This window comes from Felis catus, chromosome C1 (genome assembly GCF_018350175.1).
Source record: "Felis catus isolate Fca126 chromosome C1, F.catus_Fca126_mat1.0, whole genome shotgun sequence".
Classification (NCBI taxonomy): Eukaryota; Metazoa; Chordata; class Mammalia; order Carnivora; family Felidae; genus Felis; species Felis catus.
This window is the reverse complement of record NC_058375.1, coordinates 93,683,107-93,744,736: the sequence shown is the minus strand read 5'-3', so window position 1 is coordinate 93,744,736 and position 61,630 is coordinate 93,683,107. Positions and strand designations below refer to the sequence as shown.

General features: G+C 43.9%; 1 protein-coding gene across 3 annotated transcripts; it reads right to left on the bottom strand.

The window, feature by feature from the left end:
• Positions 1–2,469: 2,469 nt before the first annotated feature.
• AHCYL1 (adenosylhomocysteinase like 1) lies at positions 2,470–40,921 on the bottom strand. Of its 3 annotated transcripts, none has more exons than XM_011285057.4 (17): positions 40,738–40,921; positions 17,114–17,225; positions 14,473–14,616; positions 13,369–13,469; positions 12,856–12,958; positions 11,386–11,480; positions 10,710–10,816; positions 9,776–9,892; positions 9,472–9,535; positions 8,577–8,665; positions 8,141–8,211; positions 7,680–7,774; positions 7,494–7,592; positions 7,031–7,099; positions 6,508–6,586; positions 5,037–5,157; positions 2,470–4,514 (listed from the first exon to the last, which is right to left on the bottom strand). In XM_011285057.4, exons 1-17 carry the CDS (start codon positions 40,855–40,857, stop codon positions 4,508–4,510), a joined length of 1,593 nt encoding a protein of 530 aa, XP_011283359.1. In that variant the 5' UTR covers positions 40,858–40,921; the 3' UTR covers positions 2,470–4,507. The 3 variants fall into 3 exon arrangements, with proteins under 3 accessions (XP_011283359.1, XP_044889203.1, XP_011283360.1); XM_045033268.1 differs by lacking the exon at positions 40,738–40,921 and adding an exon at positions 21,389–21,604; XM_011285058.4 differs by lacking the exon at positions 2,470–4,514 and having other exon boundaries at positions 5,033–5,157; positions 40,738–40,920.
• Positions 40,922–61,630: the final 20,709 nt, after the last annotated feature.

The following is a 61,630-nucleotide window of genomic DNA, read 5'->3' as shown; positions in this document are numbered from 1 at the left end:
GGAGGGGCAGAGAGAGGGAGGAATAGAATCTGAAGCAGGCTCCAGGCTCTGAGCTGTCAGCACAGCGCCCTACATGGGGCTTGAACTCAAACCATGAGATCATGACTTGAGCTGAAACCAAGAGTTGGACGCTTAACCAACTGAGTCACCCAGGTGCCCCTCTCATTTCTTATTAAGCCATTCATTCATATCAGTATATAGACATAGTTTCCTATTTATTCAATGGTTTATAAGCCATTATTTTGGTGTCAGATTGTCTCAGATTTGCCCAGTGTGAATCCCTTAAAGCTAGCCTCTGTGTCTTTTTGACATGCCCCCATCATTTGAGTACTTCCTTTCTCTCTGGCTCACCTTGTACTTTTCCTGCCCAGCCATGGAATCAGCCCTTTCTCCAGTCAGTCCTGGCTCCTTTAAGTGGAAAATGTAGTACCTGAATCTGGATGCTAGATGTGTGCACCACAATGGGGGAAGGAGACAGCTGCCAGGTTCACGTATTAGACAGAGCTAGGGAATGTTTGTACACACACACACCTATATTTATTTTGGAATTCATGAATTCACAGCAATACCTCCTATTCAAACACACTAGAGTTCATCCTAGTCTTCTCTCTTTCCGATTGGTAACACCTTCTCCAAAAATCAGAAAAATTGGCTTCTATTATTACTATGTTTGCTTATTTGATCAAGTCCCATGTTCCTATCCTACCTGCCACTGTCATCCCTCCCCTGTGTCAACGTCCCCCTCATCCCACTTAGGATAACTCCCTGCACTGGGCCTCACCCCAGTTCCCACATTCACATACCTGGCTACAAATCCATGTAGGTGCCTAGCTTGCTCTGCCCTACCGAATGGCAGAATTGTGGGTAAAGGAAAAAGGAAAGAGGAATCTGAGACTTATTGGAATTTTATGTAAACTCCACAAAAGAAATCTGATTCTCACTGATGTATCTCAAGTATCTAAAACAGACTTTTGGCACATAGTAGGCGATAAGAAAACTTTGAAGAATTAGTTTTATGAAACTATAAGGTCAACAGTTCATTTAAATTCCTTATATTCAAATATTTAAGATATTTTCCCACCATAACAGATGACTTTTTATAATCTCAAGAGTTATCAAATAGATTCACAAGACGGTTAAAAGTTTAAATCACTAATTAGGCAATATGAAGTTTATCTTAAATTCGGATTTATGTGTATGGATAAAGCTTCCAGAATTAAAAACACGTCATTTTTCTAGTCTGCATAGAAATCATCAACATTGTTTGGGGCCAATTTAACAAAACATAAAAGGTTTTGTGTTTTTTTAATTTTTTTTAATGTTTATTTTTGAGAGACAGAGCACGAGCAGGGGAGGGGCAGAGAGAGAGGGAGACACCGAATCCGGAGCAGGCTTCAGCTTCTGAGCTGCCAGCACAGAGCCCAATGCGGGGCTCGAACCCACGAACTGTGAGATCATGACCTGAACTGAAGTCTGATGCTTAACTGAGTGAGCCACCCAGGCACCCCGGTATTTTTTTTTTTTTTTCAAAAAATTGTTTTAACGTTTATTTTTGAGAGACAGAACACAAGCAGGGGAGGGGCAGAGAGAGAGAGGGAGGGAAACACAGAATCCAAAGCAGGCTCCAGGCTCTGAGCTGTCAGCACAGAGCCCGACTTGGGACTTGGAACTCACAAACTGTGAGATCATGACCTGAGCTGAAGTCTGACGCTTAACTGAGTGAGCCACCCAGGCACCCTAGAAAAGGTATTACTTTTGAAAGATATTAATACATAGTCACATCAGAAGCCACAGAGATTAACTCTAGAGATGGCTACAGGTGTGGGAGGGGCTGAAGCTTTCCTAACTTTAGAGACTCTAAGGAAAAAAAAAAGGTACAGGGTCTTAAAGGGGAACTGCACAAATGAGGAACCCTGAAGCGTAAGCAGATTTGTCTTTTTTTTTTTTTTAACTTTTTAAAGATTTTATTTTTAAGTAATCTCTACACCCAATGTGGGGCTCAAACTCACAACCCTGAGATCAAGAGTTGCACACTCCACTGACTGAGTCAGTCAGGTGCCCCGCAGATTTGCTTCTTGATGGAGTTTACAATGAAAGTGCTTTGGCACAGAGCAGGCAAACAAAACTTAAGATATCACTACAGGGGCGTCTGGGTGGCTCAGTCGGTTGAGCTCTTGACTTTGGCTCAGGTTGTGATTCTGGGGTTGCGGGATTGAGCCCTGCGCCAGCCTCCATGTTGAGGGCGGAGCCTGAATGAGATTTTTCTCTCCCTCTCTCATCTCTCTCTCTCTCTATACACATATATATATGGAGATATTACTGAACTCTGCACCCAGCCTGCTCCTCTCCATATTAGGTCCTCAGCAAATCTCTATCAGAGACTGCTGACTGGCCCATGACTCATCCCACCCTCGAAAACAAATTCTAATGACGTTCTGTTGTTCAGTCAAGAATGACACAGAATTCCAATAAGGTCTTATCATTTTAATTGACTTTAATGATTATTGCTCATCTGCAAGGATTAATATTGCATTCATTAAAAATCATTCAATACAAAATAAACTTGTTCCTCCCAAGTTGCTCTCCACACGCTCCCTCTGATGCCAGACATTTTCCCACAGTGTCCTTTGTTACATGGCTTGACAGAGATGGAACCCTTACCTATTATTCCTATGGACACAGAAATAGATGGGGAGCAGGGGGCAGGCCAGAGGGCTGCGGGACCTGGGCCCCTTCCCTCCAGCAGAGCTGATGCGATGGATACCACTGTTGGCCAGGTTACCTCCCCTAAAGGATGGGGTGTTCTGATTGGCTGGTTCAATGCCCTGTGGAAAAAGGGCTTGAACCATTAGCATCTACAGAAAAGAAAGCATGGTCACACTGAAAAGGAGTGGGAAGGGGCTGGGTGGGGGAGAACTAGGAGAGGAAAAGGAAAAACGTTTTGGCAAGACTCTGCTAGAAGGAGGCAGAGTGAAAGCTTTCCTTTCATATGTTACTGTTTTTTAATGTCTGTCTCTCTGATCAATGGCAACAGAGAAATGAACATTTCTAGTACCTAGCACTAATGCCTGACCCAACTTTGAAGGATCACCAGCTAGAACAAGTTGAGGATTTGGAATCCTGGATAATTATATACTTAAAGCTCATGAGCATAAAGCTCATTGGACCATGCAGAAATGCTGGTAAGCAGGGTGCATGGCATGGGAACACACCTCTCTAATCTTTGAGGGCCTCTCTAGGGATTCTTTCCAAGTATGGGCCAGGACGCACGGATTGCCTTCTCTGTGCACAAACTGCCCCTTAAGATCTTGGTTCAAAAACTCTTTGTGAAATGTGTCAATTAAAAGTGGTACCACTTCCGTGAAACTAACATTATACAGGGGGCCTAAAGTCCCGGACCAGTTATACGGAACTATATTTCCCTCACCCTGGCCCAATTTATCCTTCTTCCTCCCATCCACATCTACCTCCCTTTAAATATTTTAGGTTGCAAAAGCACAGCTGACCAGAAATTTGCTCTTAAAGGATAAATCCTAAAGATAGAGCTCAGTGTTTTAGACTGAGTAATGGCTCAAGAAATTCGCCATCAGCACAAGCTGTATGGGGCAGAGCTGATAGAATTTGCCGTTATGGCCCCAGTTCATTGATGCTATAAACTATGGGCTTAGAAACAGAGGGACTTATCAAGAGTTTGAGATCAGCACTTCTCTAGACTCAACTGTGTACTCTCAGCTCCAAAGGTTCAAAAGAGAAACTGGTAACAACTAATCACCCAAGCAGTTCCTCAGTGTTAACACTAAACTTTTTTTTTTTTTTTTTTTTTTGTACAACAGAAATCAATGCTAAGGGACAAAATTCAACTGAATAGAGTGCAGTCTGGTTAAAAACCTGAAAAATGAGAAGGTCTGGTGGGAGTGGAGGAAGGGCTGTACTAAATCCAAGTGGACCAACTGGATCTTAACAATACACATCTCTGAACCAGACACACCACCTTCACACAGGAAACAGGGCTTGGAACATCTGGGGAAATGAACATGCGCCACCTACATCTAACCTACCTGGCTGGTGGGTACCATCCCTGCTCCTCTGAAGAAGTGAAAGAGCACTGATTTCAGCAGCTAAGAAATGGGCTCTTTTAAGGCAATTTAGACATTGCAGATTGTTCAACATGGAAGGTACCTTAGCATTTCCTGTTAATAAGGTACCCAATTAAGACTAAAGTCCCCAGAAATGGGAAAGGAAGAATCACCTTTCTGGGCTGGGAGAGTAAAATCCTTCTTTAGTGACTAGGGTGAGGAACCTTGAACCTCAGTTTCATCTAAAGAGCCATGAAGCAAGTTCCTGTGTGGTCTGCAGAACTTGGATAATGAGATGAAAAAACAAAAATGAAATTATAGAAAAAAAAAATCAACAGGAAAGGAATAAGAAGAAAATAAAAGTTATCTTAAAAAATATTTCTTTTAGAGTTGTGTGGTTCATGTGGACTGGTCCTTGGGAATATGGTCCATTAGTATCTGTAAATAAAGAGATTGGTTGGTTAGCACTTGTGTCTTCCACATTGAGAGATCCAAGAGAAAAATCTGAAACAGGGGACACTCCCCAGGGTCCTTCCCCAGCCCCAGCTGGGATCCCTAAAGCCGTTCCCCAGGGATCATTCTTCCCTGTGCTTCCACAGGGCTTATGACAGTGCCACCTCTGGTTTCATTTCCTGCTCCCTGAAAACATAAGCCAGTGGTTTTCAACCCCGACTGTATATTAGATTAATCTAGGGAGTTTTTATCAAATAAGTCTGGGCCCCAAGCCAGACCAAATGTATCAGACTGTCAGGGAGTGAGGCCCAAGCTTCCCAACTCTAGAAAACCCTTACTCCTTATATCTACCACTAGATAACACAATTTCTCTGCCTGTCTTGTTAGGTTGGAGCAGAGTTCTTATACTCTTCAAAATCAGGCACAACACTTTATTTAAGAAAGCCAGCTAACCTGCTTGGTTTAATACTGCGTAAAAGAGCTTTTCACTTGTTTTTCCCAAGTTACCTGTAATAATTGGGTTTGAATGGCCCATTTTTGTTGAGTCCCAGATATTTTGCTTGGTCATCTGTCAGCTCTGTCAGGTGGGCATCAAATGATGGCAGGTGCAAGCTGGCAACATACTCATCTAGGAAGAACACAGTGATGGGGGAGCAGACCCCATTTCAACCTGCCTCTCAGAACATAACCTCCCCCTATTTTCATCTGAAGCTTTTTGAGAAAGAGGACAAGGAATGGAATAACTGCAAGCATCTACAACTCAAAATATTTGCTTAAAGAGCCCTCAAAGTTGCCTTTTTTGGCAAGGTACCCCCCCTGCACGTCCAGAGTGTGTTCAGAAAGGCATTTGCCAGGGTAACAAAATGGGGTGGGCTTGTACCTCTGCATCCTTCTCTGGCAAAGCTTCTGGCTTTACCCCAGTGGCCAACATGCTATGTATCACTCTCATCTTCCTGCAACAACTTCTTTAACTGAATTACACTCAAACTACAGAACAAAGTAGACACCGGTAGCTCAAAAGACCTTTGTGTCGGGGCGCCTGGGTGGCGCAGTCGGTTAAGCGTCCGATTTCAGCCAGGTCACGATCTCGCGGTCCGTGAGTTCGAGCCCCGCGTCGGGCTCTGGGCTGATGGCTCAGAGCCTGGAGCCTGTTTCCGATTCTGTGTCTCCCTCTCTCTCTGCCCCTCCCCCGTTCATGCTCTGTCTCTCTCTGTCCCAAAAATAAATAAATGTTGGAAAAAAAAAAAAAAAAAAAAAAAAGACCTTTGTGTCATTAAGACTTATTTAGAATAACATCCATAAGGGCCTTGAATTTTAGGATCATGGATTTCTAAGGCAGCTGGTGCAAATTTATTACTCTTCCCTGGATAAACTTCCTGGGCTTTTATGAATATGAATTAAAGAAAAAAACTCAATCTGTTGGAGGAGATGAGAGCGAGAGGTCTTTCAGCTTTAATCAAGGGGACAGGGGCTGATCAATTATAGATGGGAGGTGGGCATCACTATTCAAGAAGGGAAAGAATCAGAGAGGACATGTTTTCCATATGAACGCAACACAGCTGTCCCCTAGAATCTCAGAGGTTGCATTATTTACACAGAGGATGGACAATAAAACCTAGATTTGTTTCTGTTTCTCTCATCTTGGTCCCAGGCTGAAGTCACTAGTGGTAGGAATTTTACTGAACTTCATAAGGCTACTCAGACTAAGAGCGTCTACCCTAAACCACCATGCTAAACACTTAGGCTCGTTAGTTGTAATTCTTACTACAATTCTGCATTGTATGTATTACTCTCACTTTATTGATGAAGAAACTGAGGCCCGTAGCGATTAGAACTTGTCCCGAGGTCCAGAAACCATGAGAGGTTAGGATGGGGATTACAACTCTGACTCTAAATCTAATACTTTTCATGATAATCATTTCACCAAACCATTCAAGAGTCTGAAGATCGGTACAGGTTCCTACTGTTTCTCACTCACCCATCTTCTTAGGAAGCAGGTATACGTCTTGTTTGTATCGTCCCTCAGGTGCATTATAGAGTTCTATCAGTGCCAAAGCCTAGGTTGAGAGAAGAGGGTGAAAAGACACAGAAACACTTCTTAGACAGGGACACAAAAACAAAACTAGATGTAACAGGGTCTTGGGTAAGTACTACAGTGATGTATCATAGTGACAGCACCCAGGACTTGGCCTGTAATCACCACCACCACACATCGTAAAAGGATTTGCTGCTGTTTTTGTTTAGTTCCTAATAAAAGAACAGACTAAATACAACTAAGCCAGAACACTACATTCTCAGCTAACACAGCCAACTTAAAGGGACACAAACTCCAAGTCTGCCTGACTGAAGACTCTCTTCTACACTCGAGAAAGCCTGTCTTGCCCACCCACGACCTGAAACGTGCTGAAAAGAACATAGCAGGGCACACTCTCATCGGAACTATGCCCGAGGCCCCGTCCCACTAATCCCAGGGCAGGAGAAGCAGGCATTTAGTCACATACCTGTGTTGTAGCTGTGATGGACAGAACAAAGGTGGGAACTGTGGAGCAGCTCAAATTGAGCAGACGACCCTGGAAAGGTAAGAGAGCCCTGGGATGAGTTTTGCTCCCCTTCGGGTTTCAGATTCCAGGGTCATCCAAGTTAAGCAAGTGCAACTCAGATGGTAGAGAAAGCATTACAGTTCCAGATCAGGACCGAGATTTTATCTTATTTTCTTAAGTCCATCGGAGTAAGACAAATGAAGAATGAGCTGTGGTCAGGAAAGAGTATGTTACTTGGGAAAAGGTAGGTATTTTTTTGAGTGGTTCTATGTTAGGGACCAGAAAATGTACGAAGGAGATCTGTATCCAACGACAGAGTTCAGGGAAACATGGCATAACATTTCCTCCCTGCCCCTCCTCCTGCCGCAGATCTAACTACGGTGCCTGTGCCGCACTGCCAAAGCCCTTCCGAGTGCGTACGTACCTCTGCCAGGAGGACGACGCGTTTGCCATCTGGCCAAATGACATGGTCCACCTGAGAACGCACTCGCTCCCATGTCAGCTCTGGAGTGCGGAGGCTGGTCTGAAAGGAAGACAGCACAGTTGACTGTGGCTCTAATGGAAGGAAGGGGAAAAAGGCCTTGCGGTCAATGAATGAGAGAAACCATACCACATCAATTTCCGTGTTGGAGTGGCCCATATTGCACACGATACAACTGTTTTTCATGCGGTCCAAGTGCTCCCGTGTCACTACATTCTTATTTCCTAAAAATAAAGGGAGAGCGGCTGAAGGAGATGTTGAGCAACAAAGGTACCAACTGGCTTTCAGTAGAAGATGGGAAAGAGGAGTTTCGCTGCATGAAAGAGCATGTATACTCTGTGAGAAAAGTGTATGCTGCATAACTGCTCTTCAGGCTCACTGATTTGGTTTTAAGATTCAACTGTATAAAAAGCCATCAGGGAAAAAGTCTCTTTGTTCTGGAAAACACTGAGGTTCTGATCGCTTATGCTAGTTCTGAGACTTCTACTCCGAGCACAGGCCTCCCCTACTTTATGTGACGGTCAGACCATTTTCACGATCTGGCCTCAGAGTTACCACTCCTCCACGCACCTCGGAGCACGGACACTTACCCGTGCAAGTTATTACGACATCAACTTGCCGGATGACTTCATTTAGCTTTACAACCCTGAACCCATCCATGCTGGAAGAAAAGGAAGGAACATTATGAGCAAAGCAAGGAAGCAGTGGGACAGAAGCTGGTCACAAAATGAGACTGCTAAATTCCCTTGCAAAGTCAGGTCCAGGGCTACCTCACAGGGATGATAAGTGACAAGCTGTGCTAAACTACAGACTGGCCTCTTCAGACTCCCCAAGACTCCATTCAGGAAGGGAAAATGCCAAGAAGCTCCCGGAGCGCCCTGGGATTACAATGGAGGGAACAGAGCCATCCTAGCCTTCTCTTCCTCTGAGAGATTTCTGCAAGGAATGGTTAATACGATCCATCATGAACTCTCAGAAGCACGAAGTCCTGGGGTCAATCTAATCGTATCACCACTCTGTTCTTACCAGGCCTGCAGAGCACAGATGGGGTCGATTTCTGTGATGTAGACAATCGCTCCAAGGGCCTTGAGAGCAGCACAGCAGCCCTTTCCCACCTGCAGCACGTAAGAAAGAAGTCGGGGTGACAGGTCCATCATGGCATGGGTACTGGGGCAGGTAGGCTCTTCGGGAGATGGGGATGAACCTCCCTGAAATCACCATCTAGTGAGCCCTTGCGGGGATGCTCCAATCCAAGCAGAGCAGAAACAGATCCAGATTATGCTGTGACCCTTAGTCAGAGAGGTGATTTAGCGGACACTCACATTTCATAGCAAGGGCTGGGGCTTGGGATGGTAAAAGAAATCAGGAGATCAAATAGGTGTTACCATTAGGAAAACAAGACCAAGGAAGAGCAACTGTAACCTCTCCTATCTTAGTCCAGAAAAACTTGATTAACTCTCATCTAAGATGCATCTAACTCAAGGAAAGCCCAGCAGCTCGGGGAACTTCCGTGGGTCACAGATGACAACAAAATCTCCTTCACCTTTTCTAGTTTACAGATAATCAACTATGTATCACTTTGGGTCCCACCCTTCACTCCAATACCAGGGCACTTGTGTGGCTAAAATGCTACATATTCACTCGAATTAAGTCTCATAAAAAGTAACTGTTATGGGGGGGAGGGGGCGGGTGATGCCCACATTCCATTCTACAAGACAACGCGGTGAGATCTGAAGATTCGATTCATTTTGTGCATCTCTATTCCTAAGTCTGAATAAAACACTTTTGCTATTATTTTGAGATACGTTATCTAAAAGCATGTTTTAACCTCACAGCAGTGACCATCCTGACAGCACAAATCTCCTGCACTCCACATTTCTGGTAAGTCTACGAAAAGACACACTGAGGCCCAGCTATTTACCTCACCATAGCCACACACCACCACTTGTTTCCCACCAAACATCACATCTGTGGTCCTCTTCAGGCTGTGGAAAACAGACAAGGGCTCAACTTAAACATTATTAGCCCAAACACAGTCCCTCTGCACACAATTAAAAGAACTCTGGCTGGAAGCTGCCTGGGCTCGGTATGAAATGGACCCCTCTGACAAACCTTTAAAGCCAAAGGAAGACCACGGGACAAGACTGGAGTGGTATCAGATTAACACTGCAACCCAACCCAGATCTGTCCCCTGTAAGTCTGAGTATCTCTACATTTCAACTCACCCATCCAAAATGGACTCTCGGCAGCAGTACAAGTTATCAAACTTCTGTTTGGTAACAGAATCATTGACATTCATGGCCGGAACACAGAGCTTCCCAGCTTTGGAGAGCTGATATAGCCTAAAGGGAGAAGAAGCCACAAAAACAAACAAAAACAAAGTTAGCTGATGAAACAATATGCAGCAAAATCTGCCTAATTCTCTTCAAGCTTCATGCTGCCCTCCCCAAGGACATTAGTAACCAAGATCATTTCCTTGTCATCCCTCCTCACACTTCTTTTCATTTTCTCTCCCCCTTAGCCCCCCCCCCCTTTTTTTGGAAGGGAAAAAAACCCCTTTCCATTGAAGAAATTTACTTCTCTTCCATAAAAGGGGATGTATTTCCTTAGACCAGCATTTTCTCAATATATATAAAAAAACATGCCCACCCCTGATAAACAAAGATTATCAATGACTCTGCTTTGGTTCCCTCCGTGTGCGTGTGTGAGCATGTGCGATGTGCTCCCAACTGAGAAACACTCTTTCAGATAGAGATCTTTTAGATTTTCCGACAAGCCAAGAATATTTTGCCCAGTTTTGCTTTTTGTAGTGTGTATAATGTATACTTTTACAATAGGATTTTTTTTTATATTTCAAATATAAAATTATAATACAATATTGAATACAGTTTTTCCAGATATATTCACTCCCTACACCTCCCAGCGTTGGCTGAGACTCACAGTGGGTTAAGTGGGAAAGAAAAATGTGTGAACGAGAACCTGAGATAACTTCCTCTTAGGGCCTCCTGGATTCTTCAAAAGGAAAAACTCAGAAGTTTTATCTAATGAAGATACTCCCAATTTAGTTACAAGTCTGAAACACAGCCCTAAAGCCTGACAGAGACCAGAAGAATTTGCTGAGGCAAGAACACAAGGGGCAGCTACTCCAGAATCTGTTACCTGTGAACACCAGTCACGCTCTCTTCCACAATGCCTCGGATCTTCTTAAACACGTTTGGATACTTCTTATAAACCCAGTGGGTTAAGTCTCCCCCATCATCCAGGATCTATAGAACAGCCAGAAGACTTCTATGGGCATTCAGGCTGCTAGAGCTGGGGGGAACTTTGAACCCACTTTCTGTACTAGTAAGAGAGCCCTGTATGTTTTGGAAGAGCACTCCTCAGAGCTCCTTAGAGCAGGTTTAGACAGTGGAAACACAGTCAAATTTGTCGGTGTAAATGGTTAAAAGGATTCCTAAGTTTGTTCTTGGCTAGAGGGAAGAGTATTAGGCTAATCATAGACTCGTTTTTAGTCTAGAGTCTTGAAATATATAACTCCTTGGAATGCAAAAGGAGAGCTGGGGCAGGAAGGAAAGAAACCAGAATCCTATTCCAAAGAGGTACCACATTACTTCTTTCTATTTCTTTCTGCTGTGTTTGAGCCACACGTGTTCACTTTAGTCTTACCCTTCCCCCACCTTTCCATTCAGTACTCCGACCCATTCTGAATAGGTTATCAAGCAACAAAGTAAGTGCATGAAGAACAAACATCCAAAACATATTTAGGGAACCATGCTTTGAGGGAAAAAAGGAAACAAATCTGTAGTCAAAGTGTAGGATGAATATGTATCATTACCATGTTAGCTTGCCAACCATCCATGTTCACACAGCGGTCAATACACCACCAGAAGTCATCTTCCGACTCGCCCTTCCAAGCAAACACTGCAACTCCTGTAGGGATGGGAACAAATCAGCTGACTCCTCCTTCCGGGAGTTCCCTATACCAATACCACTTTCTGAGATCCACGTGAAGAGAAAAAGGCTACAGAACCTATGTTGGAAAGGAAACAACTTCGAAGGGGCAAAAAGTCAAAAGAGCACCTTTCGTTGAGGAATCGGTAATGAATTTAAGAGATTTTTGTTTTAAAAATATTTTAGAACCTTAAAATGTTATTCTCTTTGGCCAATTTCACACTTGGAACTCTGTCCTAAGGAGATAAAATGAAGTGGGAATTAAAATAAAGTTGTTCACCGGAACATTATTCGTATCAGCAAATATCTTAAAACAACCTAAATGTTTAACAGGAGTATTGATAGTGAAGTAAAACCACGTGGCCATATGATTATTACAAATGATGCTGTCAAGTTTTCAGTGACATGGAAAACTACTTCTGAAAATGTTGTATTTTAGGTTATAAAATTGTATACGTACAGAGATTTATTTATCTCTGTAAAAAGTGAACTGAAAAAAGGAAAAAATGTGTCAAATATCCCTGTGTACTAGGATTATTATTATTATTATTTTGGAAACTCCTCTAAATTTTCTGCAATAAACACCAGGAAAAGGTAAACAAGAAAAACAGAACTATTATAAAATTGCTGAGGATCTCAAGGAGACGGGAGGTCCTTCAAGGAACTTCATGGTTCTGGAACGCCTGGGTGGCTCAGTTGGTTAAGCCTCCAACTTCGGCTCAGGTCATGATCTCATAGTTTGTGGCTTCGAGTTCCACGTCGGGCCCTGTGCTGACAGCTCAGATCCTGGAGCCTGCTTTGCATTCTGTGTCTCCCTCTCTCTGCCCCTTCCCACTCAGGCTCTGCCCTTCCCTCTCTCAAAAATAAATAAACATTAAAAAAAAAAAAAAATTTCATGGTGGTTTTCTTCTGAACATTTTAACAATAAAAATTGTTTTATGCTTAAGTGAACTTAGAAGCAGTCGACAATTTTTCAATGAACTACTAATACAGAAGGCACTCCTTAACTTGTGTTCTCTCAAAAGTGATGAGCCTTTGGTGAAAAAAGACCAGCTGAACTTGTATACCCCACACAGTTGAATACTCTTCTTTGTTCACTTAACATTACAATTAAGCATTTCCCCATGTAATTAAGATTCTTTTCAAGGGTTGGTCATTCTTAATGACCATATGATATTTCATCACGGATATGGACCTTCATTTTATTACCCATTTTCTTCCTGTTGATATTCTTAATACCCTCCAAATTCTACAGCCCCTGGACATACATGATACTGTAAGGACTATTTTAATACATAAATACTACATTTAGATAATTATTTTGAGGCAAAGGTGGTGAAAAAGCCGAACTTACCAGCCTCAGCCAGTGCTGCGGCCACTTCATTCTGAGTGGAGTAGATGTTGCAAGCAGACCAGCGGCACTGGGCCCCCAGGGCACAGAGTGTCTCAATCAACACCTATGCAGATAGGAAGCAAGAAAGGGTGAGAAAGAGGAGGGCCAGATAGGAGTGGCATGTGTGGGAACAGTACGGGCAACTCTGCAGCAACCTAGCCGCACTGTGACATTACAGAAGGTATAATCCAGCAAGGCAGCACACTGGCATCTAACTTCACCCAAAAGATGTGCTCCTAAAAGTCATTACATTTTCCTAACAATCATGTTTTTGCAACTCTAGATCTCCCAAAGTTAGGTTATGATTATACGTATGTATACAAAGAAGAAAACCCCATTATTGGGTAACAGGAGGCCCCACCTGATGGTCATTTGCATTTGGAGACTGGATAGATAGGGAAGGAAAAGCAAGTAAAAAGAGTTTGTTTTTTTCTCCTCATCACGAGTCCCTCCTTTTTCTCCCAGCAAACTCACCGCTGTCTGGGCTGTGATGTGTGTACAGCCCACTATTTTAGCACCAGCCAAGGGCTTCTCCCCCTGAGCACGTTTCCTGAGTGAAATCAGAGCAGACATGTCTGTGAAAGAACAGAGGATTTGAGCCAGGCCTGCACCAGCAATATCACCAATTCCTGCCCCAGCAACATCTAGGGCTGGTCTGTATCTGTTGAGATATCGCAAGATAAGGTAGAAAAACTCTAAGTATATTTCCTCGATGAATTGGCAGCTTCAACAGCAGAACAACAGTGGGGAGCTGCCAGCCAATCACCTGGAATTTCTTTTTCACTGTTTCAGCCTTGTGTACAGAGGGCTGAATGGAGAATGAAGTAACTTCTCAAATCTGATCCAAACGGAGGGTGAGTCTCCTCATTCATTTGGGAGGAGGGGGAAATGGTTATGGCAGTGGCTAATGGGCTCCTATATATAATCATCAGACCAGGAAGGAAGACTTCACCCTCAGCAGACGAGCACTTGTTTCTCTCTGCTACCGGAGCCCATTCTGTCAGTCTGTCTGGTTTCTGTACTACCCCCTCCCAGTACAGAGCATGCCTATAGTGGGAAAGCAACAAGAGTAAAAAGACTGTACCAGGAATGGGGTCGGTGAGGAAACCAAATTTAACTGTCAGTCACTTTTACTGTAGCTCCAGCAGAGGGTGCTCAGGACCAGGGACCGAAGGAGACCCTAGGCGACCACATCCTTAGCTGAAAACCCTCCCACATTTGCCGCTTCTGGGAAATGTGGGTCTCTGAGATTGGCAGCTATGGTAGGATCCCGCAGAACTAACCACCGTGTAGTGTTCTGGGACTTGCTGACTCCACAGGCAGATCTCCGAATATGGTGTCATGGGGGAGGAAAACAGAAACTACACTGTGTAATTACTATGTGCTGAGAACAGGAAGCAAGGAGAACAAGAACCCTGAGGCTCCGGCTCCAACAGAGAGATCTGCTTGTACAAGAATCCGGAACACTGAACGTTCCCAGAGGATTTTTCAAGTTAGTTTTCAAGTGTGAAGTTGTCTATGGATCCTGATGACCAGCAACTGGGTTGCTTCTGGTCCCCTACCACTCCCTTTCTTTACCTTGCTCAGCAATCTCAATCTCCCGGCGTCCAAATTCTGCCTGCTTGATGTTCTTCACACAGAAATTGCTGCTGCCCTTGGAGTTGGTTTGCTGCTTCTCTCGGGGGGAAACCTCATCATCAGAGCTATCTGTGTAGGACGCAGCTGGAGCCAGAAGAGAAAGAAACAAGGATAGGAGAACCTCAGTAGCCCCCAACTCCACAAAGCACACTCCCCGAAGGACTCATTTAAGTGAAGTGAACTCTTAACTGCGGCCATCTTTTACGTCACCCTCAGCCCTACTCCTCCAGAATAACAGAGGTATGCAATTGTTGGGGATCTTTCAGTGTTGTGGCCCCTCTATCCACCCTGATGATACTGTGCCATTACTGCTTGTAACAAGAAGCTACTGATCCCAATTCTGCACCGGCCCTCGTGAATCCCAAGATAACAGGGGCACCTGGTCCCAACCTGGACTGGAATCAGACATGGCAAAAATGGAAGAATAACTTAGGGCATATAAGGAATGCAATTTCTGTAGATCACTGGTTTTCAAACTGAAGCATCTAAAGCACTCATCAGAATTACATGGAAGGTCAAAATACAAATGGCTAGGCCCCACCGCCAGAAATTCCCATTCAGTAGGTCTCAGATAGGACCCAAGAATTAGCATTTCTAACAAGTTCCAAGCTGTTGCTGACAGTGCTGTTCAGAAAACCACATTCACAGAACCACTAATACGGATGACAGCGACAAGAAAATCTTACAAGGGATTTTATACTAGGTTGTGCTCAAAGAATACAGAGAAGGAAAGAAAGGACTCAGAAGGTGAGCAGCTCTGGTTCTACTGTCAGCCCTAAGATCCCTCAAGATGTTCAACATTAAAAAAGCAGCTTCATATAAAAGCTAAAAATGTCCTTTCAGACAGATATGCAGGAAGGCATATAATAATCACTCCCCGACTCTTAAATCACCTCTTTCTTCTCTGAATCGAGTATTTCCTGATCTTGATCTCAGCCGGTATGTCAGGTCTCTCACTGTCTCCTACATACTACTTGCTAACACAAATACTCCTAAAGGTATCTGTCCCACTAGAGCAGTTTAACTGTATCACAAAGCTTTTAAAAATGCCCTGACAGGTTCCTGTTAACACATGGCCGTCAAGATCTTTGAGGACTTCGTTAAAGCTTTCTTCACTCACTCCTTTCTTCCTCTTTTAACTCAGCCTTTCACAATTAATTCTTTCTTAGCTGTGATCAGCCCGTTTATGACCCCCAGTCTTTTGTACCTGTCACTCCAAGACACCTTTTGTTTATGACAGCCATTATATTTGGAACCTTTTCTTGTACACAGGCCCACAGCAACTCTGTATATTCATTTATTTCAGTACTTAACCCTGTGTACCACCCTTTGTTTTCATCTGTCTATCTTATTTACACTGGGTTATCAGCGGCACAGGACAAAAGGACAAGTTTTTAAAAATGTGTTTACTTGTTTGTTTTTTCACATTCCTTTTACCTTGAGCCCAGTCCTTAATGTTGATACCATAGGGGTGCCTGGGGGGCTCAGTCAGTTGAGCACTGGACTCTTGATTTCAGCTCAGGTCACGCTTCTCACAGTTCCTGAGATCAAGCCCCACATCAGGCTCTGTGCTGATAGAGTGGAGCCTGCTTGGGATTCTCTCTCTCTTTCTCTTTCTCTCTGCCCCTCCCCTGCTCATGCTCACATGCTCTCTCTCAAAATAAATAAATAAGCTTAAAAAAAATAACAATACCACACAAATAGTATTCTGGCAGAAGTCAACAAATGGGTTTTGGTACAAATCCCTTTGTAGACACTAACGGCAATCTATGACCTTGGGCAAGCCTCTGAACCTCTTGACGATGTTTCCTCAGTTGAAAAATGAGGTGGGCTTAGGTTGGATGTCCCTGTGGATCTTCCAGTACTCAAATCCTAAATTCTATATCTTTTTCCACATTAACTTTCTAGTAGCCCATCTAAAGTTGAGAAGGGCACAATTAAAAAAAAAAAAGGCTACTTACATAGGGTTAAAATAGGATATGGGAACTAGAAAGAAACAGAACTAGAGACACATTATAGTAGTTTGAACCTTTCCTATTCGAAAGGTTAACAGGGGAGGACACTTCAACATAAAGGGTAACCTAGTGAATGAAAGGAGCCAAAATACTAGTTTTTATTGTCACAATTCAAGCAGTCTTGGAGCCGAGAAAGAAAAAGTCAGGTGGCAGGGTGTATCTTATACAACCAAATTAGAAATTATACTTCCAAAGTACACCTCTTTTTCAAGGCCAGTTCTGTCAGCCAAAATAGAATTGATTTTCTCCCTTTGTACGTGGGCAGATAAACGTGGGAATGGGAACTGGCCCAGTACTACTGACCAGGCACTGGCCACAGACCACACACAGACACGGCCACGCATGGGAAGAGAGTCTCCAGATGACAAAAGCCTCACCAGCTACAAGCCTGGCTGGGGACATTTCCAGTGCTCAACTGCTAATTATCAGCTTTTAGCACAAAGGTGGGAAGTCCTGACATGAGGTCCTTTCAGATTCTAGGTAAGTAAAGAGCAGGGGATAGAGAACTAGCTTAAGACCGTGCAACAGAGAAGAAAGATCGGAGTGGACTCAGAGCCCACACTTACCTGAACTGTAGCTGTCGGTGGAGGACTGGGAGATGGAGCGAGACAAAGACCGGCGGCCTGTCTTGGTGGGGAACTTGGTGAACTCTTGCATGTCATCGGCAAACTGGATTTGCTGTAGGAGGAAGACACACACTTGAAAACTTACAACAAGGATGCTATGAAATGCTCCATTTTTTAAGGCCATACATTTCCTTCCCTGAAACCTCAGGTGATCACGTGGCCCCTACCAAGCCAGCAACTCTCCCACCAGAATGAGGGCAGGCAGAGGCTACTTGCGGACTCCTCTCCAAATGCCAATTACTATCTCTTTCCAATTGTTTCAGAACCTTTTGTGGGGGGAGGGGGGCAGAGCTCAAGACCCAGCTTTTTGTACCATCTGTCCAAAATTCACAAGTCCCTCTTCTCACAATCCGTAAAGTTTTATTTCTTCTTACAACCTTGACACATCAAACCCTTCACTCTTCCTCCCGACTCTACCAAAAAACAGGCACCATTTCATAGTGCTTCTGCTCTTTTTCATTTTCCAGAATATAGTCTTGTAGCACATTCTTATCCTGAAATTAGCAGAGGTCTTGTTGTTTGAAAAATTATGGGGATGCCTTGAAATGGTGATGGTGGGTGCCAAGTCGGAGTCCAATCATACCCGTACCTCACAAAGCCAATATAGTGTCCTTAGAACCTGCTACGTCCAGTAAAATGCTGGAATACACTAAAGAAAGCCAAATTAAAAAATATATGCACACCATAGTAAAATCCAACTAATCAGGACTAATTTAAAGGAAGGAGAAAAGAAATGACTTGGTAAACTCTGTATTCAAAACTTCCTTAAATGAAATACACCAGAACTAGGTAACTGTCTGAAGGATATTTGGAAAACTGGCTTTAATAAATAGCAAATACAATTAATATTATTTATAGTCAAATTAGCGGATGTTTCTAAAGTATATGAAAACTTTTTCCTCCATTAAATGACTTAAACTTTCCTCCTGAACTCTTATTTAAACTCTGATAAACCCTGCAAGATATAAGAAATAAACTTCAGCCTCCTGAAAAACAGAATGGTTTGAGACTCTGAATTAAGATTCTCCTCTCCTCACAACCTGACTAAATCTGAAAGGTTCCCATGGAGAATCCATTAAGCTAAGTCTTTAGCAGATATCTTTGGAAATGTAAAAGCTATTACAGATTAAAATCTTCTCTCCATAATGCTAGCAACATGGTTATAGCCACTTTGAAGCCAGGAATAGTAAACTCCCCATTTGTTACAGCTGCAAAACATTCCTCTCCTCTGTCACATGTACCTTTGAGATAGGGTAGCATCAGCTGGCAGTAGAAGAATCAGGCTTAAATGTGCAACACAGCAAAATAAATAAGTAAATAAAAGAGACTCGGGCTAAACAACATATATATGGCACTAGAACTTGACTAACAAATATCTTTGTACATCTGAAGCAGCTTTTTCAGTTTAGATGCTAAAACTTTATAGCTTAAATGCCAAAAGCACTAGTTCCTTTCGGGAGGGGCGGGGGGAACCACCTACTCCGTTGAAGTGGCCACAGGTCAGCATCTGCCCTTCTCGATAGGATTTTCCACTGCATGTTCACATGACTTCTGCAGTCAGCAAAGCTAGTTTTACTGAAGAGATTAATCCAAGACCAAGGTAATGACTTTCAACCCAATATGCAGTTCTTTTGGTGGCAGAAAAAATAGAGTCAAGATACCATCAATGGCTTTTAACACTCTCCAAAGGCAGCCCTTCCTCCAACAGCCTTCTTGTTCCTGGCATGGGCAGTCTAGTCGGAAGCTAGTCTTCTCTCTTGGCTGTTATGATTCCCTCCTCTGTTCATCTTTTTTCAAAAGGCTCTGGGCATATTCCCAAACACCACCTACCTGGCGGTGGAGGAGGGAAATGCAGTAACATTTGCAGTTTCTTAAATAAAAAAATAGAGAGGTGGCTGTGGCAAGATAGAACTGTGTTTCTTCAGCAACCTAAGAAGTGACTTAACAGTCATAATCCCACCTTGTATTAATGAAGCTCGTCAGTAGCCTAAAGCTTAGCAAAATCTTTCCCATCTAAAAATATTAGACTGTGTTGCAAGCAGCTTACCAATCAGTGCTGTGCCCCATCTCTCAAATCATTAATAGGGTGCCTATTTGAAGTGGGCAGCATGTTAATTCAAGCCATGACATGGATGGATGGCTGTCTAGTCTCACAACTCTTTGACACTTTCACTGCTTGTAAATAAGGTAGTCCAGCTCTACAAAGATGCGTGATAACCTGTCTTCTCTCCCACCACCAAACTGCGCAAAGAGATCTGCCCTGCCAGTTCCCACCAGGCCTGCTTGCCCCCCTGGAGGTCTTTACAGCTAGTACCCGTCTTCCTTCCGAAGTACTTCCTGGAGTGCCGCTCACCTTCACATTATAAACAAAGACACTGCTGTCAAAAGCAATTTTGGGTATCACAGTTTTCCCTCTAATGAAACCAGATCTCTGTAACAGCCTTCTAATTGGGATGGATTCACTGCATTTACACCCAATACGATCACTTAAGTAAAAACAAAATCCAAAGATGGATTGTTCTGTTTACATTATTTCCTATTGTCATGATTTCTTCCAAACATAATTTTTAGTTGGTATACTTCAGTGTTTCTTCAAAGCTGTATCTATAAGGAAGGTTAGGTCTAAATATGATGCAGAATGGGAAAGAGGGGAGGGGGAAAAAGAGATACAGAAATTGGAAATCCAAAAAGTATCTGATCATCAAAAAGTCCTACGTTAAAGAACTATTTGTGTTTGAAGGCTCACCACCCTGTAAACAGCCTTACCCACAACAAGCATGCCAGTATTTCATTCTTGAACTAATATTACATCTGAGAAAGGCTAGAAGGTCAGATTGACCCATTCTCCAAATAGCACATCCAAATACAGAAGTCTACTTGCTGTGCCTTAAAAACTCAATTAAATATCAGGCCAATTTAGTGTGCTATTTCAGAGCACCTTTTCAAAGGGCTCAGTGGGTACAATGGCTGACTCCCTTCAACATGACACTGAAAATGATAAAGAGAAGCTCTACCAAAGAAACAATTTGGGATATGGTACATCCACCACCTAGTGGTTAAGTATGGTGACAAAGTGAGCTGAAAGAATTGCTGTATGTAATTTATCAAGAAAAAGGGATCACAGGCAATCCAAAAGTTATAAGCCTCCAAGGAAGAAAAATTGTTGTATACTACTCAATTTATCCCAACTGATATTTCTTACCATAAGAAGCTGAAAAGCTTCTTTCCACAAACATTTCTTCCATCTATTCAAGTGTCAAATAGCTTAGCCACACTTTTGTCCCCGGTCCAACCCAATTTTGCTGTCTAGCTCCTGAATCACAGGGAATTAAAAGCCATAGGAATTCTACTATGACACTATGGCCAATGGATGGTGATCAGGAGAATAATCATTATTATATCCTTTTAATCAACACATTTGGCAGGCACCAACTAAGTACCCAGTGGTATTTCAGGAAAGATCTATGAGATGAAATATGCACAATCTGTAGATGTGTTTTGACCGACAGGGTAATAACACAAATGGCTGCGAGAGAATTTTACTGCTTCTTAAGAAAGATACTAGATATTGTGGTCTTAACAGCCTTATCTGGATATTGTTTAGCTTAGGCCTCCAAAAATCAGAGGTTAGACATCTTATTAAACGTATTATTTCACATGCTTATCTAACAGCTTGTCATTTCCTCAGCAAGGTTTCCTCCTAGGGGTGAAGGACTAGACTCAAAGGTAAACAGCAATTATTAGGAAAACAAATCATTAAGAAAGCATAGCTTAGAAGTGAGTAAAGGGATCAGTCTGTCTCAACTGCTGAGGAATATCTGAAGAAGGGCCAGTCAGTACCCCTCCTCCTGGTACATTACCGATTTTCTGAGACATCCCCAAATTTATATAATCTGTTCCAGTGTCTCTTCTAGCATGTTGTGTGTGCAGATTTTTCTGTTTTGAAGTTATGGTCAGCATATTTCTTAGCAACTGAGCAAAAAGATGACTATTAATGAAGCTAGCAATTTTAACAAGTCAATTACTAAGCAATGTATTATGACACCTTCCAGGATTCCTACATCTCTTCCAATCCCTCTTTCACACATCTTCTGGCTAAGGTATTCCTTCTCCTACAGATTCTACCCTCATCTGCTCTTTATTCAGAGGAAAGGAAGAGGGTATGGCTGTCAGCCTAAACTAAATAGGTACAAGACTTTTCTCCTTGATACTTACCACTGATCAGTCTGATTCCATTTCAGATGAATCAAAAGAAACAGTTATCAATAAACACCAGCTTTTAAGTACAAGAACTACAGAAGTCTGCACATCTTTCAAACCTCCAATTAGGTAAAAGAAATTTCCCAAAGAAGAAGGGTATCCTCTTCCCAACACTTTGCTCTCAGGTACACCACCAGAAAACAATTTATCTCAAGGGAATCAATCTCAGGCCACAGAGTCAAATCCACAGCCACCTTCAGTCACTTCCATTCCCCAGCGCAGAAACCAGTCTTCTGAGACTCAGCAGGTTTTGGCTGCTCCCTGTCCTCCTTCCCTGTCTCAAGTTTCTTAAGTTCTCAGTTTCCCCAGATGGGGCCTGAGCTTCTGGAGGGGGAGGGAATGGCAAGCTGACTAATCACAGCACGTATCTCCCTCCACCACTCCACTCCTCTCTGGGTAACAGGAGGGTAACAGGATATAATGTGAGTGTGTGCATGCACGCACACACACGCACACTGCTAGAATCCAACTCCAGAAGAAATACTCCTTTCAAAAATGGGAATCAAGTTCATCTTTCATCAATGTTGGTGGGAGGAAGGGGTGAGGCAATACCAGGGTTCACAATGCCAAGTCACTTAGCTGGTGAGGAAGGAACATAAAGTTTGAATACCTCTGCAAAGAGCAGTTTTATCCTTATCAGCTACTCTCTACCCCACCTCCCACCCTTCATATGAGACAACATACCTCACTGGCTTTGCTAATTATCTCCTGAGGTGCTCTAATGAAAATAAGTGATCTAGGCCTCCAACTGCCAACTAGAGGTAAAATTAAGAGGTTAAAAAGTGGCAACAAATAGGACAGGAAAGGACTTCCTAATCTTTTGAAAACTGCAATTTACACTAGATACACATCCCGACTATGTTTCAATGCCTATTTAGCTATCTGCCCGTCCAACTGCCTGTCCTGTCCATACTTTCCTCATCCTCAATCTGCTACAAATAGTATATGAAAACATGCTTGTTGCTCTTTTTCTCTTAACATTCAATTATCATCAACTCTAGCTTATTTTTAATTTTTAAAATATTTATTTTTAATATTTATTTTTGAGAGATAGGCAGACACAGAATCCAAAGCAGGCTCAAGGCTCTGAGCTGTCAGCACAGGGCCTGATGCGGGGCTTGAAACCATGGACCATGAGATCATGACCTGAGCCAAAGTCGGACGCTTAACTGACTGAGCCATCCAGGCGCACCAGTGTTTATTTTTGAGACAGACAGCGTGCATGTGTGTGTGGGGGGGGGGGGGGGGGGGGGCGGGGGAGGGGGCGGGCAGAGAGAGAGAGGGAGACAGAGAATCTGAAGCAGATTTCATGCTGTCAGCTCAAAGCCCAACCTGGGGCTGGAATCCCCAAACCATGAGTTCATGACCTGAGCCAAAGTCGGATTCTCAACTAACTGAGCCACCCAGGTCCCCCATTTATTTATGTAGAGGTGACTGAAGAAATCTAGACTCCTGGAACATACCCATGACTTTCGTGATACACCAAAGTTCCCTTCCAACTCCCTCTGCACCCCCACTGTTTCATTTTCCCAACTTTATTATGATCATTTTCTACATACAAAAACTTAACAAGAGTAGTATAATGAACACCTTTATACCCTCCATCTACACTGAATCTATTTTCCACATTAGGTTTCTTTCTCTGCATATATACACATGTATACATGCACACTTTCAAGTGGTCCTGCCAAAAAAAAAAAGGTTGCAAATATGAAAATTCACCAATAAATTCTACAGAATGAATTTTCTAAGGATATTCCCCTACAGAACCACAATATCATACTTAAGAATATTAACAATAATCCTGTATCATCCAGTCTGTATTCAAACTCCTCTAATCATCTCAAGAATTTCTTTCAAAAAGATGTAGTATATGCACAATGAAATATTACATGGCCGTAAAAAATGAAATGACATTTGCAGCAACCAAAGGCTATAATGCTAAGTGAAGTAAGTCCATCAGAGAAAGACAAATACCATATGATATCCTTGTATGTGGAATTTAAAAAACAAGCAAAGAGAAAAAAGAAACAAAAAACAGACTCCTAAGGACAGAGAACAAACCTAGTGGTTACCAGAATGGAGGTGGGTGGGGGATGGGTGAAGCAGATATAGGAGATTAAGAGTAGACTTATCTTGATGAGCATTGAATAATGTGTAGAATTGTTTAATCACTATATTGTACATCTGAAACTAATGTAACATTGTGTTAATTATACTTGAGTAATTTTAAAAAAAGAGTGTCTTTCATAGTAATAGACCTAAATGCCTCCCCAATTCTTCCAACCCAGGATAGAACCAAGGTTCACGAAATGCGTTTGGTTGTTAGGTTCCTTCAGTGCCTGGTTATCTATCTGGAATAGTTCTCCTGTGCTTCTTTCCCCCCCCCCCCTGCAATATTGACATTTCCTGGACAAGTCCAGGCCAGTTGCCTTTTGGAATCTCCCACTTTTCAGATTACTTTTTCCTATAAATTGGAAGTTCAGCTTTGAGGTTTGATTAGAAAGAGATTAAGATTTTGGCAAGAATACTTCATAGATAATGTTGTATACTTTACTTTGCATTGTACTAGGTAGCATATCATGTTAGGTCATTCCATTATTAGTGGCACTAAACTGAACCCTGGGTTAAAGTGAGATCATCAGTCTCTGAAAGGTGTATTTTCTCCTTTGCAAGTAACGGTTAAATTGTGGGGTGATATCTGTCAGCTTGTGAATATCCTGTTCCCTAGTGACTTTACCATCTGTTCATAATCCTTGCCTGAACCAATTACATTGTGGTGGGGGTGGGGGGATGTTATAGAATCATGTTTTTTTCCCTTACCATTCTTATCACATGTATTAGCTGGCATTACTTTTTGTAAGGAGAAACTTTTCTTCTCCCTCTTTCATTTTTTTTCCTTACTTGTCTTTCATATTTTTATTTATTCAATCTGTTACACTCAATAACACAATGAGTACACTGAATGCTCCAATTGTCTCAAACTGGGCCAGTGGGAGTCTCCTTCAAGCTGATTCTTCTGTTTAAGTGCTTCCTTCCTTTCTGGTATAAGAAGATATACCAGGCTCACCTTGTTCTTTCTCTGCTTCAGATCTGGACTCAACGATTTCTCCATTTCTCCAAGCTGTGGTTTCTTTCAGTGGGGAATGGTATTTAGAAAATAATATCTGAGTATAAAATATGCTAATTGTTAATAGAAGTGTCAGTGCTCCTAAGTTCTTGCAGGGAATGGAGAAATAAATCTTTTTGTTTACTCATGAGTTTATATTGATATTTCCATTTCAAATTTAACATTTTTTAAACTTTTAATTTTCCTATTTGCATTTCTTTTCTCTTATTATTGTTTTTTTTCTTAAGTTTATTTAGTAAGAGAAAGAGGGAAGGAGCAGATAGGGAGAGAGACAGAGAATCCCAGGCAGGCTCTGTGCTGACAGCGCAGAGCCTGATGCAGGATCCCATGAACCAGGAGATCACAACCTGAACCAAAATCAAGAGTCAGACATTCAACCGACTGAGCCACCCAGGCACCCTCTGTCTTAGGTTGACAATGCTGGTCTCTAATAGCAATGATACGCTTACTTGTTTTATTCTAGAATACAAATAAAACAATTTCAAAATTACAAGACTAATGTTACTAACAATATTCTACGTAGTGAAGTGTCAATATTTCACTGAAGTTCCTTTTGTCCTTAGAAAATATCTCACGAAGGATATATCGGTGAAGTATGGTTTTCTGAGTGGTTAATATCAATTTGATATGTAGCTAGATTCATTTGTTTCTGTTTACAAGCAATTTTAAGGTTTCCCTTCTCTTTAATTTTTTGACACATAAGGCACATGTCTCAAAAGTTTTAAAGGTATATTCAGAGAAGTCTCACTGCCATTTCTATCTCCCCAACCTTCCTCCCTCCTCACCATTTTCATTAATTTCTGGTTTATGTTCATTAATACAGGTAAAAAAAAATAGCAAGTATATACTTATACTTGTATTTTCCCTGTCTTTCTTACTCAAAAAATAGACTGCTAAAATATTCTGCACCTTGTTTTTTTCACTTAGCAATCACTTTGTATTGGTTCAGAGTGTAAAAATCAATAATTCTTAAGTGCTGGGAAAGACTGAGCCAGGTTACTACTGTTCACCTTATATGTTTGTCATAAAAAGTCATTAGACTTAATTCACAGTCCTCTCTAAAGCCTATCTTGACTTTAAATAAAACTCACAAGAAGTTAAACTGGCAAACCTCACTGCAAGGTATGCTGGGATGTTCTTTAAGATGAAAATTTGCCAACTGCTTACAAATAGGCAAATGTGTATTCTTCAAATTAATTTCTATCAGAGAAAAGTTAACAGTGAAAGCAAGCAATCGATCATTGGACAGGTGTAGAAGATGGAGTTTCTGACATTTTGGAAGGTGGCCACACAGACTGAATAAATGCCATCTGTATAATTTCTTAGCCTGCCAAGAAGAAACAAGATTGGAGACGTATAAAAACAATCCTTCCTTTCTTCCTTCCTTCAATTTGGAAGTTTAGCTTAAATGAGGTTGAAAGCCAATTACATCTTAGAAATTCAAACCCTCTACACATATTTGCTTGAGTGAATGGGAAGGCTATATCCACTGAGGGGTGAAAGACATGAAAATCTTTGCCAAATAGTTTATGGCAAAAGAGCTACAAGCAGCTCCAAAAAAGTGGCAGCTGAGTGGACCTGGGTGTGCTTTCTAAACCCTAGGTTAATACCCAACAAAGGTTAATGAGACAGAAACCATATCAGTTGTTTTTTGTTACCATCTACTGCTTCCCATAAAGTATAGGCTCAAGGGAGGAAAACGCCATCAAAACTCAACACCAAATAAAATAATAATCAGACTTTAAAGACCGAATATTGAATAGTTAACTATGTAGTAACAGGTATTGTTTCCAAATGTGGGTGGGTCAATGGGATCCTTCAGAATCTGCCCTGTAGACAGATGGAATAGTTTCGATTTCAAAAAACAAGGTAAAAATCACTTTAAAGATCAGCTGTAGGCGGCTTTAGTTTCCACAGCTCTTAAAAACACAAAATAGCAAACATCTAGGAGATTAGAAACATAATTCAAGGACAAGAATCTGACAATCAGTCACATCAAATACAATCACACTGTATTTTCCATTCTAGAAAGGTAATATTTGCCATCCCTTCCTGACTTTCTAATTTGAGATGTATATATTCAATTTTAGATAAAAGTCTCAGCATGAAATCATGACCTTAGATAGTCTGTAAGAAAAAAGGTAGTTGATGGGGCACCTGGGTGTCTCAGTTGGTTAAGTGTCTGACTCTTGGTTTTGGCTCAGGTCATGATCTCACAACTTGTGGGTTGGAGCCCCACGGTAGGCTCTGTGCTGACTGCACAGAACCTGCTTGGGATTCTGTCTCCCTCTCTGCCCCTCCGGAAGTCTGTCTCTCTCAAAAATAAACATTAAAAAAAAAAAAAAAAGAAAGAAAGAAAGAAAGAAAGAAACAAACAAACAAGGTAGTTGAAAGGAATTGGTGGTTGCAATGTGCCTGGGGCTATTTAACAATAAGAACCACCTATTGCTCCAGGATGAATACAGTGCAATTCCCCAAACTCTCTAGCTCCCCAACCAGAACACAGAAGTGAGTTTTCCTGACCTGTGACTTTCTGAACAGCCATTTTCTAATGAGGAAAAGTGGACAGATGCACAAGGATAAAGATCTCTTCCTTTAGGCTGTACTGCAAACCAAAAGTCAAAATCAAATTTGGTATAGGAAGAGTTATCCTTCAAATGTGATCAATAAGCAACACTGTGAGAACATCACTGATCTAAATATTTTTCAAACCATTCTTGTTTAAATTCTGGCATATAAAGAACAAGTAAAACCACTGCAAGCATTACATCAGGACTTTTACCTAAAGCTGATTATAGATTTGAAATCCACACTTACTGGTATCAAAAAAACAAGGTCCTGAATGCCTAAATTTCTATGACATTCTAGTTTTGCACTCTGCTTCAACATCAGTGGCCCACAGATATGATTTCTTTACAGAAGATTTGTATTTTCAGAACATGTTGGAATCTTTCGAGTGAGAGATTTACTCTTCACAGATGAAAAAACAGAACAGGGGTTGGGGTTAAGTGACTTGCTGAAGGCAAATGTGTTAACAAATTGAGATTTAGAAAAAGCAAAAAAAAAAAAAAAAAAAAAAAAAAAAAATCCCTACAAGCCCAGTACCATTCTATTATCCTTCTTCTAGAATAGGCTGGGGGAAACAGCAGCTCTCCCCTTTATTTTCAAGAGGTCAGTTAAAGGATAGTCCACTATTGCAATGAAGCTTTCTGAGCTTCCATATGAAGACTTGTGAGCTCTAGGGAAGGAAGAGAATTCTCTCCATTCCAAAATCTACATTGATTTTGGGAAAAGTGAAATGATGCAGAGAAATGTAGTATTTTAAAGCTGCCAATGAATTGCTTTTAAGAGGTGCTGCTCCTTGGACGTGGAAAGGGTGAGGAGAGAGTAAGAGCCCAAACGTGGAGGCAAAAAGCTCCGGTCTAGCATACACTTCCACCATCTTCTGAGGATGGAATGGGGAGGAGGAGAACGTACGGGCAATCTAATCCAGACCACTAGGATGAAAGAAATGACCCCAGAACTTCCTGCTGTAGGCATCAAAAGCAACTTAGAAATTCCACCTGTTATTTATTTATTCAACAGGTTTTCAATCTGGTATGATTAAAACTGATCAATGATTTGGTTTTTTTCATCATCTGGGAAACCTATTATTATTATTATTATTATTATTATTATTATTATTATTATTATTTTAACATTTATTTATTTTTGAGAGACAGAGAAAAAGCATGAGCCGGGGAGGGGCAGAGAGAGAGGGAGACACAGAATCTGAAGCAGGCTCCAGGCTCTGAGCTGTCAGCACAGAGCCTGACATGGGGCTCCAACCCACGAACCGTGAAATCATGATCTGAGCCGAAGTCCGATGCTTAACCAACTGGGCCACCCAGGTGCCCTGAAACCTGCTATTTTCATTTAAAATGACCATATTTTAAAACATACAACAAAGAATATATTTTAAATGTGCTTTTTAAGGTAACTTATTTATGTTGTGCACAATGGTAATGGGGGAACTTTTCTTTCACACGACAGTACAATCTATAAAACTAACTGTATAGCTTTGTATGGTGAATAGAACCTTAAAACAGACTTAAACAGTCCCAGGAAGTGAGGCCTGAAATTCCTTTGATCACTCAAAGGGGCTTCTTTAAAAATAGAAAGTAAACATAATTGGTGGTATGATTATATTCCCCCTAGATTAGGGAGTTTTGGTTTAATGCATCACTGAGCAAACAATGAGATCTCCTTATATTAATAGCAGGTTAGAAACTTTAATAGCAGAACAGTTTTTCCATATGCTGGACAACTGGAGCAGTTACAACTGGAATCATCTAGAGCCTCCAGGTTCCTTTGGGGAGGACTATGGGCTCTGAGTGTATAGAAGTTTGGCCTGGGTGGCTCATTTGGTTAAGCATCCAACTCTTGATTTCACCTCAGATCATGATCTCACATTCCTGAGACTGATCCCCATGTTGGGCTCTGCACTGAGTGTGGAGCCTGCTTAAAATTCTCTCCCCCTCTGTCCCTCTCCTCAGCTCACATTCTCTCTAAAAAAAAAAAAAAAAAAAAGTTCGGCCTGGAAGACCTTGAATACAGCACAATTTCAGCATCCCTCAGTGTGGGTCTGGAAAGTTCCCCTTAGACGTCAGGCAGAGTGACAAGAATTCCCTGTAAAGACCACCCTTAAAGAGGTCTTGATCTGTAGTTACACTAAAGGTCAGATTTTAGGGAGGTAAAGGCAGAATTGGCACAGGACTCAGTGTGTTCATTGTGCTCCAATCTCTATTATCTGGCCGGGTTATTTCTACGTAATTCTTTCTCCCAGTGTCCCAAACAAAATTTCACTCATGTTTCTGCAGCACATGTTGTACTATACATTATACTAACCCTGAAGCACAGTTTAGCCATTTGCTCAAGTCAAACACCAACTTTTCCAAGGATAGAGACATATTAATATTGGTATACATGAAGCAAAGCCTTATCTGCCCTCTCCTTTTATCTTGAGTTCTGTTTGATAATAAAACAATAGTGACAGACCCTTTAGAACTAAAATGTAATCTTTTTTTTTTCTTTCTTGGTCTGGGTCTCAAATCCACTCTCTTTGGTTTCAGGCTATCTGGCTTACCAGCTCAGTCAATTGTCTTTCTGAGTTCTGCTCTCTTTTTTTTTTCCTATCATCTTTCTCCAGTCTTTACTCCTTGGGTATTTCCTCAGCCCCTCATTTATCAACTCCTTCTGTGATGTTGTGTTTTGAAGCCAGGATTTCACTATAATGCCCTCTCATGATCTTTATAATTTTACTGTCACTCTTAGTCTAGGAATTGAGAGTATAAATCATGTTAAGGAAATTCTCATATTCTGACCTGATTTTTAACCTATTGAGTCCAACAAGCTCAGCCAACCAGAAACTAGGGGTGGGAATGGGAACAGAGAGTCAAAATCATTCTTAACATTCAAAGAGAGCACAGACTAAGAAATGTGACTGGTGTAGTGGAGGCCTGGCAATTCTTATTCTTTTTTTGAGATGCTCTCAAGTTCTTTGCAACGGACCTTGGCTGTACAGATGAAGAAACTACAACCCAATGTGGCTAGGAGATAATAGTCCCAAATACACAACTCATGGCCTGGCTTTACCCCAATCACCACATTCTCAATCCTGGACAAGCATTCTAGGTTTTTAGCCTGGGTTCACGGACGGGCCTCAGGCTGCTAACTCCCCTTATATGCAAATTGGTGTGTGTGTGTGTGTGTGTGTGTGTGTGTGTGTGTCTGTGTTTCGGGAACATGAACACAACTCTGATAGGGCTCCAAACTCCAAATGATTAAGAACCACTGTACAAGACTTATATGACCCAAATAATAACCTCACAAGAATGTAAACTCCACAGGATATGGATCTTTGTCTTGTTCACTGATTAATCCTAAGTGCCCAGTACAGGTCCCGGGAGACAGTAGTAGGCGCTTAACCCTGAGCTAATAGAGCTACATAATTTCTGGTCATAGCTTACTCTGAATACTTTGGAAAAGAAGAGTAACCATAGGCTATTTTCAGGACCTCTCACATGGGGCACAAGATTTTTTCTCATGGCCAAAGTCGTCCGAGATAGATGGTAGCTACATTACCATTCCAATATCAGATATCATAACAATTTTGGCCAGCCTTGTTAGATAACCTAAGTGGTTCTAAATATGGGATCTTTTAGGCTTCAGCAGTTTCGAAAAGCACATACTATCCTATTCTCCACTTGCCCCTTACCATCAACCCTTCCCCATTCTGACTAAGTAGGTCTAGGTTAGGGCCCTGAAATGAATGTTTTAAAAAAGTTCCCTAGGTGACTGATTCCTTCCATTCTTTCTATTCCATGAGAAGTACTCATCTGAGACAATCTAAGCAGGATCTGAAAAAGCAAACACAAGCACACGGAGTTTACCAGGCTCTTGATAAAGCAACTGAAGGCACACACGGAACAAATGGGTTAGACACATCGTGTTCAGAGAGAAAACAAATAAGGCAAAGAAAGTAGAAAATCTGCCTTTGTAATACCAACTCCATCTGTCAGGTACAGCCAATCCATCAAATGGATCCACAGGGTTTAGGAGCACATGACAAAGAGCTCGTCTCAGGAAAAGAGACTATATTTTTACAATGGCTTGGTCCAAAATCAGTAAAAATTGGCAAGGTGCTCTCATTCCAAACATGCCCAGCGTTCAGCTAATCCTCTCCCTGTGGAGTCAGAAAAGAATGTGCAGAATTCTGAACCCTCTATTTCTCAAATAGGAGGGGTTCCTTCTTCTGAATGCAAGGGTTGAAACTAATCCCATCAACTCTCCACTCCGAATTACAAACTGGGTAGAGGAATGAGATGCCTCCCTACACGGGTGTTCTCCTTCTAACCTTTATGATCTGTAAATATCCTATACCCCATCTCACAGAAGCCATGCCTTTGCTGACCTCAATTCATTCTCAACTGGCAAATAAGAACAGAAACCACCCCCAGAGTAATGTTTCCCTCTGGGAAACCCTGGGGAAGGGTGCAGTAGGGTCAGTGCCTCCAGCATGCATTTTCCCTGGACTTACAATACAGCTTATTACATTTAGAACATCATGTTCTCAACCAGCTTGGTTTCTTTTCTGTTACAAACCTGAAGTAAACAGATTCTACAGCAGCTACAAGTCTGTTACCAAGGCCACTGTATTGATCAGTGTAATTAACATTCACAATTCATCTAGTCCAGCATGACAAGCCAGCTGGGCTACTCTCCGTAAGAACTGAACATTGGGAATCTTCCTGTCTTGCTTGCTAAGGAGTCTGGTGCTCCCGAAGCTGGGCACTAAAAACTTAAGTACTGAATTAGAAGCAGGATACTACCTGGCTACCCACAGGAAACTGAATTAGTTACCAGAATAACTGAACACATCTGCCATCTCTACAAAGCACCTACTTCTACTTCCAAAACTACAAAATTCTGAAGGTCTCCCTTTCCCCTGAATTCTGCTTACATCACATACTTAGGGAAACAAAACACAAAATCCTCAATGCCAACTAGGGCCTGATTCCTGGTTAGGACAAGCATTGGCCCAGTTCCCAGAAGCCTGTAACTCTAAAGGAGGTGAATTTCAAAGACAAGGGCATATATAGTTTTTGAACATGGAGCTTAGCTTTTGGTTCAGAAGGGGCAGCTAGGGTTGCAGAATGAGAAGAATCAGAAGTTTGCCCATCATTGCTGGGCAGCACTGTTGTTTATTACTTTCAGGACTCCAACACCAATTCCAAAATGAAACTGTTCAACTCACTGCTGGCCCTCAAATCTCAAACACCCTAAAGGTGAGCCTCTGTTCCTTAAATCAAGAGCATGTGTAAACCAGAACACCACTTTCAACTTAGGGCAGTGTCCCTACTGCTAAGGGTTTAAAACCGGGTGGGACATCAAATTGCCTTCCTATTACAAGTAAGAATATCCCTAGGCTTCTAACCTACTGCCTTGTGATTCTCAAGCAACTGGGCCAAGAAGCTAGAGGCCTTGTATCTCAACAGTCTCCTCCCTTAGTTCCTGATGCTAGCATTATAAAGGGATCTACTAAGCTGTTGGAAATTCTTATCAATGTCTCACCTGCAGTTCTCTGTATTCCCATTATCACCCATGTGAGAGGGATCTAAGTTAGAAAAACAACACTTGCCAACTGAAGGGGATGGTGAGCCAAAGCCACGAAGTGAGTCCAACTCACTGTCTCCTAGAGAAATCATCTCACAATATTTTACTCACTAAACAATTGGCAGTACTTATACGCCAAGCACATGGTCCTTGCCCTCAATGTCTGGTCTAGAGAAATCAAATGAAAAGTATGATTCAGATATCAAGCCAGTTCTGAAAATAGTTTTGAGAAGTACTACACTGAAGTCAAACCTGTTTCTGAGACATACAGGGGAGCCAGTTATTTTATTTAGTTTTGATAGTGCAGCATGTGAGTTCCCTACTCTGAACACTTCAGCTCTGAAGCTTTACAGGCCACTCACAGCTCATATGAAGGGCAGTGGGTATGAGGTAGTACAAGAATCCCCAAAAGTTGCTGACATGCTGGTTTCAGTATGCCTAAGTTCTTGAGTTGAACCCTCAAGGCATTGATAATGAGGCTCTTGGGAAGCCAAGGAGCATCCCAAAGAGGCAGATGACAAAGAACACCAACAACCTCAGTTTCGTTCCAAGGACAAACTGCAAGCTGGAAACAATCGGCAGTTTCTGGATCTGTAAAGGAAAGAGATACTATGGCTTAGAGACCTCCTCCTCTAAATCAGGGTTTTTAACCCAGGATCCATGGATGAGTTTCAGGGAGTACCACAAGCCCTCTGAAAAGTATAACAAGCTTTTGTGCCCCTGAATTTTCCTAAAGAACTATAATTTTCATAAGATTCTTAAAGGGATCTGTGACTCAAAAGATTAAGAACCATTGTTCTAGAGTCTCTAATCCAGTGAATATCTCAGGAGCATCCCTCAAACAGGCAAAATAGAAACCTATTTCAGTTCTCTACCTTCTACAGACTTGTCTACTTACTGACCTCTCTTCTAAAATTAGAAACAGAGATGAGAGTGTGTACTTTAAAAATTCAAGGCAAAGAGCTCTTTTCTACATCTCCAAAATAAAGCCAACCATCATGAGAGCCCAAATGAATCTTCCTTAAGACCTATGAGGAAGAGGACAGGGTAGAGGTGGTCCAAAAGGGCAGAGCAGAACCACTGTCCACTACTTACTTTCCTGACAAGTCCCTTTTTTTTAATTTCAGGATCCTATGATCATAATGAAAACAAGTCACAGCCCAAAAGCCTGGACTCGAGGCCAAGCCAGTCCTGGGAGAAGGGAATAAAGTAATTCCCCTTATGATCATGGAAACCTGTGTCCCAAAAGTTCATCTTAATTGGTAAGTACTGTAAGAGCTGAAAACACTTATTAAAAACAGAACTTCCAAAATCCTGACATTACTCAAAACACGGTAATATGGACAGCTTCATTCAGGAGGCCAAAATGAAACATGGTTACAGTCCTCTCCTCCAGGCCTTTCGCCCCTTCACTCTGTCACTCACCAATCCACCATCTGGCTCACAGAGCCGCGCACCAGTGCGCATCAGCACATTAGCATTCTCCTTGGCACCCTGAGCGCATAGCATGTTCAGGGGGATTCCACGGATGGCACTGTGCACACACTCTTCAGGAAAGAAGAGAAAAATATACAAACAGGGCTCGCAGTTCTTCAGACTGTAAAGAACTAGGCCTGAGGCAGGGCCAAGACCAACGCATGCAGCAGTGAGCAGTCCCAAGCCCCTCCCGTTTAAGCCTCACTCTAGCATACAACTGTGCACAGGGTGTCCATTTTAGAAGTGAACTGGTTTGGGCTGGTAAAGAACATTTTAAGCCCATTAAGCCCTACAGGCTAAGTACAGAGGCATGTCAGCTGAGGCACTGGGACTTCTGTGGCAAGAAAGCAGGAGCATGCAGGGCCAGTCCTAGATTTGTGTTTCTTCAAAGTCTTTTCCTCATCCCCACTACGGTATTCCATATACTACCTTTTACCCGTAGCTCATTATATTTTTTCTCTTTGTGGCCAGTTTGGGTAGTAAATGATTAAGCCCCATTGTATATTGCTAAGTAGTACCAGCCATTATACACGTTGTGAGATTAAGGCACCGGACTGAAGCCTTTAGAAAAACTGAACAGAGATAGGAAAAAAATGAAACCAGTCTGAGTGTCAACAAAGGCATGAGGGTTCCACCCTAGTTCTGTAATTGCCTTGGAGCAAAGGCCACACACTTCTGCCGGAGAAAATCAGTTAAATGTAATTAGGAGCAGGCTGTTTAGGGCAAAGAGAAACAGTACCTGGGGGAAGGAGGTGGAATACACTGGGGAGTGATCTGAAGGTGACCACATAAAAAGACAGTCATACCTCAAAAGAGTCTTTGGAATTGTTTCATGTAATTCAAGGATTCTAGTTTGGGAAGACTCCCAGATAATTACAGTTTGAGGATATAAACTCGTGGACTCAGCTGGCCCACTGTCTGATAGGTGCCCACCTTCCACAGGTACATCGTGTGATGTGGGGGGGTGGACAAGCGAGGGGTGGTGGTCAGGCAGAGCACATCCATCCCATTTCCAGTACGAACTCGAAGTTCTCCCGTTGTCTACGTCCTTCTTGGAAATCAAATATTTTAGTGTTCAGCAGGTTTAAGCTCTACATTTTTCTCAGGGAAAACATTTTTCTCAGGGAAAATTTCTTTCCTGGTGAGAAGCCATTCCAATAGAAACATCTTTGTTTTGGCTCTTTAAGACTATTTCAAAATTCCATATAAACCAGGGTACTTTTCAGAGTTTATGGAGGTAGTCACTGAACAGCATGTTGGGATAACACATAAACTGGAACTGCAAGAAGCCAACCAGAAATATGGTCACTCTAGTTACAAAGGAACAAAAACACTAAGTAAATTTAGTAAATTTACTAAATGCTAATCCCCTCAACAATCCTGTAGTACTACCATTACTTCTCATTTTACAGACAAGAAAACGGAGGCTCAGATGGGTTAAGTCACTTGTCCAAAAATCACAGTTATCAGATGAGAGGAACTGAAGGTAAACCTGACTCCAAAAATCAAGTGCCTAACATACACGGTACTACTCAGTTAGCCAAGCAACAGCGGGGATAGCTAGTGAAATACCTGAGCGGGTCAAAGGGAAATACAGAATCGGAAGAGAAAAGGTGAACACATCTCAAAGTGAAGTTTAAACTGCTTATCATATGCAAGATACTGACACTATTGACAAGGGTCGGAAGGAAAATTTGTGGTAAGAATCAGTCTTTAACTTTGGGTTCTGTCTTAGATTTCAGGTTGGAAAAAACTCTGGCCTATGCAAATGTATTGTTCTTCATACCTGATGAGGATGCTTCTGACCTACCACAACATGACGTGTTCTGAATTCTTCTACGCAGTATAATGAGGGTAGCCTTTCTTTATAAAATTTTAATATTCAAATTCCCAAACTTGAGAAACTGGTAAGTATACATGATTCTCCTTTACTGGCCAGTTCCTTTAATTAACAGTCCCAAGAGAGCATTAAAGTACTTGTTTACAGATCATAATTACTTGAGGTGGAAGAATAAATTTATCAAGAGTCATAGGCAACTAGAAATCTACATGATTCTATATCAAAATATCCTTTATGAATAACCTTACAAGAATACATTGGGCAACATACACTGGATCCAAATAATATCCTCCTGATAAGACACACAATTGTAATCTTGCCAGCAAGGGATCTAGACAATGAACAAATTTCTCTCTGTTACAACATAAAAGTGCAAAAGAACTAGAACAAAGTAATATGGCAACTAGTGTCTAATTAAACAAATAAGAAAAAGAGAGATAATCAGTAATTGTGGAGAAATCCAAACTAGATCTTCTTATATACATCCCTGACTCCTGTTTGAAGACCGCCACTAAAACAGCTGTTCTAAAGAGAACTGAGAGATACTTAAAAAAAAATTTTTTTTTTAATGTTTATTTATTTTTGAGAGAAAGAGAGAGAGACACACACAGTGTGAGCAGGGGAGGGGCAGAGAGACAGGGAGACACAGCATCCGAAGCGGACTCCAGGCTCCGAGCTGTCAGCGCAGAGCCCCATGCGGGGTTCCAACCCGCAAACTGTGAGATCATGACCTGAGCCAAAGTCAGACGCTTAACGGACTGAGCTACCCAGTCCGAGAACTGAGAGATGCTAACGACGTAGAAAAGATAAGAAACATCCACCTATCAAACCTCAGTGAATCTAAGAAGTATCGGTGCAAATTCTATAAAACTGCACCAAGAATTAGTCATAACATAATCCTTCCTGATGAGAAGAGGGGCATCCTGCTGCATTCCACCCAACACATGAACAGCTAAGCAGTACTCACTAAAGCTCTACTCGGTGTGCTTTCCTAAGTCTTAGCCCACCTTTTTTGATGAACTGGTGCTATACATGCCTTACTCAAATAAAGAATATCCTACAAGCAAAAGTAGCTGTTTTGTCTCTCTTTTCCTCTACTGTGCTGGCGGTAAAAGTCTGTCTGCATAGATCTTAGGTACAACACCTAAGTACCACTCTGGAGAGACCCCCGCTCCCGCCCCCCCCCCCCCCCCAGTAATAAATGTTCAGAAGTGCAGAGAACAGCAAATGCTTTGATAAGGCTTCCAGAGAAACTTATCTATCTTACAAAGTTTCATCAACAAGCTGGAGATCTGAGTTTACTCTAAGAAAAAAAAAAAAAAAGTCAACTTGACACAATGTTAATTTCCAAAGGTCCAAGGACAGCCATCACCCCTGCAACACAAAGTAGCAGAAAGAGGGAAAAATACCCAGTGACTATGGGGAACTAGCTGACTGGGTTGACTGATAACCACCAACATTAAAGAAGAATCCTCTTTAGCTGTGGTACAATGTACACTACCCTTACAACTCAGGGACCCCTTTTATCACCCAAATATTCCTGGCAGTACAATCTGAAATCAACAGGAACAGTTGTGAACAAGCCTTACTATAGCTGTTAATACCATCCCATGAAAGTTTCTTTTAGAACTTTATGTGTCAGCAAAAGCTGTCTTCCCAAGAAAATGGTATGTATTATTTCCCATGTCTGCTAGCGTGATTCCCTCTATCCTCTGGCTCCTAGGAAGCTTGGAGTTGCATGTGATGATCAGGTTCATCAACGGTCTTAGCTCTCAGGGTTAAAGGTATTTTTTTTTCCTTTGTATAGTTTTGACTTTCTATCTAAATTGTGTATGTCTTGCGTTATAAGTCATCTCAAATGCTCACTAAAAACAGGCAGCGTAAGAATACTAATAGACTTCCTTAAAACCACTTTTGCTATCTTAGCTCCTAACATGCACCTATCTCCACCTGTTCCAAATAAAAAGCACTTATTGGTAGATGAGGAAACTGAGGCACAGAAGCTCACTTACTTAAGGTGGTAGCCACTTAGTTGACTTTTTGACACCCAGATCAAGCCTTGAATCAAACCAACAAGTCCTATTAACTTCACAGTACTGTGCTAGACCCTAGGGCACACAAAACTAAGTTACGATTACAGTTGAAGAATTTCAATGTATCTATGCTTTGAATTGACGGACAATTTGTCCCCAAAGTGAACAAACTTTCACCAGTTACACTGGAATCTGATCTGAGGACCATCAAGGTCACCCTAACGTAACCTGTAGCCTGACTAGCACCTCACTTCCTGAGGGGCCTCAGGGCTTGGAATGACCTAAGGATTACTTGGTCTAGAGCCACGCTGGAGTCCTCACAGGCTAAGGACGGCACCTTTTGAAGAGGCCTTTTTCTTGTACCATTCAGTACACGGCTGAGCTACATTTTTCCCCCTCTCTTCTCATGCTTTCTCACATTATCAATACATGGCAGAGGTACAAAAGTGACTTAAGTCATAACGTCCAATTCAGTAGTTGTGAAAAAACAGATCACCTGGGACTTGCTGTGTGACCTTGACTAGTCCTCAACCAACTCATTAACTAAATAAATGCCTTCTATTATCACTAGGGAAAGGGTAATTAGTCATCATAAATCACTTTAATACAAAGTGCTGTGTAAATGCTAAACAATAAAGCTCAGAAAGCGCAAGATTAATAAGAAACATGGGGTACATTTACTAGCAAATGGAAACTTCTAACAGGGTCTTCCCACATTCCTGGCAGAGACTGCTTCTTTCAGCTAACGGAATATGAGTCTTTAAAATCATTAGCATTTGTCCTGACTATAATATACATTTAACAGTATTTCTCCTGGGAAGCAAAGAGGAAAAGGGATATTTATTCCTGGTAGGTGGTCATACAGACATCTCAATTACTAGCTGGCAGGTGGGCAATTAATACTTGAGTACCTACTATGTGCTAGGTACAGAGCTGGGTACAGTAGGTACAATGGTGAACAAGAGTCCCTCCCTGCCTTTATGGAGTTTACAACCCACAAAACAAACTTTGTCTTATTAATAGTGGCACTCGCAAGGATACCGGCTTACTAAAATTAAGGCAAGAAAGAATAAAAACGCTTAATCTCTGAAGCAATTAGACCAAAGAGGATAGGCTAATGGGGAGAGGAAGAGTTCAGGGAATTAGGGTACGAGGGCTTTCCCCTAACCCATCATAGGTACTACCCTCAAGCATTCTTAGAAAAGCTGTGACTGTCTCCTCAAATAGTGCAGATTAGAGTTACTGCCCCCAACAAAGCAGTCAGCTGAAGTGACAGCACGAAAAGTAAGGTTAATCAGACTTCACAGAATCAAAGGACCTTCTACCACCTTTTTAACGCATCTATTGGTAAGTTTCTGAATTTTACGGGAAAACAGACCCACGGCACACAACGGTGAACTGTCTTTTGAATCCTGCATCTGCCTCCTGGAGTGGTAGATTGATCTCCTTTAAAAACAAAGTCATCTTGCCCACTATGACAGCTTGACTAATTCAGGTGTAGGAGCCTCAAGGACTCTTATCTAGTCCTGCAAACCTTGCTGTATTCAGCTTACACAAGCACTGCACCCCATCAAACGCTGCAGGCCCGGACAGCCTTGAAATACCATCTTTAAAGGAGGGCAATATGTATCCAGCTTCTCACTGGTTTCAAGAAAGGTCACCTCTCTGCAAAGGTTCTCCGGTCTGTTAACTGGGTGCCAGGTAAGTGGAAAGTCAAGATGTGGGTGGCAGCAAACGCTCACAAGGCACTCGGGATCCCAATTCCACCGTTCGGAGAGCTAGTGAGGCTAAAATCTCCAAAGCCTGCTATTTAATCTTTCAGGACAAGAGAATTAGAAGGGTGTCCTCTGAGCTCAACCCCGCAGCACAATAGACTAAACTTGTTCTGCCTTAGTTGAGTGCAGTACAGAATGAGCAATCCTTCCTTACCACCCACCCCTCCAACCCACCCAAGCTCCCTTCCCAAGGGATGCCTAAGTGATCTATTCACATGACTACCATCAACCTGTATCCATGGCAGTGTCTGCTGTCACCAACCCCCAAACGTTAGTATCTTACATACGTCCAAGCAACCGGATGACCACAGAAGGTGAAAACCACAGTGTCCTTTCCAATCTCACACTGCCCTCGCTGCTTTCACCTGCATAAACGAGCTAGCCCCACGTATTTCTTCCTCTTGCCTCCGAGCTAGCACGCAGTTGTTCGGATAAACCAGCCGCTGCTCCCAAAGATTTGCCCAAAGCGGCTCTGCCAGATTTATCCACTCACCTGAGGGGAGAGGTTCGGTTCAGCCCCAGCCCCTGGGGCTGGTCACAGGGGTCGTGAGTTGGCTCACCCCAATCCCGGCCCCCACTCCCGTCTTCGAAAGGCCCTGCCTGCATCCCGGAAAAGTCAGCCTCAAATTTAAGGCCCGGCCCTGGCGGATTTCGGAAAGATCCCGGAGGACTAGGGCCGAGGGACAAAGGAAAGTGAGGTCAGGGGCGGCCTTTCCAGCTCGGGATAGGCCTGGGGCCACTCACTCGCCACCCTTCACACCGCCTCAGTCGTCCCGGACCTCCTCAAACCTGGCCCCTGAAGTCCCGAACTCGCTGGATCCCGGGCCCCGGGCAAGCTCGCGCCCCTTCCGCGAGGCCCCAGCCCAGGCCCCCACCGCCACCCAGAGCCCCCGCACCTTCTTGGGCGCCTTGGTGACGGTGGCCATGAAGGAGTACTTCTCAGCGTCCTCAATCTCCTTGGCCTGCTTCAGCTCCTCCCCGACCCCGGGCAGCGGCATCGCGTCAGGCATCGACATCCCCCGGCCGGCCCGGCCCGCGGCCGACCCGCCGCCCCCGCCTCTTTCCCTCACGGGCGCCCGCCCGCCCGCCCGCGCGGCGCCCTCCGACACGCGTTCGCCCACCCTCCCGCCCGGGCCGCGCGGAGCTGCGTCCGGTGCTAAAGTGCTGTGGCCAGCGCCTCGTCCGCTCGGCAGCCTATACCAGCCGGACAGCGACGGCAGCGACAGGAGCACCAGGAGCAGCAGCGCCGAGCTCCGACCGGCCCGCGCCGCCACCTCCGCCGCACGCAAACACGCACGCAAAGTAAGGGTAGAGGGTGGTGACGCCACGTCAAGTACTGGCAGCTCCGAGTTGGGGAGAGAAGAGGCGGGGAAAAACGGCGTCCTGTCATGACGTCACCACGCTGGACCCGGCCGCAGAAGCCACGCCTTCTTCTTCCTGCCTCGCCGAAGTTCTCAGAGGGAGTCAGACCCTTTCCGCCGCCAGGTGGCGACATCAGCCCTGTAAGACGCGCGTGGTTTCCGCAAGAATGCCTCGGACCTGGGAGGGAGTCTCTGGGCTGTGGGGTTCCCCCCAAGGCCTCACTCAGGAAGGTGTAAGGGGGATGTTTAGAAGCAAAGCCCAGAGCCCCACACGACACGTCCTACAGCCAGTACTAGGAAATATGCGGGGCCCGAGACAGCCCACCGACGGCCCCAGGCCCTTTGGACCAGCAGCCCCTTCCCCTCCTGCTCACCGCCCCCCCTCCCCCCCCCCCCCCCCCCCCCCCCCGCACAGACTGAGAGAGCAGTGTGGTTTCCGCACAACCTTTTGTGACCTCCTCCACCACCGTCTCCGCTGGGTCTTGCCTGTTTACAAGACCTTCAGGTCGCGGAGCTGATGTTATCTGGCCCCTGGGATAGGGGTAAGGGAGCCGAGAGAAGGAGGGGGGATTTGGGGGTGGGACAGATGAGTCCCTGGCTTGAATGGTTTTCCTGCTCATCCCTAGAAGCATTAGATTTTGCCAGTTCCCAGTGGCACCCAGGGCATTCGCATGCTGTTACTGGTCCCTACCATGTGCTCTGTGCTAAGGCCCTGGATGGAAAAGGTGTGCGCGATACATTGCATGTTTTGCAAGTCTTATTAGACCAGCTGGAGAGGCAAAGCCTGTTTGTAACCTAATGTCAGCTGAGGTAGCGTGTCTTTTGAGAGTGAAATGACACTGGCTAAACGCCCGCCCGTGTCCTGTGGAAAGTCCAGTGCCCTCCCCAGGATTTCTGTGAATTAGTAGGGGGACTTAGATTTTCATGGTTACCTCTGGCTCTAGTTTTCTGCCTCATCTGAAGTGTTACTCACTATTCTGGTGTTGTGACTGTTTCTTCAGTTCCTGCTGTCAATTCAAATACGGAACACGGCCCCTTCTCCTTTCAACCCCCACCCCTATTCCAAAACAACTGCAAAAATAATGCTGTAACATGTAGCAGAACTTTCAGTGAAGGTTTGTGGGCCACAGGGGAGAGATTACATCACCTAGCAAACAATTTAAAATCACATTTCTGAAATGTTCTGTAAAGTTATTTTGGCGATCTCGTCACCTGGGGTTTCTCACTGGCCACACCACCCCACAGAGCTGCCCTAGCCCACTGCTGCCTAATGTGGCTTCCTTGTTACTCCCTTCCATCCCCCCACCTCCCTCTCTCCTCCTTGATTGACTCTGGAAGGCCAGATTCCTCTCTACTGTGATGAGTAATTCAGGTCCCCCCAGTGCCCTTTTCTGAAATTTCCCCTGCCCCACCAAGCCCACCTTTTTCTATCCAGAAGCCCACCAGGTCTCTGACAGGTTCAACTCTTTTAAGAAAGCAGTTGTGGTTTGGAATGACATCTTTTCCACTGGTTTGTGTTCAGGAGTGGGAAGAGTGTAAAATACTTGCCTCTGGGGCCCCAGAAGTCTTAGTCAGAGAAGCCCATGTTCCAACCACCCTGCCCCATGGGGCCATCTGTTTGAATGAGGCCGCGGAAGTGCCTGAAAGGATGCATACTTCTGCATATCCTCATCTTAACTGCCCACTTTTTCAATCCCCCAACTTCCTTCTCGGGGGTATTCCTGTATCAGAAGGGACAGAGAGTAGGGGACCATGATACCAGATTTATCCACAGCGTGCCAGACTGGTATCTTTCTCCTTATCTCCCAGCTGGGGCCAGGAGCCATACCTGCCCACCCAGGAGTCTTTGGATATATGGCCTAAAGTAGCTTTCATCCTGTGGCTTTGCCCAAACTGTTGTCAGAGTCCAGGGATCAGAGCTGCCTGCTCAGAGAACAGAGGGAGAGCCAGTTGGAACAGAGGTGAAAACTCCACATCCCCAGAATAGGAAAACATGTGACTTAGGATAGCTTATTAAAAAAAAAAAAAACAAAAAAAAAACAACATAGATGTGCCTTTTGGATTTGATGTGTAAAAAACCCCCATTGTCTGAGAGCTTTGTCTCTCAGATCCCAAGTTCTGCCATGCATGTTAGCAACCAAACTGCCAACTTCCTGGAGACGGGAGTTCAGCCCTTCTTTGAGTCCTCCTGAATCAGGGTAACAGGTGTCAACACCTCGCTCACAGAATTGGCCGTTGCTGCTGCTGAGGATGCTGAAGACAGGAACAGGCCTAGAAGAAGCAGCTCCTTTGCCATTTGAACGAGGAAGGAGGCTGACTCCACTTACCTGAGTGCCTGGCCCAAGGGGGGATGTGGGGTGGTCCACCTACGGGAATTGGGTGCTTAGGCTAGAAGGCAGGATGGACAGTACTCCTTGCCCTGGAAAAGGCAGCAGGCCTATGTGGTTCATGTCAGGCCAGGGTCCAGGGCCTTCCTGGAAATTAGCCTGCTCTAGAGGACATGATTGGCTGCCACTGCCCCCACCATATGTGGGCTGGAACCCAGAGGACTCACCCAGCCAGAGAGTGTGATGACATAACATGGGTGAGAGCTGTTGTGTGCTGCCCCCCCCCCCCAGATGGCCTCACATGGCCCAGCTAGGGAGGTTGCCTCTTATGGATGTCAAGAAATGACCTGTCCTGGGGGCACCTGGGTGGCTCTGTCAGTTATGCTTCGGACTTCGACTCAGGTCATGATCTTGTGGTCCATGAGTTTGAACCCTGCGTCAGGCTCTGTGCTGACAGCTCAGAGCCTGGAGCCTACTTTGGATGCTGTGTCTCCCTCTCTGTCTCTGCCCCTCTCCCTCTTGTTCTCTGTCTCTCTGTCTCTCTGTCTCTCTGTCTCTTTCAAAAATAAGTAAACATTAAATTTTTTTTTAATTAAAAAAAAAAAAAAGAATTGACCTGTCCTCAGCCCACCCAGCCACCTAGCTGACTCAGCAGCTCTGAGCAAGGTCAGGTGGGTAGGTCAGGGCTCACTCCCCTGAACGGCACAACCCACACCCAACGAGCAGGCGCCAACATTTGAGAACAGTAGAGACCCAAGGATGGGTGCACCTGTTATGTGTGGTGGAGGGAAGCTGCCAAAGAGCCTAAGGACCAGAAGGGACCCTGCCCTAGAAAGGAGTAGCCTGGGGGTAGAGATGAATTGGGGGATGCCATCACCAGAAATGTGGTGGCATTGGGGTGTCACACATGGGCTGAGTCTTGTCAGTCAAATTCACTCTTCTGTCTACCCCAAAACTTCCTCTCCACATTCATTCATTTTTTTTTTAATTCATAAAATATACACTGAATGAGAAAGATGTGTCAGGAGCCACGCCAGATATTGGGGCTACAGAGACAAAAGAAGTACTGATCTCTACCAGGGGACAGATGGTGGGGGTGTGGGGGGGGTATGGGGGGTAGGGGTGGGGACAAGCAGGAATGGTTTTGTAGAGGCAGCTGCTACTTGAGCTGACTCTTGACGTATAAGCAGCCGGACAAGGTAGGGAAGGGATAGCATGAGAAGAGGCAGGGCAATGAAGTAACTTGGTATGTATTACGGGAACTGTAACTATTTCAGCACAGGTGGGGCACAGGGTGCAAAATGGGGCAGAGTGACAGCTGAAGTTGGAGCCAGATGGTGCAGAGCCTGGCAAGCCGTGGGTGGATGGCAGGGATGTCCACCAGGATGGGGAACATGGGAGGAAAAGCAGGTCTGGGTGGAGGGGCTGCTGACATAAGGAGTCTGCTTCAGACATACCGGCTTTGATATGTCTGTGCAGCGCACTGTCCCCGAGTCCCAGGGGAGCCTAGGCTGGTGCCTTTCACACCTGCCTGTTCCCCGCCAGGCTGGCATCCCCACCAAAGCAAGGCCAGGCTCCCCCTGGAAGCCTCTCATCTTCTATAGGCCAGGCAGCGCTTTAACCCTCCTAAATGAAAGGTGCAGAAAAATTGCAGGAGATCTCAGATGACAACAGAAGCAGGTAAGCAAGGCTCAGTGGCTCCACGTTCAACAGATCCGCTCCAACTTCTTTCTGTCCCAAGGCCTCCATGTTGCACAACTCTGGGAGGCGCCATTAATGTTGTAATTGACGTGAAGGGGGCCCCTGGAGCAGGACTCCAGATTGCTTACGTGTCCTCCTGGCCCTGAGAGACTCCCAGAGACGAGGCTCCCAGGTGCACCTCTATATTTCTGAGCACTGGCTCCCACCCAGCTCCTTCACCCCACATGGCCAGTCTCCTCCCCCTGCCACCCTCTTTAACTCTAGCCTTTTGGGGAAGATGGATAGTCCCCTGGGGGCCTTCTGCTTCTCTGCCTCCTCCTCTGCTTATTATGATCCTATTTTTTAAAATTATTTTTTTTAAGTAGGCTCCATGCCTAATGTGGGGCTCGAACCCATGACCCTGAGATTAAGTCGTATGCTCTACCAGCTGAGCCAGTCAGGCACCCCTGTTACGATCCTATTTATTATTGATTATTGTTTTGAACATTGTAGGAAAGAAAAACCTGTGAAGATAAAAAATCTCTTCACGTCTTTCTAAGTTCACTTCCGGTTCTTGGCAATTCACAGAAGCTCGACTCTTACATACCTGTGCTCAGTAGATGCATGTTGCTTTGTGTCCTCCTGCTCTGATCAGATTACAGTATTTCGAAAACACATTACCACATATGCAGACTGCTAACACGCTTGTCCTTGTCAGTGTTTCCCAAGCGTTCCCTCATCTTGCCATAAAAGTTGTCTCCGTCGTTCTCCCAGCGCTGGGCACTGGTTTCCAGTTTAGTGCAACCTGAATATAGCGTGTGTCAGTGTAGGAGGCACAGTGGGATAGGCTTTCAAGCAAAACAGACAAGGTCGGTTCATGGCACCAGGTCCTGCCAGAGGGAAGGAGCAAAAATGTAAACAGTGGGGCCAATTGTCCTGGCTGTGAATAGGACCCAGGGAAAGGCACCTTTCGGCCACAGGGGATGTGAGGCCCAGTGCTTGGAACTCGTGACGGCTGACTCATGGGGAGGCTGCGTGTCTAGCGTGGAGCAGAGCAGGGCATCTGGGAAGACAGAGATGTGGCCTCAAGTCTTGACTCTGCTACCAACTTGGCTGCCGGAATCCTGGGACTTTCTGGGGCCTTCTGGGCCTCTGTCTCCTCGTGCAAAACTGGGTGATAGCTCTCCATCTGGGGTTTGTGATGATCCAATCTAGTAAGATAATAAATATAAAAGAGCTTTGAACAAGTTACAAGTATTGTGCAAATGTAAGGCACTAAAATGTGGCTCCAGCTAAAAATCTGGAGGGGAACGCGTTATTGTTGAGGATTTGGAATTCTCTGTGTGCCCTGCTTCCCAGAATGAGGAGCAGCGGCAGAAACCTGCTTGCTTCGGGAAAGGTTGTCACTGCTGGTGCTGAGTACGTGTTTACGTGGGGATTACTGCCTCCAGCACTGGGGCTGGAGCTGCGGGAGCCGCCAGCACGCCACTCCCCTGGCCCAGCCTGGCCTGGGGTCTGGCTACTGTGTATCCAGCAGCCCCTCCAAACTCCCTCAAACTTGGACCTGAAATACTGATGTATCTTTCTTCAGTTTTCAGCTTTCAAAGCTACAGCCCATTAAAGTTAAGGCTGAGCAAGCTTCCAGTAATGGTAAACAATGTTCAAGGAATCTGTTTTGATGGTTCTTTGTGCTACTTTGTGTACTTTCCTGCCCCATGAGTGTGTGTGTGTGTGTGTGTGTGTGTGTGTGTGTGTGTGGTAAGGCGTTTACCAAAAAAAGCAGACTCCAGAAATTGTGAAACTGGCCTTGGGCACCAGCTTGTGCCCAGGTCTCTGCCCGTCAGTTATTTATTAAGCACAGGCTTTGAGTCAGGAGCCGTGCTGGCTGCCAGGGAGCCCGCGGTCAACAAGACAGACCCTGTTCCTGTCCTCACGGGGCTTGGAGTCAACAGCTGAACTTTGTCACAAAATCTGGGCCTCTGGATACCTTCTCCTCCCTCTCTCCATGTGCCCCACCCTGCAAAGTCCTTCTGAGAAGCAAACTTGCCTTTACCACGCCAGACCCCGGCATGGGGAGGAGGGCAGCACTCCGTCTCCAGAGTTCACGTCAACGTACCCACTCTTGGATTTGTCCTGAGTCTTTTAGAAGTTTCTGAAATATTGTCTCCCTGGCAGGTAGCCTGTCTCAAGACAATGGAGAGTGGGCTGGTGAGAGGAGGTGCCAGTTTGCTGCGATCAGAGACTGCATTGTGCGTCTACACCTCTCACAGGCCCAGGTTCCCCACCTGCTACCTGCCACCGGCCCCTAGGACTGGAAATGGTCTTGGATTTGGAAGAGACAGGAGGTTGGCCAGGTTGGTTAGGTCTGTCATTGGGTGCCAGGAGAGGGATTTGCCTTGGCTGGAAGGGCACTGGGGCCGGATGCAGTGGGACAGGCAGGAGCTGCAACTCCCGAATTTTCTGGTGGCCAGTCACCTGCCCCCTTTGCCCCAAAGGCCCTGCCCTGTGGTTGGCTTATTGGAGCCGGAGGAGAGTGGTCAGCTGTTGGTGTGGAGGCTGCTGCTGGGTGGGAGCTCGCCTTCCTCACCCTCTCTGGTGTGCAGGGCGGGCCCCATTGCATCACCCTTGGAGCCTCTGCTCCTGGCTTTGCAGCCAGCTGGGCCCCTGGAGGAGGGACTCTCCCTGTTTTTCAACAAACCATTAACCATTTCACCCTCCCAGCTCTTCCTATAGCTGGCCCAGATTGCCAGCACTGCCCCTCATACCTGTCTGTCTTAATCCCGCAAGCCTCCCTTCTGCTCCGCCGTGTGCAGGAGTTCTGCCGGGGAGGCCTTCTGAGGGTCAGGGGCTCCACCTTTACCCATTGCGAGCCTGGCCTCTTCCCCAGGAAAAGAGTTAACCCCCCTCTTCCCCGCCCTCAACATTTGTCCCATTCTGCAGCAGTGAGGAAAGACTCCTCAGCCTCTTGCATGAGCTCATGCCACTTCCACACTCCAAACAGAGCCTGGACAAAGGGTCAACACAACGTTTTAGACCAAGGGCAACAGTGGGGCCCAAGCAGAGCCCGGGAGCTAGGACATTAACCTTTTCCCACAGCACCCCCTCCAGCCATTTCCTGCAGACCTGGTTGGGCCCTTGCCCCCCCCCCCCCCCATAGGGACTCAGGGACAGAGTGGGCGGGGCGAAGGTCCTAAGGGGCCCACAAGGGTCTGATGGAAGAGTCTCTAGTACACAGTGTTTCCCTGCTCCTGCTTGGGTGGTGGGGAGAGGAGGGAGGCAGAGAGGCCCTTCCAGGCAGTGAAGCCCAGGCCACATTCCCGCTCAGGCCTTTTATCTTGCAGCCCCAGCATTCCCCTCATCACCCCACCCATCCCAGGGCCTGAAATAGCCTGAAACTTGAGCCAAGCCTAGGCCCAGGTCCCAATTCTAGTTCCACAAACATTTGGCTGCACCATAACTCGTAACATCCTGGGCTGAGTCCTGTGGGGCACGCAGAGATGAGTGAGGCCCAGCCCCTGCCCTCAGGGAGCTTGCAAATTGTACCCTGATGACTGTAGTCACAGGCCTAAGATACCAGTGGATGAAGAAAGAAAGAAGTCCACCCTCTGGGGGTGGCCTTGTGGAGAGTGGATGTTGTTGAATTTTAAAGGACCAGTCGGATTGTCACAGGCAAGAATGAGGGCCCCCCATTCCAGGGGAACAGCAAGAGCAAAACCATGGAGGTGTAAAACCCAGAGTATGTTCTGGAACATGGCCCACAATCTGGTTTGACCGGAGCACACGGGAGAATATTGAGCTGCTTATGGTTTCCATGGCTATGTCATTTAATATTTATCAGTGAGTGGTCTAGACTTCCTAGAGGCTGAGGGCTCCCAAGAGGCAAGGGCTTATGGGTCCACAGAACTTTACAGACTGGGAAGTCAAGGCACAGAGAGGTAAAGAAACTTGCTCAGAGGTAGAAAACACATTAGTGACAACGTGGGGACTGGAACCAGTTTCCCCCACCTTGTCTGTCTTTGCCGGGTTCTGATCTCTCAACCCAAGGAGCTTAATCCATTGAGCTGACTGGCCCAGCAGACATTGCCACCCCTAAGGGGGCCAAGATGCTTGAGATGAACAGCCTGTGTGATCAAGGATGAACACAGAGATTCAGCCACATGAACGTTCCTCATGTTGTTGTGTATAAGAAAGGAATAAATAGCTCCATGACACTCGATGGGGAATAAATACCGATATTCCTTATTTTGCCAGCTTTGTTTGTTTAGAGAGAGCACTCAGGGGAGGAGCAGAGGCAGAGAGAGAGAGGGAGAAAGACAGAATCTTACTCCGGCTCCACACCCAGTGCAAAGCCCAATGCAGGGCTTGATCTCACGGCAGTGAGATCATGACCTAAGCCAGAACCAAGAGTCAGGTGCTTAACCGACTGAGCCACCCAGGCACCCTGCCAGGTTTATTTAAATATGATCCCAAGCAGGGCACCTGGGTGGCTCAGTTGGTTAAGTGTGCAACTTCAGCTCAGGTCATGATCTCACGGTTCATGAGTTCGAGCTCTGTGGCAGGCTCTGTGCTGACAAGCTCAGACACTGAAGGCTGCTTTGGATTCTGTGTCTCCCTCTCTCTCTGCCACTCCCATGCTTGCACTGTCTGTCTGTCTGTCTGTCTGTTTCTCAAAAATAAACATTTAAAAAAATTAAAATAAATAAATAAAATAAATAAATCTGATCCCAAGTCCCATCCACAGTTGGTGGGAAGTTTAAAGTCATTATTAGGGCCTCTTCCCCTGGCCCATTGGGTTAAAAAAAAAAACCCAAAACAAAAAAAACACCAAAACCCCAAAAATCTCCAAATAAGCAAACAAAGGATTTGATCTTGTACAACTGGGGCAGCTGGTCCTTATTCAGTGAAAAAGGCCACGGTTGCATCTGCTTCTTGTAGTACATGCTGAATGTTGCTCCTTCCTGTCTGAACGCCGCTTCCTCCTCGTAACCAGACATCCCATACCAGGTTTTTGCCACCTGGGAGGCACAGGGGGGTGGGAATGTGTGTTCCAGCTGGATCTCAGCTTCTGTCACCCGTGGACACTCGTGACCTGGCACCTTCTTCTCAGATACAGGAAGTCACTGTCCCGCAGGTAAGGCTCGCCCTCCCCCGCTGGAAAACTAGCTCCAGTCCTCTCCAGCCTCCAGGACTGGAAGCTCTGGCCCCCCTCCTGGGAGGATGTGGGGAAAATACTTCACATTTTTTCCTGAAGAGTCCACAGCCAAGAAAACCACATATAGCTGATTTCTCAATCACATTATTCCACCACATTAAATGTTCAATTAATCACCCTCTCCCATTTCCAATGGCAGAAGCAAAGTACGGCGGTAGGCGACCAAAAATATGGTCAAAGCCATGCCGTGCGAGAATGCTTAAGGAAATGAAAGATGCCCATGACAAAATTGCTAGCCGGAAAGGGTAACTTTTAAAACCGTGTTATGGTGTTGTGTACAGAAAGGCTCTGCTTTCCCCTCCCCACCGTTGTGTCTCTCCTGCGTGTCTCCTCTACTGGACACAGAACACTTTGCTTCTGGTCACCAAATGTGGAGAGGTTTTTCCCCACGACGAAGCAATTCTCTCTGACACCAGCTGGGCTCCCACAATTCAACCCAACTCCAACACCATCGACCAGGAGACAGTGTCAGATGCCCCAGGTTAAGGGCTCAGTCCCACAAGACCGACACCCCCACACCCCTCCCTGGTCCCAGTTCAGATGCCAGTCGCAGGCTCAGGCTGTCCCTTGTGCTTCTGGCCGGCCAGCTGTAGACCAGAGATTCTGATGACCCCCTCCTTGGGTTTGATTCATCTGCCAGAGCTGCTCATAGAACTTAGGGGAACACTGACTTATTTTTGCCAGCTTCTTATAAAAGGATATGAGAAAGGATATGGTGCTGCTCTCCCCACACCTCCATGTGCTTTCTGAGCTCTCCAAGTGCTTGTGCGAATTGACGTACTTTTTATCATGCAGGCATGATCCATCATTAACTCCATTTTCAGCCATTCTCCCTTCTCGGAGAGGCTTAGAATTCCAAGCTTCTAATCTTGGTCTTTCCAGTGACCAGCCCCCACCCAGGAGCCCACCGATAGTCACCTCATTAGAACAAGAGATGTCCTAGGGCTCTGCACTTGGGAACTTACAACGGTTTTAGGAGCTCTGTGCCAGGAAATGAGGGGGAAGAGGCCAATATATTTTTTCTATTATCCCCAAGTGTCAACCAATTTTTTGATGAACGTAAAATCATATATTTATACCAAAAAAACCTGAAAATGTAAACACCAAAATGTTAATTTCCTCTCTGAGGTGAGATTGCAGGTCATTTCTATTTTCTCATTTGTGCTTGTTTTTCTTCTCTAAAAACTTGAAGGGTGCCTGGGTGACTCAGATTGACTTCAGTTCAGGTCACGATCTCGTGGTTTGTGGGTTTGAGCCCGGAGCCAGGCTCTGTGCTGACAGCTCAGAGCCTGGAGCCTGCTTCGGATTCTGGGTCTCCCTCTCTGTCTGCCCCTCCCCCACTCACGTGCGCTCTCTCTCTTTTCTCTCTCTAATAAATAAATAAAAATTAAAGAAAAAGTAAAAAAAAAAATCGACAATAAGTGCATACTACCTCTGGTGAATAATTTGAAGAAAAATATAATTTTGTTTAATGTTTTGTTTATTTATTTATTTTAATTTTTAATGTTTATTTATTTTTGAGAGAGAGAGAGAGAGAGACAGGGCATGAGCGAGGGAGGGGCAGAAAGACAGAGGGAGACACGGAATCCGAAGCAGGCTCCAGGCTAACCCATGGACCGTGAGATCATGACCTAGGCCGAAGTCAAATGCTTAACTGACTGAGCCACCCAGGCACCCTTATTTATTTATATATTAAAGTTCATTTATTTATTTTGAGAAAGAGATAGCATGAGTGGGGGAGGGGGAGAGAGAAAGAGGGAGAGAGAGAATCCCAAGCAGGCTCCTCATTGTTAGCACAGAGCCTGATATGGGGCTCAAACTCATGAAACCACGAGATCATGACCTGAGCTGAAATCAAGAGCTGGATACTTAACCGAACTGAGCCACCCCGGCGCCCCATGTTTTATTTATTTTTGAGAGAGAAAGTGCACGAGGTGGGGTGGCAGAGAGAGAGGGAGACGGGATCTGAAGGAGACTCTGCGCAGACAGCAGTGGGCCCGACGCGGGGCTCGAACTCATGAACCATGAGATTATGACCTGAGCCGAAGTCGGACACTCAACCGACTGAGCCACCCAGGCACTCCTGAAGAAAAACATAATTTTAAAGGATCTAAGTAATACACACTCAGAAAAAGAAATCTAAGCAAATGTTAGTATGTGCAACAAAAGTGAAAGTCTTTCCCTGTACATGCACACAACTCTAGGCTTAGAGTGGGGAAACTTACCTCCACATAATATTTTTTTGCATTTTCATAGGTGGATTTTTTTTTATTGTATACATAAGGTTATTCATAGTATTCTACAACCCCTCTTGTGACAGTTACCTAGTAAAGTTGAGATTACAATAATGCCTACCTTATTGGGGGTTTTGTCACAATCAAATGAGTTACTATATGTAAAAAGCTCAGGTAGTGCCTCACATATAAAAAGCACTACCGGAATTTCCACAATTTTAATGTATTTATTATTTAATTTCCTACTCTATTTTATAGACGTCCCTCCACATTAAGACTATATCAACTTAATACTTAGGACAAAATACAAATTAAAAAATTTTTTTTAATGTTTATTTATTTTTGAGAGAGAGAGACAGAGCTCGAGAGGGAAGGGCCAGAGAGAGAGGGAGACACAGAATCCCAAGCAGGCTCCAGGCTCTGAGCTGTCAGCACAGAGCCTGACGTGGGGCTTGAATTTACAAACCGCGAGATCATGACCTGAACGGAAGTCAGACACTCAACCGGCTGAGCCACCCAGGCGCCCCACAAAAATTTTTTTTTAACTAAACAAATGAATAGCTGACTCATCTCTTCCCCTCATGGCTTGGAGAAGGGCTTCCTGTGGCAAGTTCCCCCTTTATCTACTTTCCCATTGATGACCCTTCACCTGAATGACCATGAGCCCCCAATGGGCAATCTATTCAGCCAAATAAATGTCTGCTACCTAGAGGCCCTGGAGTATCCGAACTATTTGTACCTTTCTGGAGAGAAGGAAGCAGAAATGCCCTAAGCCGTCTTCAAATCAATATATGCATCTTCTTCTGCTTACGATGAGGTTCCATTTTGATAAACCCATAGTAAGTTAAAAATATCTTTAAGTTGAAAATGCATTTAATACACGTAAACCACTGAACATCATAGCTTAGCCTAGCCTATCTTAAACGTGCTCAGAACACTTACATTAGCCTACAGTTGGGCAAACTCATCTAACACAAATGCCTTTTATAACATAGCATTTCATATTAAAGTGTCAAATATTTCATTTAGCTTCTTGAATAAAGTACTGAAAGTGAGAAACAGAATGGCCATATGGGCACAGAATGGTTGTAAGCATAGGGGTTGTTAGCACAGGGGTTTCATGATCATGTGGCTGACCAGGAGGGAGCTGCAGCCGGCTAGCAGCACCCAGCATCACGAGGGAGGATTGTAAGGTGCATAGGCAGCCCTGGAAATGATCCAAATTCAACGTACGGTTTCTACTGAATACTGCCTCTGCGCCTTTGTAAAGTCGAAACGTGTTAAGTCAAACCATGCAGTCAGGGACTGCCTGTAGTTGTGAACTGCACAGAGGCCTGGGCTTACCTGGCCGGTAGATTTTGTGCTGTTCTAGGTGTGGCTGCAAAACAAAAGCAAAAAAAAAAAAAAAAAAGAGATCAGGTTGATAGTGCAGCTGTAGGAAAATTTACATTTTACGTCAATCACTGAAACTGTGTCAGCAGGGAAGACTAGTTTTAATAATTGGCAATGAGATACTGAGATTACAAAAGTCAGTTATCACTGCAGCCAGCATGACAACCATCTGTATTTTGGATTCAGGAGCAAAACATAAAAGAAACTATATGCAGTTCACAGCCCAGCAAATGGCACTGGTTCAAGAATCCAGGAATTGTCTTCAATGGGATGTTTGCAGAATCCTTGTCATTTCTTAGTTTTGATCCTTTTTAAAATAAAGGATTGGTCCATTCATAGAATAGAACTATACCCAAATCAGAAAACGACATCACAATAAAAGAAAATTAAAAACAAATAACTCTCATGAACAGAGACACAAATTCTCAACAGAATATTAGAAAATCAAATCCAATAACATAATAAAAAAAGGAATAATACACCATTGTCCAAGTGAGGTTTATCCAAGGAATGCAGGGATTGTTCATTATCTGAAAACCAATCAATGTAATTCCCACATTTGCCACTTGAAGGAAAAAAAAAACAGGGTTAAAGCAATAACCAGGTGCATAAAAAGCACCTGACAAAATTCACATCTATTTATGATTTTGGTTTTTTTTAATGTTTTTATTTATTTTTGAGACAGAGAGAGACAGAGCATGAGCAGGGGAGGGGCAGAGAGAGAGGGAGACACAGTATCCGAAGCAGGCTCCAGGCTCTGAGCTGTCAGCACAGAACCCGACACTCGCGAACCGTGAGATCATGACCTGAGCTGAAGTCAGACGCTCAACCGACTGAGCCACCCAGGCGCCCCTCTGTTTATGATTTTAGAAAAAAGAACTAAAAGCTATCTGGATTGTAAAGGAAGAAACGAAACTATCTCTATTCACAGACAACCCTAAAGAATTCATATGCACGCACGAGACATCATCTAGCACTAATACTTGAGTTTAGCAAGATTGCAGAATGTAAGATCAACACATAAAAATCATATATCTGTATACTAGCAATAAAAATTGGAAACCAGGGGCGCCTGGGTGGCTCAGTCGGTTAAGCGTCCGACTTCAGCTCAGGTCATGATCTCACACTCGGTGAGTTCGAGACTTTCATCAGACTCTGTGCTGACAGCTCAGATCCTGGAACCTGCTTCGGATTCTGTGTCTCCTTCGCTCTCTGCCCCTCCCCCACTCATGCTCTGTCTCTCTCACTCTCAAACATGAATAAATGTTAAATTTAAAAAATTGGAAATCAAAATTAAAAAAAAAACATTATCACTTGGCAATAGCTGAGAAAATCGTATGTTTAGATATGAATCTCCTAAAACATATACAGGATCTATATGCTTAAAACTATAAAACACTGATGAAAGAAATCAAAGAAGACCTTAAAAAAATGGAAAATCATGCCATGTTCAGGGACTGGAAGACTCAATAGAGTATAGATTTGATACTCTCCAACTTGATAAACAAATTTAACTCAGTTCCTATCAAAATCTCAGATTTTTGATAGATATAGATGAACTGATTCTAAAATTTATACATAAAGGCGAAGGAACTAGGATAGCTAAAACAATTTTTTAATGTTTATTTATTTTTGAGAGAGCACAAGCAGGGGAGGGGCAGAGAGAAGGGGACAGAGGATCCGAAGAGGGCTCTGCACTGACAGCATGGAGTCCTATGTGGGGCTCAAACTCACCAACTGCGAGATCATGACCTGAGCTGAAGTCGGCCGCTCAACTGACTGAGCCACCCACGGGCTCCTAGGATAGCTAAAACAATTAAAACAAAACAAAACAAAGCTGGGAGAATCACACTATCCTCCGATTTTAAGACTTACTACAAAGCTATAGTAATCAAAACAATGTGGTACTAGCAACAAGAGAGACACATACATCAATGAAACAGAATACAGCATCTAGAAACAGATACATGCGTCTATGGCTGACTGATAGCTCACAAAGTCTCAAAGGCAATCCACTGAAGGAAGGACGGGATTTTTCCCCCCAACAAATTGCTCTGAAACAGTTAGATATCCACAAGTAGAAAAACAAACCTCACACCGTGTGCAGATTTGAACTCAGAATGGATGTTTAATCCATGTAATTCTCAATGTAAAACATCAAACTATAAAACTTTTAGAAGAAAACAAGAGAAAATGTTTACAACCTGAGGGTTAGGCAAAGTCTGAGACTTGACAGGAAAAGCCTGATTCATGAAAGAAGAATATAAATACATTGGACTTCATCAAAATTAAAAGCTTTTGGTAATAAGGGAAGCCGAATGAAAAGACAAGCCACAGACTGGGAGAAAATATCTATATGTCATATGTCCAACAAAGGATTTGTAACAAAAATATGCAAAGAGCTCTAAAAACTGGACGGTAAGAAAGCAAAGAATTTAATCGAAACTGAGTAAGAGCCTTAAACATTTAACTGAAGAGGTTGAAACAAGTAAGTACGTGAAAAGATGTGCAACGTCATTGGCCATTAGGAAAATACCTATTAAAACCTTAATGAGATAGCACCACACGTGTTAGAACGGCTAAAATAAACACCCCGACAACACCAAGCAATGACAAGGAATGTTCTCATGCATTGGAACATGCTTCTGACACATTGCTGGCGAGAATGAAAACGGGGGCAGCCACACTGGGAAACAATTGGATAAATTCTTAAAAAATGAAACATAAGTTGCCATATAATCCAGCAGTTGCACTCATAGCTAGAGAAATGAAAATTTATGTTTACCCAAAAACCTATACAGGAACATTGCTAGAAGCTTTATTCATAATTGCCAAAAAAATTGAAATAGTACAATCGTCCTTCAATAAATTAATGGATTAAAAAAACCGCTGTGGTTCATCTATACAATGGATTAAAAAGGAATAAACTATTGATACATGAAACAACGTTAGTGACCCTCAAATGTATTATGTGGAATAAAAGAAGTTGCTCTCTCTCTCTTTTGGTTAGTATTGGCATATCTTTCCCCATCCCTTTACTTTTAATCATATTTCTTTATGCATATTATCTATGTTATATTTAAAATGGGTTTCTTGTAGACAACATTTAATTGGGACTTGGTTTTGTTTTGTTTTGTTTTTGAGAGAGAGACAGAGAGATCAAGCAGGAGAAGAAAAAGAGAGGGAGAGAGAGAATTCCAAGTAGGCTCCACGTGAGTTCAGTGCAGGGATCCAACTCACGAACTGTGAGATTGTAAAATCACGACCTGAGCTGAACCAAGAGTTGGTTGTTTAACTGACTGAGCCACCCAGGCACCTAAATTGGGTCTTGTTTTTTGATCCACTCTGACATCTCTGTCTTTTAATTGGCAAAGTAGATTATTGACATTTAAAGGGAGTCTGGCTAGAGGCTCCTTGATGGCTCAGTCAGTTAAGGGTCTGACTTTGGCTCAGGTCACGATCTTGCGGTTTGTGGGTTCGAGCCCCACGTCGGGCTCTGTGCTGACAGCTCAGAGCCTGGAACCAGCTTCAGATTCTGTGTCTCCCCTCTCTCTCTGCCCCTCCCCCATTTGTGCTCTGTCTGTCAAAAATGAATAAACATTAAAAAAAATTTTCAAGGTCATTATGGCTATAGTTGTTTTCGTGTCTACCATATTTGTTGCTATTTTCCATTTATTTGCATTTCTGTCTCCCACTCTTTTTCTGGCTTTCAGAGTTTTAACTGAGTATTTTATAGGATTCCATTTTCATTCTTTTCCTACCCTATCAATTATGCTTCCATTTTAAACCTTTATTTTTAAGTTTATTTATTTATTTTGAGAGAGACAGAGACAGCATAAGTGGGGGAGGGGCAGAGAGAGAGGGAGAGAGAATCCCAAGCAGGCTCGGTGCTACCAGTGCAGAGCCCAACATGGGACTCGAACTCATGAAACCGTGAGATCATGACCTGTGCCGAAACCAAGAGTTGGACGCTTAACTGACTAAGCCACCCAGGTGCCCCCTTTTTAAACCTTTTTTAATGGTTGCCCTAGAATTTGCAATATACAATGTATAGCCAATCCAAGTTCATTTTCAAACGACACTGTACCACTTTGTGGTTAGTGCAAGTGTCTTGTCATAACAAAATATTCCAAATTCCTCCCTCCAAACAATTATCTGTTAGATTAATTAAGAGTAAGAAAAAGGGAGGCGCCTGGGTGGCTCAGTTGGTTGAATCCAACTCTTGATGTCAACTCAGGTCATGATCCCAGGGTCATGGCATTGAGCCCCATGTCCAGCTCCATGTTGAGCATGGAGACTGCTTGAGATTCTCTCTCTCTCTCTCTCTCTCTTTCTCTCTCTCTCTCTCTCTCCCCACCCCTCTGCTGCTTCCCTGCTCACTCTTGTGCACACTCTCTCTCTCTCTCTCAAATAAAAAAGAAAGAAGAAAAAAAAAGAGATTTTTTAAAGTTTTTTTAATGTTTATTTATTTTTAAGAGAGACAGAGACAGAGACAGAGCATGAACATGAGCAGGGGAGGGACAGAGAGAGAGGGAGACACAGAATCCGAAGCAGGCTCCAGGCTCCTAGCTGTCAGCACAGAGCCTGACTCGGGGCTTGAACCCACAAACCAAGAGATCATGACCTGAGCCGAAGTCGGAGGCCTCACCGACTGAGCCACCCAGGCCCCCCAAGAAAAGTTTGTGTTTTATTTTAACCTATTCCTTTTCTAACACTCTTCCTTTTAAAAAAAAATGTAAATCTTAATTTCTTGCTGACATAATTTCCCTTGTCTCTGAAGGACTTCTCACATTTCTTGCACATCAAGACCTACTGGCAACCAATTCCCTCAATTTTTGTTTGTCTGAGAAAGTCTTTATTTCTCCTTAACTTTTGGAGGATAATTTCACAGGGCACAGAATTCTAGGTTGGTAGGTTTTTTTTTTTCTCAACACTTTAAATATTTCCCTCCATTCTCGTCTTGCTTGCATGCTGAGAAGCCAAATTAGTTCTTATCTTTCTTCCTCTGTAGGTAGGGTGCCCCCCCCCCAACTCCCTGGCTTCTTTCAAGATTTTTTTCTTTAATTTTATGCAGTTTCAGTATGATATGGTTGGGTGTCATTTTTGTTTTGTTTGTCTGTTTTTTTTTTTTTTAATTTTTATCCTGCCCTGTGTTCTGAGCTTTCTGGGTTGTAGTTTGGTGTCTGACATTAACTTGGGGGGACATTTTCAGTTATAATTGCTCTAAATATTTCTTCTATTCTTTTCTCTTTTTCTTCTTGTGGTATTCCCGTTATATCCCAGAGTTCTTGGATATTCTGTTCTTCTCTCTCTCTTTTTTTTTTTTTTTCAGTCTTTTTTCCCTTTGATTTTTAGTTCTGGAAATTTCTATTGACATGTTCTCAAGCTCAGAGATTCTTTTCTCAGCTGTGTCCAGTCTACTAATGAGCCCATCAAAGGCGTCCTTTATTTCTGTTTCTGTGTTTGTTTGTTTTTATCTCTAGCATTTCTTCGCGATTCCTTCCAAGACTTTTCCATCTCTCTGCTTACATTACCCATCTGCTCTTGCGTGTTGTCTATGTTTTCCATTGGAGGCCTTGGCTTATTAATCATAGTTGTTTTAAGTCCCCAGTCTGATAATCCAAGATCCCTGCCATTTCTGAATCTGGTCCTGATATTTCCTCTACCTCTTCAAACTGTGGGGGGGTTCTTGCCTTTTGTTATGGCTTGCAAATTTTTTTGGTTGTTGAAACCCTGACATGATGTGCTGGATAAAAGGAAATCTGGTAGGGGTGCCTGGGTGGCTCAGTCGCTTAAGCGTCCGACTTCAGCTCAGGTTATGATCTCACAATTCGTGAGTTTGAGCCCCTGTATTGGGTTCTGTGCTGACAGCTCAGAACCTGGAGCCTGCTTGGGATTCTGTGTCTCCCTCTCTCTCTGCCCTTCCCCTGCTTGCACTCCGTCTCTCTCTGTATCTCAAAAAGAAATGAAACATTAAAAGAAACATTTTTTAAGGAAATCTGGCAAATAGGCCTTTAGTGGTATGGTGGTCAGGCATGGAAGGAGGGAAGCGTTCTGTAGTCTAATGATAGGTCTTAGTCTTAATTTTTTTTTTTTTAACATTTATTTATTTTTGAGAGACAGAGCATAGCAGGGGAGGGACAGAGAGCGAGGGAGACACAGAATCCCAAGCAGGCTCCAGGCTCTGAGCTGTCAGCACAGAGCAGGTCGTGGGGCTCAAACTCACGAACCTTGAGGTCATGACCTGAGCCGAAGTCGGCAGCTTAACTGACTGAGACACCCAGGCGCCACAGGTCTTAGTCTTTTAGTGAGGCTGCGGCCCTGGGCTGTGAGCTTCACATAGGCTCTTCCATTTTCTCTCCCCTTAGGTGGAATAAGAGGCTAGAGTTCGGCATGTCCCTTCTCCTAATTAAGGATTAAGTTCTGATAAAACCCCAATAGGTTAGGCTCTGGTAAAATAGTTTCCCTTGGGGAAGGCTTTCGTTAAGAAGAATGGAACACTCTGGTGTATTTCAAAATGGTCACTCTCCCCCTTCCTCTGCCAGAAAGAGGTACAGGGGGATTTTTCTCTGATACTCTCCAGAAGCTGATACAGCTTCTAGAGCTAAAAGTGACAAAAGCGTGGGTGTCCCCCAGGATTGCCTCCCCCCGCGCCCAGAGGTTTTAACTCTCAGATGTGTCCACACTGAGCCTCCAGCAATTTGGCAGCTACAGTTTAGATTTTCCTATCCTAATACTGGCTCCCACGGAGGTTTCTGCTACATGAAGTCGCAATTCTTTGTATGTACCTGTCTATCTCTCCATTTTGGGGGCAGTAGTTTGTTCTGTGAGCTCACTTTTCTGATGGACGTAAGAAAAGTTGATTTTTCGGTGTGTTCAGCTTTTCACTTGTTGGTTGGTTGGATGGACCGATGACTTCCAAGTTCCTTCCATGCTGGACCAGAAACCAGAAGTCAGTCTCGCGTTAATTTAAAGAATAAGACTCTTAAAATGATTAAAAGGTAAATTTTATGTTAGGTGTATTTTAGCACAATAAAATTTTTTAAAAATAACAATGATAGGGGTGCCTGGGCTCTCAGTCAGTTGAGCATCCAACTTTGGCTCATGATCTCATGGTCCGTGAGTTCGAGCCCCACGTCGGGCTCTGTGCTGACAGCTGGGAGCCTGGAGCCTGCTTCGGATTCTGTGTGTGTCTCTCTCTCTCCCTCTGCCCCTTCTCTGTTCCTGCTCTGTCTCTCCTGCTCTCAAAAATAAATAATAAAAATTAAAAAAAAAAAAAGTTAAGGGATGCCTGGGTGGTTCAGTCAGTTAAGCATCTGACTTTGGCTCAGGTCATGATCTCATGGTTTGTGAGTTTGAGCCCTGTGACGGGCTTTGTGCTGATAGCTCGAAGCCTGGAGCCTGCTTCGGATTCTGTGTCTCCCTCTCTCTCTCCGTGCCCCTCCCCGGCTTGCACTCTGTCTCTGTCTCCGTCTGCCCCTCCCCTGCTCGTGCTCTCTCTCTTTCTCTCTCGGTCTCTCTCAAAAATAAACATTTAAAAGTAACATTAAATAAAAGAAAAGCATGAGACATTTTTTTAAAAA

Bases quoted from the DNA above. Each gene is read 5' to 3' on its own strand.
- AHCYL1 (XM_011285057.4), bottom strand. From the start codon at position 40,857: ATGTCGATGCCTGACGCGATGCCGCTGCCCGGGGTCGGGGAGGAGCTG. The intron at 9,536-9,775 runs GTGAGTTGAAAT...TGTTTTCCACAG, and splicing joins CGAGAGTCCATTTTGGATGG to CCTGAAGAGGACCACAGATG. The intron at 7,775-8,140 runs GTAAGTGTCCGT...CTTTATTTTTAG, and splicing joins TGTCGTAATAACTTGCACGG to GAAATAAGAATGTAGTGACA.